This window comes from Nicotiana tomentosiformis, chromosome 6 (assembly GCF_000390325.3).
Source record: "Nicotiana tomentosiformis chromosome 6, ASM39032v3, whole genome shotgun sequence".
NCBI lineage: Eukaryota > Viridiplantae > Streptophyta > Magnoliopsida > Solanales > Solanaceae > Nicotiana > Nicotiana tomentosiformis.
The window spans coordinates 136029279-136101367 of NC_090817.1; the positions used below are offsets into that span (position 1 = coordinate 136029279).

The following is a 72089-nucleotide window of genomic DNA, read 5'->3' on the forward strand; positions in this document are numbered from 1 at the left end:
AGTTGCTAGCTCAACTGCCTCTTTCTTTGTGGCATGCATAACCCGAAAGATCCTATGAAGCTGATCTATGAAATCCTGTGGGTTCTTCCTCTAATCTGTCACCGTGAACTTTGGGGCACTCAAATCAATAAATTCTCGGACCCTTGAACTCCCAGACCCCTCAGAAGATCCTGCACTAGCTGATGCCCTAGCTTGTTGCTGGGTAGCTACCAACTGTGTCAACAAATACACCGCACTCCTCAAGTCTTGATCTAATAGAAGTGGACGGGGAACTGGGTGTCAGGTATCCCTAGGAATCTCCTCAGGTAGTGGAGGAGCCGGTAATGGATGAGTAGGGGTCTTGCCTTGGGCCGACAAGGTCGTCATAAATACTACAACTGACAAACCAACAAAATATACATACCAGGCCTACAAGCCCAACATACTGCACTAACTGACAGGATATGTCTACAAGCCTCTACTGATAGATGTATTGTGATCGGAACAGGGCCCCGAACTACCCATAACATATATACATACATACATACATACAGAAGATTCACACAAAACCCTAGAACCGGCAACTCCGAAGGACGTGGAGCTTACCTATCAGGCTCAACTTGGGAAACACCTACTGAGGAGGTCTACCTGTCTGTCTATCTGAACTTGCACGCATGAAATGCATCGTCCCCAGAAAAGGGACGTCAGTATGAAATAATGTACCGAGTATGTAAGGCAATAACATAACTAAAAGCTGAAACTGAACTGATAATATAATAACTGAAAGTAACTGGGAGTCAAAGATGATCTGGAGATATACTTACCTGTTGATACTGACTCAACTCCTTCAATATAGTAAGTAAAATAAATGTTCGGCCCTATAAGGCTCGGTACGTGTAACTGCTCGGCCGTAGTAGGCTCGCTCATAGGCGCTCGACCATACTAGGCTCTGTATCTCGGCCATCTTGGGTCGCTCATAGGTGCTCGGCCACAATATGCTCGGTATATAACTTACCATCTGATCAGAGGTTGCCCAATAGGGGCCTGCCCATCGATTATAGCTCGGTGAAAATACTGTAATACTGTATATATATATATATATATACCCCCTGCTCTCTTGACTGGAAGAAAATAATACTTAACTGAATATAAAGTCACGATAAGGGAGAATCATGTAACTTCTGAGACTATGATAATGTGACTAAATTCATGAATACGAATTTCTCTTTATGTCTCGTTGTCAAACATATGTAGTTTACGGGATCATGCCAAATGAAGGAAAGGTTTAGCCTTAACATACCTTATCACAGTTTTACTCATCACCAAGTTGAACTTGCCTCTTTGCACCTTAATCTACAACAACGATAATAATACTATCATTAAGTTACGAAAGGTACAACTATCGCACAACGAACGACAAACTTATTTTATATTAAAACAGGAAGAATCTCCCATATAATCCTTACTTTCTCCAAATTTAAGATAACACCAATAACACAATAACACAACAATAACAACATATATACATTATTTTTCAACATTATATACACCACAAAATACTACAAAATAGCCCAACACACCTCAATTTCTTCATACACAAAAGGACCACCGTAGTAGTGTCAAACAGCCCGAAAATGTTACGACGAATGACCAGCCCACCACCCTGCATTTATGTGGTGTTTCTACACACCATTCCTCCTCCAAAACGCCACAAAAGAATAGTAAAACACGCAGCCCAACAGCAACACAAAACAATCTGCTAAAAGTGAATAACTCAAACTCACGGCATCCGATCACCGTTCTGTGAGTTCTTACAAATATAGAACGACTTACTATGCATTTACAGTAGAAAAAGTGGATGAAAGAGAGCAATAAACCTACCTTATTTGTTGGATAACTCAGCTCCTATCTTGGTTCTTCAAACTCTAGGTTTTACCTCCAATTAGAACTTGAAAGGGAGAGAAAATCAGTTAGGGTTTGTGGGCAATTTTTTGGGAGGATTTTTGCAGATCTTATGTCTGGTTATTATGCCTTATTATCAGTCTAATACACAAAGGAGATAGGCCTTTAAAAAGGCCTCTTTGGACGACCCAAACAGGCCCATTTTTGGACTCTCATTTAAGCAAGTAGGTGACAGTCTGCACAGTCTCGCAAAAACGCCCATATCTCTCTACTCCGATATCGTATTGACAAACGGTTTAATGAGTTAGAAAATAGACTCATAGATATTCAATTTGATTGGTGGAACACCCCATAAATCTAAGTATATTGGGATAAAATCACCGTTACATTTGACCAAAAGTTTCCGTAAAACTTGTGAACGTAACTTGTGATGACTTTCATCGACTTTTGTTCCACCACTCGCTTGACTTCAAAACATAACACACGACTATCATATGACTAACATAACTCATAAAATAACCTCCTTATCATGTTAAGCACCATAGTCTCACCCTAAAAGTACATGTTATAGTATTCCCAACTGGTCGACTTTTGACCAAACATTATTTTCTTCAATTCCTTTAGCTTTTGAACCTTCCAACCCTCTTTGTACTTGTTGTTCATGATATTTAATATTTGTAACTTCTGAGGTAACATGATTAACTTACTTTCTATATTTTCAAAGATAATCTTATTTTTGGTCCTACATTAGTTTGCTCACGATGCACTTTTACGTATGAAAATATAGGGTGTAACACTGGTACCTCTTTACAGATGGTGCCTCGAACACGAAGGGGTCCAAGCTTGGCATCGTGTTAAAGCCACCAAAGGTAAATGTTGTTAGACAATCCATTAGAACTAAAACATTGACTAACAATGAGGTCGATTATGAGGCCATGATTGCAGGTCTCGAACTAGCCAAAATCTTGGGGCGGAGGTGATCGAAGTTAAGTGCGATTCCCTCCTTATAGTAAACCAAGTTAATGGGATGTTCGAAGTAAGAGAAGAACGAATGCAGAGATACCTAGATAAATTATAGGTAACATTACACCGGTTCAAGGAATGGACTCTATAACACGTGCCTCATAATCAAAACAACGAGGCCAATGCCCTCGCTAATTTGGGGTCGTCGATAGAAGACAACGAGCTCAATTCTGGGGCAGTCGTACAACTAATGAGGTCGGTAGTGAAAGAGGGTCATGATGAAATAAACTCAACGAGCCTAACATGGGATTGGATAAACAAATACATAGAGTACCTGAAAATCGGAAAGTTACCCTCGGATCCAAAGGAATCAAGGGCCCTACGTACGAATGCAGCCCGGTTTAGTTTGTCCGAGGATGGAACCTTAGTCAGAAGGACGTTCGATGGCCTGATCACAATATGTTTAGGCTCGGGAGATACCAAGTACATTTTAAGGGAAATTCACAAAGGCACCTACGAAAATCATCCAGGTACCGAAGGATTGGTCCGTAAAATAATCAGGGCCGGTTACTACTGGATCGACATGGAAAAAGATGCGAAGGAATTCGTACAAAGATGTGATGGGTGCCAAAGGCATGATCCGATGATTCATCAAGTCGGAGAGCTGCTGCATTCGGTCTTGTCACCGTGGCCATTCATGAAATAGGGGATGGACATCATTGGCCCGCTTCCACGAGCACCCGATAAGGCCCAATTTATTTTATTTATGACTGACTATTTTTCTAAATAGGTGGAAGCCTAGGCATACGAGAAGGTCAGGGAGAAAGAGGTCATCGATTTTATCTGGGACCATATCATATGTCAGTTCGGAATACCGGCCGAGATCATATGTGACAATGGGAAACAGTTCATTGGCAACAAAGTAAGCAAGTTTCTCGAAGACCATAAAATCAAAAGGATCTTATCAACTCCCTACCACCCTAGTGGGAACGGACAAGCAGAATCCACCAATAAAACCATAATTCAAAACCTCAAAAAGAGGTTGATCGACGCTAAATGAAAATGGAAAGAAATCCTGCCCGAAGTCCTCTAGGCATATCGTACAACTTCGAAGTCTAGTACCGAGGCCACCTCGTTCTCACTGCTTTACGGTGCCGAAACTCTAATACCGGTTGAAGTCGGAGAACCGAGTCTCAGGTTCCGATATGCTACTGAAGGAGCAAATAATGAGATCCTGAACATAAGTTTGGAACTACTATACGAGAGACATGATGTCGCCCTCATTCTAATGGCAGTACAGAAATAACAAATCGAGAGATATTAAAATCGAAGAGCCAACCTTCGACACTTCAATGTCGGGGACTTGGTATTGAGTAAGGTCATGTTAAACACTCGGAATCCAAATGAAGGAAAACTGGGACCGAACTGGAAAGGTCCGTATCAGATTATTGAGATCACCGAAAAAGGGTCGTACAAACTCGGAACAACGAACGGTGAACTACTACCAAATAACTGGAATAAAATTCACTTAAAGCGATATTACTGTTAAAGTGCGACCCCGATCACTTTCTTTTACTCAGCTACATTTTTGACTCACACTTGCAGGTACCCAACACAATTGTTTAGGCCTGAAAGCACGTGTTGCACTCTTTTTTTCTTGATCTGATTTTGTCCCAAATGGGTTTTCCGGCAAGGTTTTTAACGAGGCAACAGTAAATCGTGCTAACTTAGAATCGAAGTCAATAGTATTCGAGGTTTCTCTCCGACAAATCCCGAACACTGGGGGGCATAATTCAGGGGGAATGCTTTTTGATTCTTGTGCTCGAACAATCTAGGTTCGGTTAATAAGATTTAAATAAGATTTTCTGTAGAGGTCAAACGGTCGACTGAACTGTGCCCACATAGATCACCCGAGCCCGGACACAAAATACAAGTTTAACTTTGTATACTATGCACAAATTGAAAGGAAGTCTATGTCTTTTGGATAAAAGTTCATATCTTTTAAAAGATTTTTCGTTTGGTTCCCCGAAGACATCGAGCCCAAGAGACACTTCACTCGGGGACTGCCACCTAAGGCATTGCCTAAATTAAAAGGCTATGGACATATCATAACGAAACCCAAGGGCACAAAGCTTATTTAGCATTGCCCGAATTAAAAGGCTACGACCATTTCGGGATAACGAAACCCGAGAGCACAAGGCTTATTTGGCATTGCCTAAATTAAAAGGCTACGGCCATTCCGATATAACGAAACCCGGGGAACAAAGCTTATATGGCATTGCTCGACCTAAAAGGCTACGGCCATTCCGGGATAACAAAACTCGAGGGCACAAAGCTTATTTGGCGTTGCCCGAACTAAAAGGTTACGGCCATTCCGGGATATAAAATCCCGAGGGCACGAAGCCTATTTGGCGTTGCTTGAATTAAAAGTCTACGGCCATTTTGGGATATTGAAACCCAAGGGCAAGGATCTTATTTGGCATTGCCCGAACTCGAAAAGGCTATGACTATATTAAAAATGGCTCGGAGACGTCCGAAGCCCGTAACAAAAGGTACCTACGGCAAAATTATAATCTAAGGAATTGTAAGTAGTTTGGAAAAAATTTCCAGTCATACCAAATTTCCGCATTGCCTTAAGAAAAATCAAAGGCAGCAAGGCCTGTTCGAAACCCCGAACATGACCTAACTATTTAATGTTAAGGCATTTCAATCTTTGCAAAACATAAAGAGAAAGATAAAGGAAAAACTCAAGAATTATCGAAAAACTTGTAATATATATATGGTCTTTACAAAGGCATAACAAGCCTTGAAAAAAATTACAAAATACAAATAAAAAAAAATCAAACAGAAGCATCCTGATCTTGGCCGGAGCCCGCCTCGTCACCGGGATCCCCGGGGTCTTCTCCACCCCCGACCTGCTTGAGTCCTAGGAATCTTCCTCCAAGGGATATGCCAACTTCCTAGCCTCGGCTTCGAGCACCTTGGCATTCTCAATCTCAGTCGATAAATCAAAATCCCGATTGTGAACTTCCTCAAGGGCCTCCCTTTGGGATTTCCACTTCATATGTTCAACTATATTTTTTACAAGGTCCTGAGCCACCTTAACATCAGCCTTGTACTGGGCCACCATTTCATCAGCTTCGGCTTTGACCACAACGACCTCTGACTTGGCCGTTTTTAGCTCCTTGGCCAGACTTTCTCGATCTGAGACAGTCGAACCTAACCAGATTGAAGCTCCTCAACCTTTTTGGTCTGAACCTCGGCCCTCTCCTTTTCCGCTCTAAGCTGGATTTCAACCGAAGTTAGTTGTGCCTGAGCAACCTTTTTTTTGAGGCTAGACGGTCCATTCTGCCTCTTCATTCATCGATCTCAGCTTTGACTATATCCATTTCAGCCCGGAGCTGGTCAATCCGATCGAGTTTTTGCTGGACCTGCGGATTTTGACCATCAGTCACCGAATCAAATTCATCGTCACTAACCTCAAAAACTTTTACCTGCTCGACCAAATTAGCATGTTCTTTCCGAGCAACTTCCAGCTCGGTGCAGAGGTTCTTAACCTCCCATTCGAACTGCTCGCTAAGAAGTTTAAAGGCATCTCTCTTCTCAGTGAGCTCTCGAACTTCAGCTTCAAGTTGTTTCAGCTCGTCCCGATACCTTAAAAATGTCTCGTGATAAAGCACTGATGCCTACAAGCACGAAGAAAAGCGTCAAGTTATCTATGAAATAACCTAAGTACAAAATTGAATATCATTAAGGAAAATACAAAGATTACTCGGTTAAGCGCCTGTTGCGCTTCGTTGAATAAGCAAGGTGCCTCCACCTCATTCATCTCGGCCCAGTCATCCTTGGTCACCAGACACCGAAGATAATTGGCCATCCCTATGGGGGCAGAAAGAGCCCGGGTGTCCTCTAGAAGAGAAAATAACAATGGTACATTTCGATCGGGATATGCACTCGGGGCAGGGAATCGGTTGATCAATTTCGGGCTCGAGGAAGGACCACTTGCTTCATAGGGTGAGCTCTTCCTCAGTATCTCTAAACCGCCAAATCTGATGGCGTCCTCCTTGGCCGTTGAATCCACGCCATCGAAAAAATCGTAAAAGGGTCGTTCGCTCTATGGGCCCCCTCGATGGGGCGTTCTTTTATAGCTTGGGCCTCGTTGAACGTTGAATCTGTGAACAAAGGCGACTCGACAATCTCTATCGGGCCAAGTGCTTCCTGCTGGGCTTTGCTCGCATCCTGGGAAGCTTCAGTTCCTGCCTCCTCCTCAACCTCCCCGACTTGATGACGATCAGCCTCGCCTCCCCCTGGTTCGGAGGCCCCTTGCCCTTCGAGCTGCGGCGGAATGCTGGCCACCAGATCGAAGGCTTCTCCTTCCCCCTCGAACTCATCCCTCAATCGATTGAGTGAGTCCAGAGACAGTGCTCGAGCATTGGTGCTTTCCTTGGGTTTACGTGTCAATCTTTTCCTTGGCTTCTTCTTCTCAGGGCCCGGAGAACTTGGAGCCCCTTTTCTTCTCCTCTCTTTATCCTGCCCCGAAGCAGGGGGCTCGATGAAGATATCGTCATCACCAGATGGAGGCCTCATCTCAACATATTTTGGTAAACCTGCAAAAAAGAAGTTAAGCAAGTAAAAAATCGATAGCTGAAAGGGAAATCAAATGTCACTTGAGAAAAATCTCACCATGGGAACGGGTCTACCATCGGCCCTTCGAAAGCTCGCACCACTAACGCTCAGAATTGGCCTCTGTGTTACAATACCCTCAACCCACTCCTTGAGTCGAGGAACTGCATCCGAGATCCGAGAGATAACTGCACCACCACAAAACACTAATGAGGAGAGAGAGGGAAAGGAAGAGCAATGAATAAAATCTTAAAAGTAAGATTATACTTACGTGACATGTTCCAATTTTCAGGAAATGGCATATACTCAACTGGGATCAAATCCGAGGTCTTCACTCGGACGAATCAGCCCAACCAACCTCGGTCCCGATCTTCGTCGATGCTTGAGAACGGAGCCTTACTAGCTCAACGGGCAAGCTTGATTAATCCCCCTCGATAAATTCGGGGGCTATATAAGTGCATGAGATGGTCGATAGTGAAGGGATACCCCTCGATATTGCTTACGAAGAAACAGAGGAGAATTACTATCCTCCAAAAGGAAGGGTGAATTTGACCGAGGGTCACTTCGTACCTCTTACAAAAGGCTATAATGACCGGGTCCAAGGGGCCCATCGTGAAGGGATAAGTATAAAGACATAAAAAAATCTGCACGTGGGTTATAATAGCTTCCTCGGGCTTGGGGACTACTATGTGCTTATTAGCCCAGTTGCAATCTTTCTTGAACTCGGAGAGGACTTCCTCGGTGATTGAGCAGATATATCTCGAGACCGGTTCACACCGACCCGGTACCAAGGAGGGTTTCTCAATTTTAAAATCAACACTGGTCGAGCACCCCGCGGGGATGAACAATTTTCGAGGAGGCTCCGGTGTCGGTTCCTCATCAGCAATAGACGAAATGTTTTCCTCAACAGCCGGTCGCGAGGAAGAGGGAATTTCTTTTTGAGGAACTAATTTTGAAGTCTTCGCCAGTTCTTTAAAAAATGGAAGAGATATAAAGAAAAGAGGGTTTGAATGAGGAATAATGGATGATAAGCGGATGAAGAACTCTTATGAAAGATCTTAGTAAATCAGAACAAAGGAACTTGGAAGAGTTGAAATCTCTTAGACACGAGAGAAGAAGGTTTGAATGACCAAAGAAAGAGGTATTTATAGTTTTTCAAGTGACGGTTCGCATCTGGGAGTGGCCGACCAGCAATTGACAAGCATTTAATGCCTTAAAAACTGGACCGACGGGACGTTTCAACTATTTTTGTCACTTACTTCATTATTTTTATCGCTTACGTCATGATTTATCGAAGTAAGAATCAGGAGCTCATATCGTTTCTCATCATTTACTCTCCGAAAAATGAGTAGACTTTACGTCATGATTTTTATCGCTTACGACATGATTTATCGAAGTAAGAATCGGGAGCTCATATCGTTTCTCATCATTTACTCTCCGAAAATGAGGGGACTATCTGTATACGGGTAAAATCGAACTCGAGATTTGACCGAGCATCCAACACGACAGTTTGAGATCGAGAAATGGTGATAAAATCCCGGAGATCGGTTCCTGCCTTATCGAATTAGCCACCGGAACTACCAAACTTGCCTTCGAGTTTACCGAGGTCATAACCGGCCCCGGTTATAACGGTCTCAAGGAACATATTGCCAGCTTATCCGACAAAGGTCTGAAATTCCCGCAATTAACCGGATATTACGGCGGAAATCACAGAACATATGAAAAAGGGACTAACGGTTAGCAAATCAAGGACCTTTTTACCTTTTATAGAATAATAGAATAATACCTTAAAAGTAGGTTCCTCTAATATATAAAGGGGGCCTCACAATTCATGAAGGACATTGTAACATACACTTGTAAGCAATACTTTACCGTTATTCTTCAAGTTCTTATTCTTTGGTGTCTTGTTGTCGATCAAAGTACTTTCAACTCGAGGGTGACCAGCTTTCCTAGGCTGAAATTATCCAATTCAATTGTTATCCGATTTTGAGGGTAAACAAAGGGGAAGGGTGGAGGGTGGTGTGAGGAGAAAGAAAAACGAAGGAGAATGGTGGCACTAATAGTTGAGGAGCGACAATAATAAAGTTAATAAGGTGGTGATACAGTTGCTTTAGAAAAAGGGGTTTTTCTTTAAATAAAAGAAGAAGAAAAAATATAATTTCAGATCCATTCGCACGCTTAAGAGTGGTGAAATACACTTTTTTTGCCATGTGAGTTATTGTGTTTAATAGGCACAAGTAAGACAAGGTTTAAGTGTTCAATAGGTATTAGCCTTAGTTAAAATGTTAAAATGAAAAGTGGAGTCAAGTTTAAAGGACCGCATAGGTATTTGACCTTACATGTTCTACTTATTTTGGTCGGTAGAAATGTAACACATGTAACCATTACTCGGCTAGGTTTTCTCTTTTGATATTATGAGACATTTCTTGAGAAAATAGCTTCCTTTTTTAGTAGTCGAGGTGGGTAAAATTTCATAAATGAACATATAATTATGACTTTTTTTTTATCAAAGTCATATAACTTTATTTTTTCACACAACAATCATAAGACTTTTACTAATTCACACAAAAATCATGGTGACGAAAAATATAACTTTTCAGTATTATTTTCTTATCCCATAATCAAAGTTCCGAAACAGAGTTTTGTTTGCAAATGTTTGAAACAACGTCGTGCTTAATCATGATAAAAATATTTTAAAAATGTGAGATAATCAATATGTGAGGCTAGCATGAAGTGGAGAATGTCCCAAAACACTGTGGTTATCTATCAATCAGTTTCTATCACATGACTAGTTTAACAAATAATTAAGAATGCTTAGTGTTTATTGACCAGATGTGAGAACCTAAGAATATATGGACAATGGATATATATGTTCTACTTATTTTGGTCAGTAGAAATGTAACACATGTAGCCACTATTCGGCTAGGTTTTCTCTTTTGTCATTAAGAGACATTTCTTGAGAAAATAGTTTCCTTTTTAAGTAGCAGAGGTTTATAATTTTCATGGTTAGTTAATTGTCTTAATTATTTGATGAGATGGCGTTTAATCGAATATAAAATCTAACCAAAAAATGAAAATTTTAGATACAAAAACTAAATATATACAAAATGTAAATGTCATGATTAAATAATCTTTTTATGTTAATCATTTTGAAACAATATAAAAAAGAATGTCTCGTAAAATGAAAGAGTACCTTTGATAGAAGAAATACTATTGGCAAATTCAAGAGAACAATATAAACATAACAGAACAAATAGTACTCAATTCGTTCCAATTTACGTGACAGTATTCGAATTTTGAGAGTGAAATAAATTTTTCTTTGGTCGTATTTTTCTTATATGTCTTTTAAATATTGTAAATTATTAATTACTGTTACTTATAGAAGTAATATTTTTCACGTAATTTTTACATATGTAAATTTTATATTAAAATACATAATTAAAATTAATAAGTTTGAATTTCGAAAATTAAAAAGTACACATAAATACCAAAAGTTGATATCAACAATTGGCAAATTCAAGAGGGCAAAATAAAAGAATAAACATCATTTACCAAAAGTTGATAGGAACAATTGGCAAATTCAAGAGGAACAACATAAAGTCATACTATTTTTGAGTAGTAGGAAAAAATAATATAAATACCCAAACTGTCCGGGGTGGGGTGGGGTGGGGGTAGGGGGTGGGAGTTCATATATTTACGTTTGAAGAACTAAAATAAGAGGACCCATCTCTCTTCCCACGCTTTACTCTTTTCCTCTTTCCACCATCTCTGCACAACACCAATAAACTCGGAAGAAACCGCTGGACTAGTGGAAGAGAGAGAGAGAGAGAGAGAGAGAGAGAGACAGTGTGTGTGTGTGTGTGTGTGTGAGAGAGAGAGAGAGAGAGGAAGCGAAGAATGCTGAGATCTTGTGGTAGGAAATCAAGAATCAACACGGCAGTTTAGGAAAAACAAAAAAAAGAAACAAAGGGAAGGGGGGAAGTAGTATATGGGGGGTGGTAATACATTCGTGGATGGATTTCGTCGCTGGTTTCAACGTCGTTCTACTACTACAACAACTACTACTATTGTTCATAGCAATGCAGATTCGATCTTGAATAGTAATAATTTTGAAAAAAAGCCCATTCATTTTTCAGAAGAAGAACTTACCATTATCGAAGACTTTGACATTTCGGGTCTTAAACTTATCTCAGTCCCCAAACGGGTCGATTTCCCTTTTACCATGGATCCTCACAAAAAGGTCCGTTTTTTACCATGATTTTTACAATTCAGGAGCCTGGTTTTTTTATGTTTATTGACTTTTGTTCTTTTTACTTTTTGATGGTGCATGCGGTTGGATTAAGTTTGAGCATTATTCTACAGCTCAAATTGATGTAAATGATCTTGTTGATGTCTGTTTTTAATGTATGTATATAGAATTTGGCTTCCCACTTGAGAATTCAGTTGATATCTGTAGAAAATATTACTAAAGAGGATAAAGGAAAGTAAAGTTCGCAACTTTACTCTTTTAGATCTTTCTATCTATTTGTTTTTACGTCATTGAAATGAAATAGATATTGCAGGGTGAATTAGAGTTACCAAAAAAATAAATAAATTAAAAACTCTGAACTTTCTTTCCTACCTAAATTGTATTCTCGTCCATTTTTTTTTTTTTTTGTGTGTGTGAAATTGTTGTCTTTGCTACCTCTCTGATTGCTTAATATCACGATAAATAAAGTTCTAATTGCTGCCAATGACCAGTATTTTATAGAATCTTGGAATCTATTAGTAGATTTTGTTGAAAACCTATCAGATATCTTTCGCTCGTGGAAGGATCATGTTCCGAGCATAAGTTTCGTGATGTTTTTATTTTCTTCTAGTATTGTATGCTTATTTCAAGCACATAAAGTAGCCTTAGACAAAATTATTTTGCAGAATTACGGTTCTGTGGTGTATTCGTGCTTTGTAATTTTTTTAATCTCTATCTGGACTTACATGGGTAAGGGGAGGGGAAGATGCAGTTGTTTCATACTGCAGATATCAATCACATTTGTTTTGACTGGAACATTGCTATTCAGAATACACAGGAGGCGGAATTCTTCACAGAATATGGAGAAGCAAGCAGATACCAAATTCAGGAAGTTATCGGCAAGGGTAGCTATGGAGTTGTGGCATCCGCTGTTGATACCAAAACTGGAGAAAGAGTTGCAATCAAGAAGATTCATGACGTGTTTGAGCATGTCTCTGATGCCACACGAATTTTAAGAGAAATCAAGCTTCTTCGGCTACTACGACATCCTGATATTGTAGAAATAAAGCACATCATGTTACCCCCATCTCGGCGAGAGTTTAAAGATATTTACGTTGTTTTTGAATTGATGGAGTCTGATCTTCACCAGGTAATTAAGGCCAATGATGATCTTACACCTGAGCATTATCAGTTTTTTCTGTACCAGCTTCTGCGAGGATTAAAATATATTCATACAGGTTTGTTCTTTATACAAGTTAAAACCTTCTCTTTGACGCATCTCTATATGATGGAGAAGCTAACTTTTCCTCGGGATAAATGACATGTCCTTTTTGGCCCCCCTTAACAGCAAACGTTTTCCATCGAGATTTAAAGCCGAAGAATATCCTTGCTAACGCTGACTGTAAATTGAAGATTTGTGACTTTGGCCTTGCTCGTGTATCATTTAATGACACGCCATCAGCTATTTTCTGGACTGTATGTTTGAGTTCTAGAAGGCTCCTCTTTTCTCGTTATTTTAGTACTCAGATTTGAGAGATTTCTGATATATTTCATGTATTTAAGGACTACGTTGCAACTCGATGGTATCGTGCTCCTGAGCTATGTGGCTCCTTTTTCTCCAAGGTATGTTAGCTTTATCAGCTATATCCAAAGTTTTAATTGTTCATTCCAATTGCAATTACTGCAATGACACTTATCTTTAGAACAGTTTGTGACACTCAGTATAATGCATTGTGGTCAAGTTTCTGTTTCTAATCTGTTTACACTCTTTGTTTCCTCTCTTTTGCTTTTCTTTGATAGTCTTGGGTTGTATGTCGCTCTGTTTCTATCTTGGGAGAAGACTGGAAAAATTGTAGATTGAACTATATTTGCACTTAAATACTTTTGTGGCTGATAACGAATCAACTCATATGATGTCATATTCTATTTGCCCCATAAGTGCCTGGAGGAGGGTTATTGACTCATTGCAGCTTCAATGATGCTTCAGAATTTACTTGCAAACTAGTCTTGTTTGATTGCAAAGTTCAAGATCAGGTGATGGATCACACTTTAAACGAAGGGAAGATTAGAGGTTGGTGGAGAGAGAGGAAGCATGTTGAGGTTTCTGTAGTATACATAGAAGTCAGATCAGTTTTGACGAAGACGTATAGATCACATTATTATGACGTTGATAACGTCATTTTTTCTCTATTCTGTACTTTACTTGGTTGGGAGAATGTTTTAATTGAGGATTCAAGCTTTTTGTCATATTACCAGTGTTATATGTATAGAGTTGTAGGTTCATTACAAGTGGAAGGCAATTGGATTAATGAGGGGCTTATTGTTTGAAAAAGTAATCTGAGAGCCTGCTGGAAGACAGTTTTCGAGTTCAAGAGCTTTGTAGTAGATTTATTCTTTAAATGGAATTAAAGGTGAGAGGTCCCCGTTTACAGTAGCCCAGTATTCTGACCTATTCAACTTGCAGTTATAAGAAAGTGGAAGATTCCTATTTCATCTTAAGGAAAAGGATGGTCATGAGCATCAATCTCTCAAATCTAGTTCAATGCGAGTAATACTATGTTGTGAACAAGCTGTGCAGCTTTTTCTCTTTAGTGGTCCTGCAACAGTAAGTATGTCAGGTCTCAACGTCAGAATACAAAGACGCAGGTCATTTCTCCTGTGGGGGAAGAGTAACAATCTCTTGGAACAGTACCTGCTTGCGAAAACGACAGTTAGGGCAGTTTGTCTATGAGAGTGTCTGAGTTTCTAGCCCAAGGAGTATTTCCTGCCCTTATGTGTGGGAGTATCTGGCCTAGATAATGTGCTGAGTATGCGGATGCATTTGTGGTGATCGCGGTATGTCCACAAAAAGGAGTGTATTTCAGCTATAAAGTTGATGTTGAAGAAGGATTTCAGTGTTAATCTCCACGTCAATGTGGTGCCACTCTCAGATATTCCAAGCCCTTAAATAAGGCTAGAAAAGCGTGAAAGAAATAATCTCTATTTTCGACTTCAACTTATGATCCAGTAAAGTGACGGACTAGGGCCCTTGTAATCTTGTGCGGAGGGCGCACAAGGCCCTTAGTCTTACGTCATGCAGTTTTTCCGGTTTCTGCTTTTTGAGTAACTATAGTTTGAGTTCCTAGGTTGTCTGATTGCTTTTACAGCTCACTAGGCTTTTAGTTGGCTGGTATGGGCCTTGAGTCTGAATGTCCCAGGCTAGGTTGATCTTCTGAGAATTTCTTATTGAAGACTGGCTGGAGTCTGATTGAGGTATCTCTTGGGAGTTGGGACTTAATTCGGTAAAGAGCTTGGTATGAGCTGGGAGCTGCTCTTTTGCATCATACACAGAGACAATTATTTGAGTTTTACTATTGTTTTCACCACTTCAAAAACGAGGGTTTGTTCTTTCCTGTACTGTGATGTCAAAACTGTAAACAGTGATGACGTGATTTCATGCTAAAGCAACTATATCATATGATATTTGTTGAGAGTTTATTTCTGTTTTTGACATATATGTATTTACTTGTGCCGTGACATGTACTATCTCTATGCCAGTAGAAAATATAGATAACTTCTGGTACTTTTTATTTTTATTTTGTATATTGTTATCTTCAGATGAATTTAAATGGAGAAACATGGTAAGTGAGGATTCAGATAGCCGACCCCAACTTGTTTGGGACTGAGGCCTAGTAGTAGCTGTTGTTGTTGTGACATGTACCATCTCTAAGAGTTATCCATTTGCAGTACACTCCTGCTATTGATATTTGGAGCATCGGATGCATATTTGCAGAAATGCTCACTGGAAAACCATTATTTCCTGGAAAGAATGTGGTGCATCAATTAGACCTTATGACTGATTTACTAGGAACACCTCCTCCTGAAACCGTTGCAAAGGTTGGTTACTTACTTTTCTTCCTTTCTCAGGTTTCTTTGTTATGTTCTGTCTGATCAGCATCATTGGGATGATAAGACATCTTATTACTTGCTAGTAAGAACATCAGAGAACAAAGGTTAAGGCGAAAGAATAGTTGCTGAGAGGTCTCAGTATATCATTTTTTACATCCCACTATAGTTTTTCCTGTTTTACATAAGAAATTCTACTGAACTGGCAGATTAGAAATGAGAAGGCCAGAAGATACCTCAGTAACATGCGGAAAAAACCACCTGTTCCATTTTCACAAAAATTTCCACACGTGGATCCTTTCGCTCTGCGCCTACTTGAATGCCTGCTTGCATTTGACCCTAAAGATCGACCATCTGCGGAAGAGGTAATGGTGAAACGGAGAATTTTTTATATTGTTTTATCTATCAAAGAAAATCTTGACTCTGATAATGTGGCAAGACTGTCTCACACATTCATGACCTTGTTTTCTAGGCACTGGGTGATCCTTATTTCCGTGGTTTGTCAAATGTGGACCGTGAACCATCCACTCACCCAATATCAAAGCTTGAGTTTGAATTTGAGAGGAGAAAGTTGGCAAAAGAAGATGTTAGAGAGCTCATTTATCGGGAGGTGCAGTTTCCTCGATTATAATGGCTCCCATTTGTGTGAAATGGATCAACTTATTAATATTTAAACTTGCTCTGTGCAAACAGATTTTAGAATATCATCCTCAGATGCTTCAGGAGTATCTTCGTGGCGGAGATCAGACTAGTGGATTTATGTACCCAAGGTTAGGAGCCACTTAAAGCTGCTCCACAGAGTTTATGTTCTTTTCTAGCACGTTCTTCTGCCTTTGCTTGAAAAGCTTGTCTTTTAGTTTCCTCCAGCGATCGAAAGCTATAACGTAGGTTTGGAGGGCAGTCACAGCTCTTTGCCAAAGTGGAAGAAACCTCAAGATATTACATAAAAGTGTTTTCTTACCTTCAAATACCCCTGTTGTTGGGCGAATGTGTGTCCATTGGTAAATTCTTTCGGATCGTCTATCCATTCCATATGGAGCTCACACCTATTGATGGGGATAGATTAGGTTTCAAGTGTTAAAATTTGATATTGATTTTGCCTTTATCTTCCTCTACATCATTATTTATTGTTGTTTATCCTGATTTTCAAGAAAGGATCACCTTTTATCTATCCCATAGGAAACCATGTTAGTGATAAATTATAAATATTTCATGGCAGAACTGATCATCAATTTTTTTTTGAGTTTGGCTCGATTTGAGGTTGTCCTCCTCCTTCCCCAGATACATATACGCCTATGAATCTTCTGGTAATCAACAAAATTCAAGCTTTGAGAACTGAGATGGAGAATTGATATTTTAAACCAAATTTATCTAATTATATAACACTCTATTTCTGATGGTTCTTCTGGTAATAGTGTTGCGTAGGAACAAAAGCCCTGCAGAATTTCTGCCATGATAAGGTGACTAACAGCTCTTAACAGCAGAAAACAAAACCATGTTCATATTAGTGCATCTTTTTTTAATTGACTCCTTTGTTCTTGAGCGCTGATGGCTCAGTCTTGGATCTAATGGGGTTGCGCCAAGCCGCCAACTAATTCACAATATATATATATATATATATATATGATGTGTGTGTATGTAAATTTGTGTATCTGCTTCTACTTTGTGAACATGTTATACTAAATGTTTCGTACTGCTATTTGAGAAATACTTATTTTGATGGTCTTTTTTTTATGTCAATTTAGTGGTGTCGATCGGTTCAAGCGACAGTTTGCACATCTTGAGGAGCATTATGGTAAAGGTGAACGAAGCACTCCACTTCAGAGGCAGCATGCATCCTTGCCTAGGTTCGTAGTCAATACTTTTGTTCTTTTGCTCTGAGGAAGGGTCTCTTCAGGAGTCTGCAGAATTAGAAGTCATTTATCTGGAGAAAATATTGACATTTTCACACTGTTCCAGATTAAAAGCTCCTTATTCTGGCTCAAGTTTTGTGTAACTCAGTTATTGAAGTTTTGGACTTGAAAGACAGTGAAAGTTAAATATATTTAAATTTAAAAATTATTTTCTCTGAAACATTTCGGAGTAGGTTGAGGTTGAAGTTCTAAACAGATAGTGTTGTGGTAGGTTGGTGTGATTTTCTTTATTATCTGTGTGTGTTTCCTGAACAAAGTTAACTTTGAATATATAGCAAGTGCTTTAGCAAATGTGATTTCGAGGTATACCATTTACATCTTTAGTCAAGGTATTAACTTGGTCTCTTTTTCGAATACCCTCATCTCATCTTAGAGAACGGGTTCCTGCACCAAAAGATGAAACTTCTTCCCAAAACGATGATTTTGAAAAGCGAACTTCAGCATCTGTTGCTTCAACTCTCCAGAGCCCACCAGGGCAATCTGAGGGATCAGAGAACTCAGATGCTAATATGCAAAATGGACCAAACAAGGCAAACTATAGCGCTCGTAGTTTGCTGAAGAGTGCTAGTATCAGTGCTTCAAAGTGTATAGAAGTTAAAAGAAGCAATACAGAGGTAACTTTTATCCTTTTTCTTTTGCTTACTTTTTGGTGACTGCTTTATTTGTTGAATATAATGACATTCACCATGAAGAATTTGTTTTCATGGTATAAAAGGAATAAAATGAAAAAGAAGAAGCAGCAGCAATGCCCATTCCAATAATGGCGACTCAATAGAACGCCTGCAAATATCTTCGTTTAAAACCAATTTAGTACAAATTGCTCCTGCATTTTTTTGTTACTATAGCGATCTAATTGATTGGCATTATTCCTACTTTTCTGATAGGAAGAGCCAATTGAAGAACAAAGCGAGGATGTTGATGGTTTAGCTCAAAAAGTTGCTGCTCTCCATGCCTAATTTATTACCAGCATACGCAGTAGATTTGACATTTTGATTATATACTCTACTATATATCACCTTGTCCTGTAAATCACAAGCTTTTTTGGACGACCAACCTTTGAAGTTTGCTCCTGCATTTCAGGCAGAAGCTAATGGTAGGTTCTCAGTTGCTATTATTTAAACTATATGAACTTTTATTTCATTTACTCAGGAAGAGAAAATGTTCTCCTGCTATTTGTGTATTGGAGATTACACCTTTATATTATTTTGTAAACTGTAGTTACTTGGTGACAAGTTGAAGTTTGTAATGACTTGGTATGAAAAATAACAATACACAAGTTCTAGCTTTGAGGGATGCCTTTCTTTTTATGATCTATGGTGCATTTCGTTACAAAATACAGATAAATCGTGCCTTCCTTTTGGCCTAGTTAGAGAGTTGAATTCTGGACAAAGACAAGATAGTTGCAGAAGGAATGTGGATCTTCAGATGAAGTGGGGTTTATATGATATAGAGACCTCGTGATATCTATCTCCAATTATTGAGTTTATTGCTCTCTCAACGACCATGTCATGTGTTACTGCTTTTTCTCAAAGTCATGTCATTTTTCAACGTTACGACAAGGCAATTTTCACACGAACGTATTGTGCAGTAATAAATAGAATGAAAATCGAAATGAAGTATATATGTTCCTACATATTCAGTTGACGCAGCGGCACATTCATTTACACTACAAAGTACAATCTATTCAAACAGATTAAAGAAGCTCCTTTTAATTATTCCAAAAACACAAACAGGAACATAGATTTCTGAAAACTTTCCTAAAGAACTGGATACCTCCGGCAAAACATTAGATTAAAAGTCACAAAACGAATTGAAAATTTTGTCCCGAGTGACAGAAACAGAGACACAAAGAAATGTCTTTTGGCTTGGAAATTACCATATAGACAGCAAAGTAGGTTAATTGAGAGGATATTGATGAATAACAGAAGTATATATAACTAACAATTTAATAGCACGTCATAATCAAGCATCTTATTATTACTAAATAGTTTTTCTAAGAAATTAATGATGTTTTGTTTATGTAGAGGAAAGAAATACAACTTTTTCTCAGGACCACTTCTCCAACTACAAAAGATCTTCTTTCGTTGTTTCTTCTTTTGTGTTTTCTTGCTCACTTTTTTATTTTGTGGTGGTGAACATATACGTGCTAAAGATATATACACGATTACCATTTCGGCTTCATAAATAAATATTCTATGTAGAGTAATCTCTGACCACTTACATTAATTGCAACAGTTAACTCTGTCACACACCATTATATTCTTAAATTTCCTTAGTTTGATGATTGTTTAGTACCGAAGTTTGTTCTCCTGTCTGCATCTTAGTTACCTAAGATTTAAAAGTAGTACTACTTGTAATCATGATTATCTTGGACGAAAACCTACTAATAATGAGTTCAACCCACCGTAACTGTGATGTCTTTCGGGTAAATATTACTTACTGTATGAGAAAAACGACGACGACTCCGATCCTGTTCAAGAATTTAAATGATTTAAGTTGCCTATCTTCACTACCTTCTAAAAGTTACTCCATGTTAAACAACTAATTAATTTTGCACCGGGATCCAGGATTTAAACTTTATGGGTTCAATTCTTAGCATTGAACCCTTATATTTTTAAACCGATGGCTTCAGGCTTATCATTTGTTATAATTTTAGTGAAATTTTCCACATAAGTTTATGTTACGTACGCGTCGAAAGTTGGATTCAGATGAACCCCGACGCTGCTACTTTACATCCGCCCCTGCCAACGAGGGGCGTAGCTAGTCTACGTAAAACTCAGTAGCTTTGGCTTAAACTTAGTATTTCGTTAAAAAATTCACTTAATATGTATAAATAATTTATCCAGAACCCAATAAGTCGTCTTTTCTATAATCAAGAATGAATAAGCTTAAATTCCTAACTCCGGTTTTTTTAGTCCGAGATACCTGCCAATGAATTATTTGTAAATCATGACCAATAGTAGAAGTAGTTGACACAGTTCCCTTAATTATTTGCTTTAAAGCATACCATGAAATCTGATCATACATATCTAAGCCTAACAGGAGTAACAAACAAACAAAGACATTCCATACCCTACATCACCCTTATTAGCTTCCCATTGAGTCTCTCCCTTCAAGTTCAACATCAACTTTTGAACTACTACCACTGTTTTTTCACCATGGGAGACATATTCAAATGTTAGTGATTTCAACTTTTAAAAGTTCTTAGGACTGAAATCGTAAAAGGCAGGTAGTCTGAGGCATCCCGTATTCACGCATGCGTACTTTAAGAGGTGTAATATAGACAGTCTACTCATTAGCAAGTATTAATGACTGTTTTTACGGCTCGAAACCGTGACGTACAAGTCACACAGAGATAATTTTTTCCTTCAATTTTTTTTAAAATTTTTTTACACATATATCTTTTGTGTCGAAAAATATACATTTAGTTGTACGCATTATCAGAAGGCTCCATCTACCTCTGCTAACCAGCACTACCAAGTACCAATCCAGCACCACAAACCAAAGGAAAACAACCCACCATTATAATCAACATATACTTCCATTTTCCCTCCCATATATCTTCATCTATACAAATTATCAAACCACTCAACTTCCAACTTCCCCTCATTCTCAAAGCAATATAATGTCCCTTAACTGTTTCTTCTTCTCCTTCTTTATTGTTCTTTACATCAGCAATCTAACTGTATTACCTGCCTATCCGGTTTTACCCGAACCCGACCCAACTGAGTTGGATCCTCAAATACTCTCACCTTCCCCTTCACCACCATCAACAATTCCAGCTTTCCCGGAGCAGTCAAACATTGATAGTTGTCCTCTGGACATGCCAGAAGAGCTTTACAAAGGGATAAGATCAGCGTGCAGGTCCAATGATCATTCGGGTCAAATAAACCCGACCCGTTGTTGCCCTGTTCTCGCTGCATGGCTTTACTCGGCCTACTCAAGAACCGCACTTCACAAAGCCATTGCTAAATTCCCACAGTACTCAACGTCTGTTAACATGCCTGTGCTCCCTGATGATTCTGAGACATGTGTGAACTCTTTTGGAAAGGCTTTGGAAAACAGAGGTATTGAGTTGGTGAAGCCAAATGAGACTTGTGATGTTGTTTATTGTTACTGTGGCATTAGGCTGCATCCACTTAGCTGCCCAGAAGCTTTCTTTGTGAATTCGCGAAGAGAATTGGTTGGTGGTGAGAGGGTGAACAGATTGGAGACAGAGTGTTTGAGCAGTAATGGATATTCTGGTCTTGCTGATTGCTCCAAGTGCTTGAATAGTCTTTATTTGGTAAGTTTGTAGCTATTTGTGTTCTTGACTGAGTGATACTGATACGGATGTTACATTCTTGATTGGATTTAACTTATATACGCCGATAGTGTCAACTTATTGTACCAAGAAACCTTTCTTATGGTTACCTTCATTTAACTTAGGATTTAATGATGGGGCAAAACCTAGTTTTGTAGAAGAAAACAAGATTATGTCTTCTTAGGGGTGATTGGGGCCTAACCGGATTCGGGGCTGAACGGGAAGGGTTAGAGGGTAAGTGGTTAGGCTGTTCAAAATGGCGCCATGTGTCCTTAGGAATGGGTCTGTTAGATATAGAAATATTAAAATGGGTAACGACAACGAATAGTATAACGAGGATACCTATAACTAATTTCCGATAGTACAAGGGCATATCTAGCCCTATTGTCAATCGATAAATTAATCAATCATACTTCAATCCAGAACTAGTTGACTCGTTAATTATATGAGTCCTGACATTTTGAAAATTCGTTATAGTTTGATTATTTTTTTGGAAACAGCCTCTCTGCCCTTTCAGGGTGGGTAGAGTTAAGGCCGCGTACATCCTACCCTCCCCAGATCCCACTTGTAGTGTTGTTGTTATCATAATTTGATTATTTTTATGTGAACATCAATCTGCCGTAACCCTCATCCTTGGGTAATAAGAAAAAGGGAAGCCCGGTGCACTAAGCTCCCGCTATGCGCGGGGTCCGGGGAAGGGCCGGACCACAAGGGTCTATTGTACACAACCTTACCCTGCATTTCCGCAAGAGGCTGTTTCCACCACAATAGATAAAATAATACTAATAAAAGTAGAAGAGAAATGAGGCATTTAGTGTTTGCTCAACCACAATATCTTCTATAGCTAATGATCACCAACGAGAGCCTACACTAACCACACTCTTCCCTATCAGGCATTTTTTATAAGGTTAACACATTCGTAAGTTAGGACTGTGATTCATTAAATTGTACTTGGACACTTCCATTTCGTCATGCATCAGCTTTGTGCTTTGCTTTGATGTAGGCAACCAATTGATAAACTATAATCAAATGATTGCAGCGAAAGTCATTGGTTGATTACAATAGCATTAAGCATCTTCTTTTCCGGTTATTAAAATAAGCTTGTGTGTTAACTTGTTTTTGTAATTTCCTGTTCTCCCTGATAAGAATGTGATGTGATACATAGGGCTTAGAGGAAGTCAAGTACTTGGCTCATATCTATTTTTATGTTGCTTAAATAAAACCAAACTATAGATTTTCTGCGGTGCCTATCATGATATTCGGAAGCAACTACAATTATCTCCTCCTGCTTAAAGAAGAATAAGAAAAAGCAAAATGAGAGTGGTGTTGTTATGATCACTCCTTCTGCAGACCTTGCAGCACTAATTCTTCAGGAAGTTTCATCTGTAATTAAGTAATCTTACACAATGAGTCATCTCCAGAGCACTGGCTGATGTGAATATATCATTTAAGTATCAATTTTTGTTTCAAGTTTGTGTCTGCACTAGACATAGAAGATAGGTGATTAGTATATCTAAGGGCTCAGGATTAGTAAATATCACCAGCAGTTTGTCTTAGGTAGTCAAACCAGCAGACAATAACTAATTTTAATTTAAATCTCCGGGAGATCAGTCATTTTAAGGTTAGTGTTCTACTCATGACTTATGTATGTGGAGATATTCTTCCTCTAAATTCTTTCTTAGTCCTGCGCAGTGGTGTAAATGTAAGCAAAACTGAGGCTGAAAAAAGAAAAAGAAAAGAAAAGTATTAAGTCTCATTTGAAATACTGGAGCATGTTGAACTTCATCTACTGAATGAATTTTAAGATGGTTTTCTTGATCATTAGATAAAAGGAAAAGAAATATGAAAAAAAGTTACCTTAGCAGATACTTGGCTGGATCGTCTGTGTTTGTTGAGTTGGAGGGAGGTGATTCAGACCTCTGACCATAACCTTTTGCAGTAGTTATTGCCCTGTGTTCCGGTCAGTTGTTTCCTCTGATTACTTTTGCCATTAATCTTGTAATTTGCATTTATCTTGGAGGTCAACAAACTCATACAATTTTATTTGCCATATTACAAGCATGAAGTGTATCTATTTGTTAGTTAGAATAGTTTCCAGCTAACGGCTGAGCATGTCGTGTATGAATAACTAAGTTTTGCACCATCAAGTGAATAATTTTTTGTTTATTCTCTATTAAGTTGAAATATATCTGCAGCTTAGTGACAGCAAATTGGAAAATACAACCATAACAAAGGATAGAAGTAGAAAAATGCACAGCAGGGATTGCCAAATGATGGGTTTAACTTGGCTTCTCAACAAAAATACATCTGGTTATATTCATACAGTTTCTGCTGTTTTAAGGGCTTTAATGACGAGCAAAGATGGTTCTGATCCTCAGTCATGCACGCTTAGCAGTGACGGCTTGCCACTTGCAGTCGACTCATCAGAGATCAACGATCAATCTTATGCAACTTCTTTTCTGGCATTGGTTTATTGTTATCTCATACCATTTGTTTTGGCATGCATAAACTTCATAGCATTCTTTTCATAACATTAGTTGATCTCCAAAGACTTGTACTCACGGGTTCAAGCCGTGGAAGCAACCACTAATGCTTGTATTAGGGTAGCCTGTCTACATCACGCCCTTTGGGATACGGCCCTTCCTCGGACCCTACGTGAATGCAAAATACTTTATGCACCTGGCTACCCTTTGCCTCCTAAGACTTGTACTCAGAAATGTACTTGCTGTTCAAATGTCATCTCAAAGTAAATCCATTACTCTGTATTCATTGATTCGTGAAATTGTAATTATTTTGGTTGTTGAAAGACCTGCAGAAAAGAATGAAGCTGTCATTCTATGTACTCTAGCTAGGCTTCTAGTCGTTTATTTTTGTTTGTCAAGTGTATAAAATCCAGGCGGCTAAAGGTAATACAGTTTTACTGCTCTTTCTGCAATTGGGCATCAGTAGATTCAAGAACAAGAACAACAAAAAAAAACTCAGTGTAGTCCCATAAAGTGGTGATAAAGGTAAAGGGGTTATTTCCGATAGACTCCGGCTCAAAAAAAACATGAAAAAGAAACAGAAACAATAAGTAGTAACAACAACAAGCAAAGGTGATAGATTAATAGAACCGAAGGAAACATATCAGTAGATTCAAGGTGCTATAAAATTGGGTCTTTCTCCACCTTACCTTATCTGTTCAATATGTAATGAAAACGATCTAAGGTTATGGCTATCTAACATTCCTATGTATTCTTCAATTAAAATTGACTAACTAATTTATTTAGCTTATTGGTTGACAGAGTTAATATCGCTCATAAGAATTTGTCGAGTTCTTACTCGCCTATTCAAGCTAACCTAACGCCTTTATGTCTATGGAATTAGAACTAACAAGAACGCATTTATAATTCCTGTACATCAACCAAGCAAGACAATTAGGTTCAAGAACTTGCTCTATTCAATCCTATGTGCAATATAGAATTCTCACTTTCGAGTTCAATTCTAGATTCGTAGATAGTATTCAATTGGTGATCAAACAATCAAATAATTAAGCATAGGATTGAATAAATAAACTAATATGATAAATCAAGAAACAAAAATCAATATTCGAATAATAATAGTCACGAAAGAACCACAATCTTAGTACGTGAAGTTTATGTTAGATCTCACTAAATTTCAATGATGCAAAATAACTAATTACTCTTTATGTGCAGGAAAAGATTCTGAGCAATAAAATGGAGGAAATAAATCCAACGAAAAAGGAAAGAGAAGCGGACAAATCAATAAAGGAAGATGGCAAAATCAATTAAGAGAGATATTATAGGAAGGATCTAAATCAAAGGAGATTACGGACACGAAATCATCCGCTAAAGATTCTCCCACATAATGACGTCAATCGAAGGCATCAATCAAGGGATTTGGCAACGGGAATATTCTCTTATTTAAGGAAAAAATCACTCAAGCCCGCGAGTCAAGACAAGTCAGCAGAAGAATCAATCTCGGGAAGAATCAATCTACGAATCCGTCTGAATACAACTCTCTTGGGTTCACAATCTCTCAAAAAGATGTACAAGACTTGAAGGCCTCGAGAAGTATAAATACCTACTGCAGTAGCTTTGGAATGATATACTTTGATCAAACCAACTTCAATCTCTTTGTTCTACTTCAAACAAAATACTGTAGTCTGCTTTAGATTCCTTGTGTAACAAAGAAGAGAAGAGAGAGAAAGAGAGAAAAGAACACTGGTGAGGCATTGTATCAATTATAGAGAGAAGAACGAGTGACATAAGCTATTGGTGTATAACAATATCAACTCATATGTACTAAGCTACTTCATACTTGAATGAATCCGAACTAGTATAAAAACATACCATGTCATTTACTTTCTGCAATTTATCTTTTACATTCTATTTCTGAAAAGTCCAGTTGACTAGAACTCAAATTAGTAGGCTACCTCGAAAAAGAAAAGAAAAATTATAATTCACCCCCCCTCTTGCACTTTCAATTGGTATCAAAGTCGGTCTCACACTTTTGCTTAACCGCTTGTGAGAAAATATCATGGCCAATCAAATAACTGTTGGAGCACTCTTTCAAGAGGGAACGTCACAAGTCAGGCCACCATACTTCAATGGATAACACTTTTCTCACTGAAAAGTGCGAATGGAAGTCTATGCAAAATCTTATGATGTGAAAGTATGGCGTGTTATCAAAAAGGAAAACTATCCACTACCAGCAGCAACTCTACAACTCGCTGATCCTGAAGATATAAATGAATACATAGACGAACAAATGGCGGCCGTTCATGTAACGACCCGACCGGTCGTTTTACTTTCTAGAACCCAGTTTCTCTAAATAAAACTCCCCGTATGTTCTTTTACTATTTTTATGACTTGCGGAGAGGGTTAGTTCGGAATTTGGAAGAGTTCGGGTTAAAATCGGAATACTTGGTTCCTTAAGGTTGGCCAAAAAGGTTAAGTTTTACTTCGGTCAACGTTTTGAGTAAACGACCTCGGAATCGGGATTTGATGGTTCCAATAAGTTCTTATGATAATTTTGGACTTGGGCGTATATTCAGATCGGGTTTTGGATGACCCAGGAGCATTTCGAAGCCTAATAGTGAAAGATGGCTCTTTGAAGGTTTTAAGGTTCTTTAAATTTGATTTGGAGTAGGTTTTGATGTTATCGAGGTCAAATTGGGATTTCGAGATCGGAAATTATTCCGTATGGTGATTTAAGACTTTCCCACAAAATTTGGTGTCATTCTGAGTAGTCTAAGTATGATTCGGCGCGTTCGGAGCGATTTGGAAACTTGAAGTTCATAACATGATTCGATTTGGTTTTGGGGTGTAATTCTTGGTTTTGTTATTGTTTTATGCGTTTCGAGAGTTCGAGCAGGTTCGTATCATATTTATGGACTTGCTGGTGCATTTAGACGGGGTCCCAAGTGGCTCGGGGGTATTTCGGACTGCCCGGAGCTAAGCTAGGAAAAACCAAAAATTCCAGTTCTAGTTTCCTTCTTTGCGAACGCAGAAGGACCCACGCGTTCGCGATGAAGGATTTGGGCAGTGGGGCAATTTTTCCTTCGCGTTCGCGATAAAGGGGTCGCATTCGCGGAGCCTTGAGGTCCCAGGCCTACGCGTTCGCGAAGGCCCCATTGCGTTCGCGTAGAAGGAAGGGAATCGGGGAGGGTCAATGCCAATTTCACTTCGCGTTCGCGAAGATGCCCTCACGTTCACGTAGGTGCCCTCGCGTTCGCGTAGGGCAGGGCCGGTACGTGTCACGACCCAAATTAACCCTCCGTAAGGTGTCATGACGGCACCTAGTCTTTACGACTAGGTAAGCCTAATATTACGAAAAATGAAAAGAAAACATAATATTTTAAAGATAAACAACATATTGTGAATAACCAAAAGTAGTACCACTCGGCATATACAAAATAATTTTTCAAGACCCGGAATATCACTAAATCACAAGCTGCTATAATCTATGTAGCTCTATACAAAAGTTTGAAGATAACAAAGAAAGTCTCTAGGCGAGGGAGTAGAAGGGGACTCCGAGGATCTGCGGACGCAAGCAGAAGTACCTTGAAGTCTCCTAGAATCAGCAGCACGCACTAACCCGGAGGCTGATAGCTCGCACCTGGATCTGCACACGAAAACATGTGCAGGAAAGGGCATGAGTACACCATAATGATACCCAGTAAGTGCCAAGCCTAACCTCGGTCGAGTAGTGACGAGGTCAGGTCAAGGCCCTACCGGAGTAAATATAATAAATTAAACAGTAAAATATATAAGTAAAGTTTACGGTAACACAGTTAAAGAAATTCTCGAAAATTTAACAGTTAAGGGAGCTCTCGGCTCAGAACAAGGTAGACACAATGGGGAATCTCCCGGGATACCATCCCGTAGTTCCGAATGAATATGCAGTACATGAAAATCTCCTGGAATACGTCCGTAGTCCTAAAGTAAATATGCAGTGCTGGGGGATCTCCTGGAATACGCCCGTAGTCCCAAAATAAATATGCACGACAGGGGGATCTCCCGGAATACATCCGTAGTCCCAATTTAAATATGCAACACAAGATGAAATGACAGGTATGGCATCGAGTTATACAATTTATACTGAACACAGATAAGGAAAGTAGGGACTTAACTAAGCATGGCGCACACAATGTCAAATAGGCAGTTAAAACACGTAAGCATGCTTCTATGGTCTAAGTTTAACAATTAAACGTATTAGTGCAATTTAATAAGGAAAAACAGTTTATGATTTAGAAAGAAAAACGGGATTTATGCAATAATAGCCAGTGTACGTACTTGTTATCTCACGTACACGGCGCCCACACATCAATTAATATCAAACATCTTAAGGGAAAGTCCCGAACACAAGATTAGGCAAGCCACTTACCTCGAACCGCTCAAATCAACTTGATATCACGTACTTGCCACGAGTATCCGACTCCAAATGGCCCAAATCTATTCAAATTAATTACATAATGTAAATATAACTACAAGTAATTAATTTAGCTAATTAATTCGAAGCTAAAGCATGAAATTAGTAAAAATGCCCAAAAAGTCTCCCCTGACCCACATCTCGGAATTGGGTAAAAATTACAAATTATGAACCCTCATTCACTCACGAGTTCATTCGAACAAAAATCATCTAAATCCGACGTCAAATTCCCATTCAAATCTCAGATTTTCAATTGGGGAACCTTTTCCCCTATTTCCAAACTTCTACCCTCAATTTCCTTAATTAGACGAGGAAAACAACAATAGATTAATGTATTATGATCAAAATAGAGTTAGAATTAGTTAATCAATAGTTCTCCTCCAAAATCCCTCAAGGAATTATCTCCCACCGAGCTCTAAATCGAATTTTGTGTTATGAAATTTCAAACCCTCGAAATCCTCTTTTCTGCCCAGTGATTTCCGCACTTGCGCGCATGGGGCCGCATATGCGGAAAAAATCATCGCAGGTGCGAAGGTCACTTATCTGAGCTGGGGCCGCATCTGCGGGCAATTCCTCGCACCTGCGGATACCGCACCTGCGGTCCAAATTGGCGCATCCGTGCAATTCACTAAGGCAGCCAGGCTCCGCACCTGCGCCCACGCCTCGCACCTGCGGGCTCGCAGGTGCTGTCAAACTTGCGCACCTGCGCTCCATCACCATCCCTACCAGTTCTGCATCTGCGCACTTCCTCCGTACCAACGGCTCTAGCACCTGCTGCCTCCCTTCCGTAGGTGCGAAAACACCAGAACCAGCAAAGGTACCAGATTTTTCCTAAGTCGAATTTCATTCCGTTAAGCATCCGAAACACACCCGAGGCCCTCGGGACCTCAACCAAACCTACCAACCAATCCTATAACACCATACGAACTTAGTCGAGCCTTCAAACCACATCGAACAACACCAAAATCATGAATTAAGCACGGATTTAAGCCTAAGAATTTAAAATTTTCCAAATTCTACAAACGACGCCGAACCACATCAAAAATAGTTCGAATGACCTCAAATTTTACACACAGGTCACAATTGACACTACGAACCTACAGCCACTTTCGGAATTCCATTCCGAGCTCGATATCAAAATTTCCACTATCGGCCGAAATCGCCGAAAAACTAACTTTTACCAATGCAAGCCTAAATCTACTGCAGACCTCCAAAACACATTCCGGACGCGCTCCTAACCCTAAAATCACTCAACAGAGCTAACAAAGTCGACAGAATTCCATTTCGGATCCGTCTTCACATAGTTCCAACTGCGGTCCAAACTCTAAGGCTTAAACTCACAACTAGGGACCAAGTGTCCCAAAACTCTCTGAATTCCATAACCAATCACTCCGGCAAGTCTAAACAGCGGAAACATACATGGGGAAATTAGTTATTAGGGGATCAGGGCTCTAATTTTCAAAATGATCGGCCGGGTCGTTACATCTTCCCCCTCTTAAAACAATCGTTCGTCTTCGAACGAGTATAAAGACATACCTGAAACTGTGAAAAGATGAGGGTACTGTCTGCGCATATCTTGCTCGGTCTCCCAAGTCGCCTCCTCGACCGGCTGACCCCTCCACTAGACCTTTACTGAAGCAATATTCTGGCTTCTCAACATAAGATAGATCCTTGTCCAACTGGACTGAGCTAAAATCCAATACATGAGTCGGATCACCGTGATACTTCCGGAGCATAGACACGTGGAATACTGGGTGAACTCCTGCTAGGTTGGTAGGCAAGGCAAGCTCATAAGAAACCTCCCCAACTCGCCGCAATATCTCAAAAGGACCAATTAACCTCGGGCTTAGGTTGCCCTTCTTCCCGAACCTCATGACGCCCTTCATAGGCGATACCCGAAGCAAGACCTGCTCACCAACCATAAATGCCAAATCACGAACCTTCCGGTCTGCAGAACTCTTCTGCCTGGACTGGGTTGTGCGAAGTCTCTCCTGGATCACCTTCACCTTATCCAGTGCATCCTGGACCAAGTTTGTACCCAACAATCGGGCCTCGCCCGGCTCAAACCATCCCACTAGGGACCGACACCGCCTACCATACAAAGCCTCATACGGTGCCATCTGAATGCTGGACTGGTAACTGTTGTTGTAAGCGAACTCTGCAAGTGGCAAGTATTGGTCCCATGACCCTCTGAACTCCATCAAACAGGCATGGAGCATATCCTCAAGAATCTGAATCATGCGCTCGGACTGCCCGTCCGTCTGAGGGTGAAAGGCTGTGCTCAGCTCCACCCTAGTACCCAACTCCTGCTGTACGGCTCTCCAAAATCGTGATGTGAACTGTGTACCTCTGTCTGAAATGATGGATACTGGAATACCATGAAGGTGGACAATCTCTCTGATATAAATCTCAGCCAACCTCTCAGAAGAATAAGTGGTCAACATTGGAATAAAATGAGCTGACTTGGTCAGCCGATCCACGATCACCCAAATAGCATCGAACTTTCTCAAAGTCCGTAGAAGTCCAACTACAAAGTCCATGGTGATCCGCTCCCACTTCCACTATGGGATCTCTAACCTCTGAAGTAATCTACCTGGTCTCTGGTGCTCACATTTGACCTGCTGACAGTTGAGACACTTGGCCACAAACCCAACTATATCCTTCTTCATCCTTCTCCACCAGTAGTGCTGTCTCAAATCCTGGTACATCTTCGCGGCACCGGGATGAATGAAGTACCGTGAGCTGTGGGCTTCCTCGAGAATCAACTCCCGAAGCCTATCTACATTGGGCACACAGATCCGGCCCTGCATCCTCATCACACCATCATCACCAATAGTCACATCTCTGGCATCACCTCGTCGAGCCCTGTCCTGAAGAACTAGAAGATGAGGATCATCATACTGGCGCTCCCTGATACGGTCATAAATAGAAGACTGAGCAACCACACAAGCTAATACCCGGCTTAGCTCTAAAATATCCAATCTCATGAACTGGCTGGCTAAGGCCTGAACATCCAAGGCTAAGGGCCTCTCAGCTGCTGGAAGATATGCCAAACTCCCCAAACTCTCTGCCCCGACGATTTAAGGCATCGGCCACTACATTGGCCTTCCCCGGGTGGTACAATATAGTGATATCATAGTCTTTAAGTAGCTCCAACCACCTCCGCTGATGCAAATTAAGGTCCTTCTTCCCGAGTAAGTGCTGCAAACTCCGGTGATCAGTGTAGATCTCACAAGAAACACCATACAAATAATGACGCCAGATCTTCAGGGCGTGAACAATAGCTACTAACTCGAGATCATGAACCGGATAATTCTTCTCATGCACCTTCAACTGTCTAGACGCGTAGGCAATCACCCTACCGCCCTGTATCAATACCGCTCCAAGGACAATCCTTGAGGCTTCACAATAGACAGTGTAGGACCCCGAACCTGTAGGCAATACTAATACTGGGGCTGTAGTCAAAGCTGTCTTGAGCTTATGAAAGCTCTTCTCACACTCCTCGGTCCACCTGAACGGAGCACCCTTCTGGGTCAGCCTGGTCATAGGAAGTGGATGAAAATTCCTCCACAAAGCGATGGTAATACCCCACCAAACCAAGGAAACTGCGGATCTCCATAGCTGATGACGGTCTAGGCCAACTCTGCACTGCCTCCACCTTCTTCGGATCTACCTTGATCCCATCACAAGACACTACGTGGCCCAAGAATGCCACTGAATCAAGCCAGAATTTACACTTAGAAAATTTTGCGTACAACCTCTTCTCCCTCAAAGTCTGAAGCACGGTCCTCAGGTGCTGCTCATGATCTTCCCGAGACTGGGAATATACCAGGATGTCATCAATAAACACAATGACGAAGGAATCAAGATAAGTCCGGAACACACTGTGCATCAAATGCATAAAGGCTGCTGAGGCATTAGTCAGCCCAAATGACATGACAAGAAACTCATAGTGACTATATCTGGTCCTGAAAGCAGTCTTCGGGATATCCGGCTCCTGAATCTTCAACTGATGATAGCCAGAACGCAAGTCAATCTTGGAAAACACCCTGGCACCCTATAAATGATCAAATAAATCATCGATGCGAGGCAAAGGATACCTGTTCTTCACTGTAACCTTGTTCAACTGCCGGTAATCAATACACATACGCATAGAACAATCCTTCTTCTTCATAAATAAGACCGGAGCACCCCAAGATGATACACTGGGCCTGATGAAACCCTTATCAAGCAGCTCCTGCAACTGCTCCTTCAACTCCTTCAACTCAGGAGGAGCCATACGGTAAGGAGGAATAGATATGGGCTGAGTGCCCGGCAACAAATCAATGCCGAAATCAATATCTCTATCGGGCGGCATACCCGGAAGATCAGCTGGAAACACATCAGGGAAGTCCCTCACTACTGGGACTGACTCAACTGTAGGGGTATCAATACTGACATCTCTCACATATGCCAAATACGCATCACACCCCTTCTCAACCATTCGCTAAGCCTTAAGAAATGAAATGACCCTACGGGGAGTATACTATAAGGTACCTCTCCACTCTAATCTCGGCAAGCCTGACATAGCCAGCGTCACGATCTTAGCGTGACAATCAAGAATAACATAATGGGGCGACAACCAGTCTATCCCCAAGATAACATCAAAATCTACCATACTGAGTAATAATAAATCGGCTCTGATCTCAAAACCACTAAGAGTAATAAAACACGACCGATATACGCGGTCCACAATGATAGAATCTCCCATAGGAGTAGATACATGAACAGGGGAACTCAAAGAATTCCGAGATATCCCCAAATGTGGAGCAAAATAAGAAGACACATATGAATACGTAGAGCCTGGGTCAAATAATACTGATGCATCCCTATGACACACATGGACGATACCTGTGATGACTGAATCTGAAGCGGCGGCCTTTGAATGGGCTGGAAGGGCATAGTACCTGGCCTGGCCTCCCCCTCTAGGGCGATCTCTACCTCCCCGACCTCCACCTCGAGCTGCCTAAGAAGGTGGAGTAGCAGCTGGGGCTGGAAGAATGGCTGGAGGACCCAATGGAGCACGTGGAGGCTGATATGTCTGTGGAGGTGAACCCCTCCTGGCTCTGGGGCAATCTCTAACCATGTGATAAGTGTCACCACACTCAAAACAACCCCTCAGAGGACGCGACGGCTGAGACTAACTCGGGCCTGGCCTGCTGGACTGGCCGGTAATAGCACCTCGAGTAGGAGGCATACTGGATACTACAGTGCATAATAGGGCTCCTGAGGTCTTGGAGGAGCTGGAACACCGCTGGCTGCTGGAAGAGCTAAATGAACAGGGTGACTCACAAAACCCCTACCATAGCGTGCTGCTGGTGCACGAGATCCTGAATAATGACCAGTCTCTCGAGACCTCTTGGCCTCTCTCTCTCCTCTCTGTCCCGGGTGAACATGCCCTTCACTCTCCTGGCAATGCTCATTGCCTGCTGATAAGTGATGTCCATCTCCAACTCCCTGGCCATACTGGTCTAAATGCTGGGGTGGAGTCCCTCAATGAAGCGACAGACCCTCTCTCTGACTATAGCAACCAGAGCCGGTGCACGGCGAGCTAACTCACTGAAATGGACTGCATACTCCGACATAGTCATAACACCCTAACACAGCTGCTCAAACTCTACGCGCCAAGCATCCCTGAGGCTCTGAGGAACATACTCACGCAAGAACATCTCTAAAAACTGAGTCCAAGTGTGTGAGGCTGCCTCGTCCGGACTACTCAGCTCATAGGCACGCCACCACTGATATGTCGCTCCCCTCAGCTGGAAAGCGGTGAAAGAAACCCCACTTGTCTCCACAATGCTCATAGTGCGGAGAATACGATGACACTCCTCAAGAAAACCCAGAGCATCATCTGAAGCTAGTTCACTGAAAGTAGGTGAGTGGTACTTCTTGTACCTCTCAAGTTTGAGCTACTCTACCTCAGAAGTAGCTACCCTAGTCTCATGCTGAACCGGAGCCACTGAGGGCATAAGAATATACTCTGGGGCCTGATCAACCTGGACCCTCTGCTCAGGAGTGCGGGCTGCGAGATTCTGTGCCCCTTTCCCGACTTGAGATGTAGCGGGAGCTATCGGAAATAGTCCAGCCTGAGCCAGAGTGCTGAACATGTTCATGAACTGAGCTAAAGCCTCCTGGAGGGCTGGAGTAGCAATAGGGAATTTTGGTGCTGGCCCTCCAGCTGGAGCTGCTGGGGGCTCCTCTGACGCAGTTCTCGTAGGTGCTCGGGCGGCATCGCGTGGTCGTCCTCTACCCTGACCCCGACCTCTGGCGGCTCTGACAGGGGGCTTGGGTGCCTAATCGTCGGTCCTCCCGGTACGGGTCCTCACCATCTGTGAGAAAGAATAGAATAGAGTTTTAGAATTTTGATGTCAATAACTCGCACGACAAGGAAATCAAAGGAATATGATTGTTCTTAACAGTTACATAGCCTCCCGAAGATAAGTACGGACGTCTCCGCACCGATCCGCGAGACTCTAATAAACCGGCTTGTGACTCGCGACTCCTATGAACCTAGTGCTCTGATACCAACTTGTCACGACCTAAATTAACCCTCCGTAAGGTGTCGTAATGGCACCTAGTCTTTACGACTAGGTAAGCCTAATTTACAAAAAATTTAAAGAAAGCACAATATTTTAAAGATAAACAAAATATTGTGAATAACCAAAAGTAGTGCCACTCGACATATACAAAATAATTTCCCAAGACCCGGAATATCACTAAGTCACAAGCTGCTATAATATATGTAGCTCTGTACAAAAGTTTGAAGATAACAAAGAAAATCTCTAGGCGAGGGAGTAGAAGAGGACTCCGACGATCTGCGGACGCAAGCAGAAGTACCTTGAAGTCTCCTAGAATCAGCAGCACGCACTAACCCCGAGGCTGGTAGCTCGCACCTGGATCTGCACACGAAAACATGTGCAGGAAAGGCATGAGTACACCACAATGGTACCCAGTAAGTGCCAAGCCTAACCTCGATCGAGTAGTGACGAGGTCAGGTCAAGGCCCTATTGGAGTAAATATAATAAATTAAACAGTAAAAGATATAAGTAAAGTTTACGGCAACATAGTTAAAGCAATTCTCGAAAATTTAACAGTTAAGGGAGCTCTCGGCTCAGAACAGGGTAGACACAATGGGGAATCTCCCGGGATACCGTCCTGTAGTTCCGAATGAATATGCAGTACATGGGGATCTCCCGAAATATGTCCGTAGTCCCAAAGTAAATATGCACTGCTGGGGGATCTCCCGAAATACGTCCGTAGTCCCAAAATAAATATGCACGACAGGGGGATCTCTCGGAATACGTCCGTAGTCCCAATTTAAATATGCAACACAAGATGAAATGACATGTATGGCATCGAGTTATACAATTTATACTGAACACAGATAAGGAAAGTAGGGACTTAACTAAGCATGGAGCACACAATGTCAAATAGGCAGTTAAAACATGTAAGCATGCTTCTATGGTCTAAGTTTAATAATTAAACGTATTAGTGCAATTTAATAAGGAATAACAGTTTATGATTTAGAAAGGAAAATAGGATTTATGCAATAATAGCCTGTGTACGTACTCGTCACCTCACGTACACGACGCCCACACATCAATTAATATCAAACATCCTAAGGGAAAGTCCCCAACACAAGATTAGGCAAGCCACTTACCTCGAACCGCTCAAATCAACTCGATATCACGTTCTTGCCACGACTATCCGACTCCAAATGGCCTGAATCTATTCAAATTAATTACATAATGTAAATATAACTACAAGTAACTAATTTAGCTAATTAATTCGAAGCTAAAGCATCAAATTAGGAAAAACGCCCAAAAAGTCTCCCCTGGCCCACGTCTCGGAATCGGGTAAAAATTACAAATTATGAACACCCATTCACTCACAAGTTTATTCAAACAAAAATCATCTAAATCCGACGTCAAATTCCCATTCAAATCTCAGATTTTCAATTGGGGAACCTTTTCCCCTATTTCCAAACTTCTACCCTCAATTTCCTTAATTAGACGAGGAAAACAACAATAGATTAATATATTATGATCAAAATAGAGTTAGAATTAGTTACCCAATAGTTCTCCTTCAAAATCCCTCGAGAAATCGACTCCCACCGAGCTCTAAATCGAATTTTGTGTTATGAAATTTCAAACCCTCGAAATCCTCTTTTCAACCCAGCGATTTCCGCACCTGCGCGCATGGGGCCGCATCTGCGGAAAAAATTATCGCAGGTGCGAAGGTCACTTATCCGAGCTGGGGCCGCATCTGCGGGCAATTCCTCGCACCTGCGGATACCGCACCTGCGGTCCAAATCAGCACATCTGCGCAATTCACTAAGGCAGCCAGGCTCCGCACCTGTGCCCATACCTCGCACCTGCAGGCTCGCAGGTGTGGTCAAATTTGCGCACCTGCGCTCCATCACCATCCCCACCAGTTCTGCATCTGCGCACTTCCTCCGCACCAGCGGCTCTCGCACCTGCTGCCTCCCTTTCGTAGGTGCGAAAACACCAGAACCAGCAAAGGTACCAGATTTTTTCTAAGTCCAATTTCATTCCGTTAAGCATCCGAAACACACCCGAGGCTCCCGGGACCTCAACCAAACCTACCAACCAATCCTATAACACCATACAAACTTAGTCGAGCTTTAAACCACATTGAACAACACCAAAATCATGAATTAAGCACGGTTTCAAACCTAAGAATTTAAAATTTTCCAAATTCTACAAACGACGCCGAACCACATCAAATCTAGTTCGAATGACCTCAAATTTTACACACAGGTCACAATTGACACTATGAACCTACAGCCACTTTCGGAATTCCATTCTGAGCTCGATATCAAAATTTCCACTATCGGCTGAAATCGCCGAAAAACTAACTTTTGCCAATTCATGCCTAAATCTACTACAGACCTCCAAAATATATTTCGGATGCGCCCCAAAATCACTCAACAGAGCTAACGGAGTTGACAAAATTTCATTCCGAATCCGTCGTCCTATAGTTCCGACTACGGTCCAAACTCTAAGGCTTAAACTCACAACTAAGGACTCAGTGTCCCAAAGCTCTCTGAATTCCATAACCAATCACTCCGGCAAGTCTCAATAGCGGAAACAAACATGGGGAAAATAGTTATTAGGGGATGAGGGCTCTAATTCTCAAAACGACCGACCGGGTCGTTACAGTACTCCTCCGCGTTCGTGAGGCCCTGTTTGTATTTGCGTAGGCCAAGCTTTTCTGGGCCTGGCCATTTACCTTCACGAACGCGAGGCCTGTTCCGCGTTCGCAAAGAAGGTGGCAGATGGGCAGGTTAAAAATTGAGACTTTGGAGATTTATTGTACTCTTGGGCGATTTTGGAGCCTATTGGGTTCATTTATTGTACTCTTGGGCGATTTTGGAGCTTCAAAAGGGGGGATTTAAACATAGCTATTGAGGGTAAGTAATTTCCACCTAATGTAGTTTAATACATAGATTATGGGTAGATTTTAACAAGTAAATTTGTGAAAATTATGAGTTTAGATGAAAAACCTAGGTTTTTGATAAAAATGGGATTTAACCACGAAAATGGTTATGGAATTTAGTGAAAATCATATATTTTAGTTCATAAGGTTATGGGTAACAACTTTCTTCAAATATTTTCGGAATCCGGACACGTGGGCACGAGGGTGAATTTAGGAATTCTTCAATTAGGGTTGGGAAATCACTTTAATAGTTATGATATGAACGTTTGAACATGTATTGAGTATTTTATATAACATTTGACTAGTTTTGAGTCGTTTGGCACCGAGTTGAGGGTTTAAAGCACATTTGTGGACCGGAAAGTAAGCTTTAAGACGAGGTAAGTCTCTTTTCTAACCTTGTAAGAGGGAATTAACTCCATAGGTAAATTGAATTAATATGTGCTTCTATTTGTGGGGGCTACGTACGCACGAGATGATGAGAGTTCATACGTAGCTAGTAATTATGCTTATGTACTGGTAGTTTAGGACCCAAATCATGTTATACTTGTGATGTTTGCACCCTACTTGTAATTTAAGTGCCTAAACCATATTGGAACTTGATAAAGGAATTGTAAAAGGCCGAATTTCATTTACTTGAGTTTTGGACGGATTACTTGACCGTTAATGAGAATTGGTGTCATTAGCCTCTTAATAATCTTTGAATCGGTTGTTTAAAAATTATTTTCTCTTCTTGTGGAGCGGGCCGAATGCCTCGGTATTAGAATAGATACATCTATAGTTTGTGCCGTTCGACCCTCGGCAATGCGCAATTTATATATTTGTATGTTGGATCGGGCCGTACGACCTCGACATAATTCGTTCGTAATAATTCTTGGAGCCCAATTGTAATTGATATTGTTTCATTGGCTTGAGAGATTAATTTGTTAAATGATGGAAATTAATTTGGGATTTACTATTAGTGAAAGAATTATTTATTTATTTCTTGTTATTGAGTTTTCAACTATATTTCTATAATCCATGCTTAATTATAATGTCGGTATTTATTGTTAGCCCATAGTAAGTGTCGAAGTCGACCCCTTGTCACTACTTCTTCGAGGTTAGACTAGATACTTACTGGGTACATGTTGTTTATGTACTTACGCTACACTTCTGCACTAATCGTGCAGGATCTGAGACAGGTGCATCTGGCTATCAATCCGGCGCGCATCCTTGATTTCTTCGAGACTTAGCGGTGAGCTGCCTTCCGAGCCCGTTCCGCAGCACCCAAAGTCTTCCTTTTGTTTTTACTTTTTGTCTATTTCACTTCAGAGAGTAGTGTAGTATTTTTATATATTCTACTAGTAGCTCATACACTTGTGACATGTGGTCTTGGAGATCATGCTTAGTAGACACATGATGATTTTTGGATATTTACTCATCTCATTTGCTCTTAAAATTATTTATCTCTCATTTTATTTAAACTTTTATTTCCTATTTATGCACTAAATAAAAATCAGCTATTTCCAAAATGTTAAAAGAAACAATCACATGGTTAGTTCACTGTTGGCTTGCCTAGCGGTAACGTTGGGCGCCATCACGACCTATAGGAGGAATTGGGTCGTGACAATATGGTATTAGAGCACTAGGTTCACGTAGGTCTCACAAGTTATGAGCAAGCCTAATAGAGTCTTGTGGATCGGTGTGGAGACATCCGTACTTATCTTCGAGAGGCTATAGGGTGTTAGGAAACTACTCTTTCTTCATATCATATCATGAAGTTGATGTTATGCTAAGTATTTTTCTCTTATTCTCTCACATATGGTGAGAACACGCACGGCGGATGTTCCAAACCCGGGAGGAGCTACTCCCCCTGTTGCTAGAGGCCGAGGCAGAGACCGGGGGAGGGCACCGGCCCGAGGTAGGGGACGAGGTTTTATGGTCGTAATGTGGGCTAAGGGGCGGGTAGGATATATTTAGGAATAGTGATTCACCCTCCTAAGCACTTTAACACATCACATAATCAACTTTATGCATAAATTCTCTCAATCCAACTCCAACTTCACAAATGATATCACCCCAAAAAATATTCCCTTTTTCTTTAAGCACTATCAACATTTACACTCCACTATCAAAAACGAGATATTTATTCATCTACATTCTTTTTCTTTTTTCTTTTTTTTAACTATTTTTTCTTTTTCAATTTCCGGTAATGGTGTATTATTTTACAAAACAAGTGCACCCTTCTTTCTTTTATTGGTTCCACTCAAAAGCCACCCCACACTTAGTCCCTTCTTACTTCTTTTAGCGCCCATTTCACAATTAAAGTGCTTTAAGAGGTAAAAGGATCAAAACAATGTCAATTAAGAACAAAAAGGGTATAGTCTTGTAATGTGGGTACCAAATAAAAGTCTATAGGATCAAAATGGTTAACTAGGGATAAATTTTATTCATGATAAGAAATAAAGCTAAAAAAGATCAAAGAAAGCCTAAAATCATTTTTCAAACCGAGCATCACCAAAACTTTCGCTTCAACTCACATATCGGGCAAGTTGTAGACACAAGTACAATACATAGACTACACAAAAACCTCACCACACATGGCACATTACTTACTAAGGATGGTCATATTTCAACTCTCAAAAATTTCAAGTATTCACATAGCCACGAGATATCAAGCATTAAGCACAAAGTGAACATAAGTCAAGTAAATGAGACATAAGCGTAATAAGACATGCTATCCAATTTAACAAGGCATCATGGACAATTTAACGTGTCACGACCCAATTTTGTACTAGGTCGAGACTACACCTAACACCGCCGTTAGGCAAGCCCACAAGTGAAACTACTATTTACTTATCCCTTTTCAACATATTTTTAATTGCATTAAATTTCATGCAAACGTGATAAGTCTTTTTAAACAAAATATCGACATCATAAGTACATAATATGCGGTGATAGAAATGGCAAGTACAACAGTACATAAGTGCTACAAATCCCCAAAACCCAGTGTCACAAGTACTTGAGCAATCCAGAGAATATACAAACTACTAAAACTATTGTCCGAAAGTAATAGACATGAATAGTAAATAAGATGGAAGGAGATTCCGGTGCTGCAGATCGTAGCAAGGCAAGCGGATCACCCCTAAGTCTCCGTAGATGATCGGCTATGCGCCCGCGTGACCACTGGTAGAACCTGTCTCAATACCTGCACATCAGTGTAGAAGTGTAGCGTGAGTACAAGGAACAACGCGTACCCAGTAAATATCTATTCTAACCTCGAAGAAATAGTGACGAGGGGTCGACTTGACACTTACTAGAGGTCAATAATAATAATAATAAAAGTGCATAAAGTAAACATGTTGAGCATACAACATGTATCATTTAGACAAATAAAAGCAACTACAATAAATATATCAGGAGTCTGTAACACATCACCAACATCTCATAATTGGCCGTGAAGGAACTAACTCAATTATCCAAACTAGAACCCATTTCGATTATTAAGCACGAAGTTGCTGAGGCGAACGGACCAATCCCATAAGAATAGTGGTACTCAGTACTGTCGAGGCGAATGGCTCGATCCCATAAGAATAGTGTTACCATCATACTACCTAGGCGAACTGCCCAATCCCATAAGAGTAGTGTTACCATACTGCTGAGGCGAACCACCCGATCCCATAAAAGTGGTGTTACCATACTTCCTAGGTGAATGGCCTGATCCCAGAAGAGTGGTGTTACCATACTGTCGAGGCGAACAACCCGATCCCATAAGAGTAGAGAAGTTTACCTCGCTCGCGGAAGTACTTGCGAGACGAGAAGATATGGACATTTCATAGTTATTAAGTGTTCCTCAATTTTCCGAAATAAGAAGGCTAAGACGATAATTGCAAATTTAGATCCCTAGTATCTGCTCTATTCAAGATGGTTAATATTTATGATAAACACAACAGTACAATTAAAAGCATGATGTGGATCTAAGTCTACCCGAACATATCATGGAATATAGCTATGCATGGACTCTCATCACCTCGTGTGTACGTAGCTCCCCACACAATAATGCGCAACAAAGATACACGTAAGGGGATGAGTTCTCTCTTATAAGGTTAGGCAAGAGACTTATCTCGTTCCCAAGCTCACTTCCGGTCTACTAATTCGCTCTAAAAGCCCCAAGTCGATGCCGAACAATCCGAAACTAGTCAAATATTATATAATCTAATCAATATGTACTCAAAAGTTCATAATTTATCCATTAGAGTAATTGCCCAACCCAAATTAGAAGATTCTTAAAATTCACCCCCGGGCCCACATGCCCGGATTCCGAAAATGTTCGAAGATAAATATCACCGATAGCCTTACGAAGTCAAATATATAATTTTTTCTTAATTCCATAACCAATTTTGTGGTAAAATCTAATTTTTACCAAACCTTAGGTTTTTCACAAATCTCCCAAGTTTTCATAATTTTCCCATGTTTAATCTACCTAAAGTCTGCATAAATAACTTAAAGATGGGTGGGAGTTACTTACCTTCGGATGTTGATGAGAATCCCCCTCTAAAGTGCTCTCAAATCTCCCAAGACTAAATGAAAATGTGAGGAAAAAGGTCTAAGTCCCATAATTAACGCCCTTGCACCAGTCGCATCTGGTTCACAAATGCGACAAAAGCATCGCAATTGCGAAGTCTGAGCATTTCTGCCAAGATCGTATTTGCTAAAACAAGCTTTGCAAATGCGAAGTGGGGCAGATCGCAAAAACGAAGGAAAAGCTTGCAAATGAGAGTCCTGCCTCGCAATGCTTCATCGCAATTTTAAAGCCCACCTCACAAATGCGAACAAAACCTCGCATTTGCAATAACTGAGGCACCATAAAAATAAAACCGAGAAAAACGGAAGTCCTTCCACCCCTCCGAACGCGTCCGAAACTCACCCGAGCCCTTGAGGCTCCACACCAAACACCCACACAAGTCTAAAAATATCATACAACACAAAAATAACATCTAGAATCATGAATCGGACGCTAAAATGCATGTATTAAATCATGAAACTCAAAAACTTCTAAAACTACTTCCGTGCATCCGATTCCTATCAAATCAACTCGGAATGACGCCAAATTTTGCGTGCAAGCCTTAAATCACCATACGGAAGTATTCCCATGCTCAAAATCCCTAATGGGCCTCTATAACACCAAAGTCCACTCCAAACCAAACTTAAAGAACTTGAAAAACCCTCAATGCCAGCTTTTAATATTAAGCATTAAAACGCTCGTGGGTCATCCGAAATCCGATCCGAACACACGCCTAAGTCCAAAATTATCATACAAACCTATTGGGGCCGTCAAATCTTAGTTCTGAGGTCGTTTACTCAAAACATTGACTCAAGTCAAACTTAACTATTATAGGTTACTCTTAAGAAACTAAGTGTTTCGATTTCAACCCGAACCCTTCCAAACCCGAACTAACCATACCCACAAGTCATAAGACAATAGAAGAACATATGGAGAGTTTTAATTAGGGGAACGAGGATCTAAAAAGCAAAAGGACCGGTCGGGTCGTTACATTCTCTACCTCTTAAATAAATGTTCATCCTCGAAGGGGTCTAGAATCATACCTGGAGTGCTGAATAAGTGTGGATATCTGTTCTGCATGTCCTCCTCATCCTCCTAAGTTGCTTCCTCGACTAGTTGACCCCTCCACTGGACCTTCACCTCATCTATCTTCTTGGACCTCTACTGGCGAACCTGCCTATCAATAATGGCAACTGGCTTCTCTTCATAACCCAAACTCTTATCTAGCTGAACCGTGTTGTAATCTAGCATGTGCTATTTTTCGGCATGATACCTCCGGAGCATAGACATATGGAAGACTGGATGAACTCCCGATAGACTGGGAGGCCAAGCAAGCTCATAAGCAACCTCCACAACTCACCGCAACACCTCAAATAGGCCAATAAACCTTTGGCTCAGCTTGCCCTTCTTCCCGAACCTCATGATCCCCTTCATCGGAGAATTTCAAGAGGACCTTCTCGCCCACCATAAATGATAGATCATGCGCCTTTTGATCCGCGTAAATCTTCTGTCTAGACTGTGCTGTGCGAAGTCGCTCCTGAATCAACTTTACCTTTTCCAAGGCATCTCTCACCAAATCAGTACCATATAACTTAGCCTCGCCGGGCTCAAATAATCCGATGGATGAATGACATCACTGACCATATAAAGCCTCAAATGGAGCCATCTCGATGCCGTACTGATAACTGTTGTTGTAAGCAAACTAGGCCATGGGCAAGAATCTATCCCACTGACCTCCGAAGTCAATGACACAAGCTCTGAGTATATCCTCAAGAATCTAAACTGACTGCCTGTTGGTCTACGGATGAAAAGCTATGCTGAGCTCTACCCGGGTACCCAACTCACTTTGTACTGCCCTCCAGAAATGCGAAGTAAACTGAGTGCCTCTATCTGATATGATGGAAACAGGTTGTAACGACCCGACCGATTGTTTTACTTTCTAGAACCCCGTTCCCCTAAATAAGACTTCCCGTACATGCTTTTATTATTTTATGACTTGCGGGGATGGTTAGTTCAGGATTTGGAAGGGTTCGGGTTAAAATCGAAACACTTAGTTCCTTAAGGTTGGCTTAAAAGGCCAAGTTTGACTTCGGTTAATATTTTGAGTAAATGACTTCGGAATTGGGATTTAGAGGTTCCAATAGGTTTGTATGATCATTTCGGACTTGGGCGTATGTTCGAATTGGGTTTTGGATGATCAGGGCGTGTTTCAGCGCCTAATAGTGAAAGTTGGTTTTTGAAGGTTTTAAAAAGTTCTTTAAATTTGGGTTGGAGCGGGTTTTAGTGTTATCGAGGCCCAAACGGAATTCCGAGATCGGAAATAGTTCCGCAATGTCATTTAAGACTTGCACGTAAAATTTGGTGTCATTCCTAGTAGTTTTATTATGTTTCGGCGCGTGATTCAATTGGTTTTGGGGTGCGATTCTTAGTTCGATTTCGAGAGTTCGAGCAAGTCGGTATCATGTTTCAAACTTATTGGTGACTTTGGATGGGGTCCCGAGGGGCTCGGGTGAGTTTCGGACCCCTCGGAGCTAAGTGTGAAAAACCAGAAAATTCCAGTTCTGGTTTCCTTCTTTGCGAACGCGGAAGGACTCTCGCGTTCGCGTAGAAGGAATTGGGGCTGGGGAATTTTGTGCTACGCATTTGAGATAACTAGTCCGCATTCATGAAGGTCTGGGACCTGTGACCTTCGCGTTCACGTGAGGCGACTCGCGTTCGCGTAGAGTACCCTGGGCTGGGCTTGGGCCGCTATTTGTTCTTCGCGTTCGCGGAGAAGCCCTCGCGTACGCGAAGGGTAGTCCAAGTCAGCCTCTGCGTTCGTGTTGACTTGATCGCGTTCGCGAAGAGTCGTCTCAGGGGCTTTAACCGTTTTCCTTTGCGAATGCTAGGTCCCTTCTGCGTTCGCGATGAAGGAGGGCAGTTGGACAGTAAGTTTAAAATCGGGACTTAGGCATTTTTGGGGCCATTTGTTTCACTCTTGGGCGATTAGAGAGCATTTAAGGGGTGGGGGGATTGCAACCTAGCCTTGTGAGGTAAGTAATTTCTACTTAATGTGAGTTTAATACATAGATTATGGGTAGTTTTTAACATGAAAATTTGTAAAAATCATGGGTTTAGATGAAAACCTAGGTTTTTATTAAAATGGGATTTTACCACGAAAATAATTATGGAACTTAGTGAAAATCATATATTTATGTTCCTAAGGTTATGGGTAACAACTTTCTTCAAAAATTTCCGGCATTCGGGCACGTGGGCCCGGGGGTGAATTTTAGGAATCTTGCATTTAGGGTTGGGTAATTGCTTTAATAATGGGGGTATGAACTTTTGAGCGTAAATTGATCAATTAATATAATGTTTGACTAGTTTGGAGTCATTTGGCACCAATTTTGGAGGATTGAGCACGTTCTTGGATAGGGGAGTGGGATTTGAGACGAGATAAGTCTCCTTTCTAACCTTGTAAGAGAGAAATTTTCTCATAGGCGAGTTAACTAATATACGTGACTATTTCTGTGTGTGTGTGGGGAGGGGGATACGTATGTACGAATTGACGAGAGTCCGTGCGTGACTACTATTTATGCTAAGTCTGGATAGTCTAGGACCCTCATCATGCCATACTTAAAATAATTGTGCCTTTACTTGTCAATTGAATTGCTTAAATCATAATTTCCAAAAATTGTAAGAGGATCCCAAAGGGATAAGCTTCACTTATTTGAGGGTATGAATCGAACACTTGACTGTTATTGAAAAACTTGTGTTTCTTTAAGTGTTTTCTATTAGTGGAGCGGGCCGAGCGCCTCGGCAGATTTAATAAATGCATCTATGGTTTGCGCCGTTCGACCCTCGACAGTGCACAATTTAAATATCGTTATGTTGGTTCGGGACGTACGTCCTCGGCATTGTTTGCGCATGAATATTTTGGGATTTTATACTCATAACTGATATTGCTCCAATATTTAAATGGAAGATAAATTTGGGATTTATAATTGTGAAAAAGGGTATTTGCCATCACTTACTGTTGAGTTTTAGTATATTTATTGTAATCTATGCTCAGTTAAAATTTTAAATTCATTATCATTAGCCTTAGTAAGTGTCAATTCGACCCCTCATCACTACTTCTTCGAGGTTAGGCGGGACACTTACTGGGTACATGTTAGTTTATGTACTCACGCTACACTTCTGCACTTAATTGTGCAGGATCTGAGGCAGGTGCATCTGGATATCCATCCGACGCGCATTCTTGATCTGGGTTCGAGATTCTACGGTGAGCTGCCCTTCCGAGTCGTTCAACAGCATGCCGGAGTCCCTCTTTTATTTTGTCTCTGTCTATTCCCTTTCAGGCAGTAGGATAGATATCTTTTGTATATTCTACTAAGTTTCCCATATACTTGTGACACTAGATCTTGACACGTATTAGTAGACTTGTGATTTGTTTTGGGGGTTTTGTTCTTAAGGTTGTTAATGGGTTTTGTTCTTATGGTTGTTAATGTTTCTCGCTGTTTTCATTTAATAATTTAAATCGGTTTTCATTAAATCTTTTAAGTAAAAGAAAAAGATCACTTCTGCAAAAATCGTTAAAAATGGGAAATCATTAGGTTATTCATTATTGGCTTGTCTAGCAACGGTGTTGGACGCCATCACGACCTGATATGGAATTGGGTCGTGACAACATGGTATCAGAGTATTAGGTTCACGTAGGTCTCACAAGTTATGGGCAGGTCTAATAGAGTCTTGCAGATCAGTGCGGAGACGTCCGTACTTATCTTTGAGAAGGTATAGGATGTTAGGAAAAACTACTCTTTATTTATCTCTTATCGTGCAGTAATGGTATACTAAGTTTCTTTCTCTTATTCTCTCACAGATGGTAAGAACACGCGCAACAGACATTCCAGACCCGGGAGGGGCTGCTCCCCCTTTTGCTAGAGGCCGAGGTAGAGGCCAGGGGAGGGCACTGGCCCGAGGTAGGGGGTTTCCCAGAGTTGCCCAAGCTGCACCACCAGCGGATCCAGTGGAGGATCCTGTTATTAAGGAGCAGGGCGAGGTGTCCGCAGCAGAGCCAGCCTCAATCGATGTCATTACGGCACCGGGCTTTCAGGATGTCATGGTTCGTATGTTGTGGTTCATGGATTCTATGACCCAGGATGGTTTATTTCCAGCAGACCCAACCACATATCAGGTGGGAGGGGGAGCACAGACCCGTACTGCTCAGGCTCCTGGGCACGCAACTGTAGTATATCAGACTCCGGGTACACTACCCGTGGGCGGAGACCAGCCAGTTGCTGCAACTGCACCTGAGCTTAGACCAACTGCGGACGGCGATCCGCAGAAGCTATTGGATAGATGGACTAGACTACACCCTCCTGTCTTCGTAGGTGAGTGACATGAGGATCCCCAGGACTTCATTGATCGGTGCAGGGATAGACTGCACAACATAAAGATATCGGAGTCCCACGGGGTGGATTTCACTACTCTCCAGCTAGAGGGCAGGGCCCGTAGGTGGTGGCAGTCCTATCTTCTTGGCAGGCCGGCAGGTTCTCCTCCCATGACTTGGGACCAATTTACACGCCTATTCTTGGACAGGTATATTCCACCCTCTCAGAGGGAAGAGCTGCGGTTTCAGTTTGAGCAGCTCCAGCAGGGTCAGATGTCAGTGACCGATTATGAGGCAAGATTCTCTGAGTTGTCTCGCCACGCACTTATGATACTTCCTACTGAGGCGGAGCGAGTGCGAAGGTTTGTTGCAAGGTTGCACTCAGGTATTCAGGCCACTATGGCCCGGGAGGTTAAGATAGGGACTTCTTATCAGCTAGTGGTGGAGATAGCTCGGAGGATTGAGGGTTACCGTTAGAGGGGTAGAGAGTAGATGCAGCGGGACAAGAGATCCCATTTTTTTGGAGAGGTTAGAGGTGCCCCAGCTGGGGGCAGAGGTCATTTTGGGAGGGGCCACCCTAGTAGGCCCCCATATCCAGCACCGCCGCCTCCACAGGGTGCTTCAGTGCGACCCTATTTCAGTGCTATGCTGGAGAGTTCTTACCGACCGTCAGCTATTCAGGGTCTTTCCAGTGGGTACTCCGGTCATCAGGGTTGTTCTAGTGCATACCTCTATGCCATTCCAGAGAGTTCTTATTGCCCACCAGCTATTCAGGGTTCTTCCGGTGAGTATTTAGGCCATCAGGGTCAGACTTCAGGGCAGAATATCACCGCGCCGAGAGGTTATTTTGAGTGTGGGGATCTTAGTCATGTGTGGAGATTTTTCCCCCGGCACCAGGGCAAGGTAGTACAGCAGAGCCAGCAGCCCATGATTACAGCACCAGCGGTCTGGCCGCCTAGAGGCAGAGGACAGACGGGAAGGGGACGTCTTAGAGGTGGAGGCCAGGCAGGTGGGGGCCAGCAAGTCGGCGCCCCACCTCGGTTCTATGCTTTTTCGACCAGACCAGATGCAGTAGCCTCAGATGAAGTGATCACAGGTATTATTTATGTCTGTGGTAGGAATGCCTCGGTATTATTTGATCCATGATCTACCTATTCGTATGTGCCATCCTTGTTTGCTCATTTTCTGGATATTTCTCGTGAGTCCTTGGGTACTCCTGTTTATGTGTCCACTCCTGTGGATGACTCTGTTGTTGTGGATCGGATCTATCGGTGATGTGTGGTCATCCTGGGCATGGATTGTCTATCTCCATATCACGCCATCCTTGATTGCCATGCCAAGACTCTTACCTTAGCAATGCCAGATTTGCCAAAGTTGGAGTGGAAGGGTTCATCTGTCATCACATCTAGTCGGGTTATATCTTTTATGAAGGCTCGACACATGGTCGAGAAAGGTTTCCTGGCTTATCTAGCCTATGTTTGGGATACTACCGCAGAGTCTCCGACGATTTATTCAGTGCCTGTAGTTCAGGAGTTTGGCGATGTGTTTCCTTCTGACCTCCCAGGCATGCCACCAGATCGTGATATTGATTTCTGTATTGACTTGGCTCCAGGCATTTAGCCTATATCTATCCCACTGTACCGAATGTCCCCAAAAGAATTAAAGGAGCTGAAGCAACAGCTTAAGGAGTTGCTAGCAAAGGGGTTCGTCAGGCCAAGTGTATCACCTTGGGGTGCACCAGTATTATTTGTGAAGAAGAAAGATGGGACTATGCGGATGTGCATTGATTACCGCCAGTTGAACAAAGTTACCATTAAGAACAAGTACCCGTTGCTGCGTATTGATGATCTGTTTAACCAGTTGCAGGGTGCTAGGGTGTTTTCTAAGATTGACTTGAGATCGGGGTACCATCAATTGAAGATTCAGGACTCAGATGTTCTGAAGACTGCCTTCCGTACTAGATATGGTCATTATGAGTTTCTAGTGATGTCCTTCGGCTTGACTAATGCCCCAGCGACATTTATGGATTTGATGAACAGGGTGTTCATGCCTTATATTGATTCCTTTGTTATTGTCTTCATTGATGACATCTTGATTTACTCACGTAGCATGGAGGAGAACGAGCATCATTTGAGGGTGGTGCTTCACACCTTGCAGGAACATAAGTTATATGCTTAGTTCTCCAAGTGCAAGTTTTGGTTAGATTTCGTGGCATTCTTGGGGCATGTAGTATCAGGCGAGGGTATTAAGGTGGATCCTAAGAATATTGAGGCAGTTCAGAGTTGGCCTCATCCCACTTCGGCGACTGAGATCAGGAGTTTCTTGGGGTTAGCAGGTTATTATCGCCGGTTTGTGGAGGGCTTTTCATCCATTGCACCACCTTTGACCAGATTGACCCGGAAGGGTGCTCCGTTCTATTGGTCCGAGGATTGTGAAGCGAGCTTTCAGAAGCTCAAGACAGCTTTGACTATCACACTAGTTCTAGTGTTGCCTTCCGGTTTGGGGATGTATACAGTTTATTGCGATGCTTCACGTGTTGGCTTGGGTTGTGTATTGATGCAGGAGGGGCGATTTATTGCATATGCTTCACGTCAGTTGAATCCCCATGAGAAAAATTATCCTGTGCACGATTTGGAATTGGCTGCGATTCTTCATGCTCTTAAGATCTGGAGGCATTATCTATATGGGGTGTCTTGTGAGGTTTACACTGATCATCGTAAATTATAGCATTTGTTCAAGCAAAGGGATCTCAATTTGTGGCAACGTAGATGTCTTGAGTTACTGAAGGATTATGACATCACTATTCTTTATCATCCGGGTAAGGCGAATGTAGTCGCAGATGCCTTGAGCAGGAAGGCAGATAGTATGGGTAGCTTGGCATTCATTTTAGCAGAGGAGAGGCCACTAGCTTTGGACATTCAGTCCTTGGCTAACATACTTGTGAGGTTGGATATTTCAGAGCCCAGCCGAGTTCTTGCTTGCATCGTTACCCAGTCTTCACTATAGGAGCAAATCAAAGCTCGACTATTTGATGATCCGCACTTGGCAGTTCTTAGAGAGACGGTACTATAGGGTGGTGCCAAGGAGGTTTCTATTGGCGAGGATGGAGTCCTGCGCCTCTAGGGTCGTCTATGTGTTCTTAATGTCGATGGCTTGAGGGAGAGGATTCTAGAGGAGGCACACAGTTCTCGGTACTCTATTCATCCAGGTTCTACGAAGATGTATCGGGACCTGAGGCAACACTATTGGTGGTGGCGGATGAAGAAAGACATAGTTGAGTATGTAGCTAGGTGCCTAAATTGCCAGCAGGTTAAGTATGAGCACCAAAGGCCAGGTGGCTTACTCCAGCAGATGACTATACTGGAGTGGAAATGGGAGCGCATTACTATGGACTTCATAGTTGGGTTGCCGTGGACCTTGCGGAAGTTCGATGTAGTTTGGGTCATTGTTGACAGTTTGACCAAGTTAGCACACTTTATTCCAGTTGCAACTACTTATACTTCAGAGAGGTTGGCCCAGATTTATATTCGGGAGATAGTTCGGTTGCACTGTGTGCTTGTTTCCATCATATTAGACAGAGGCCCTCAGTTCACTTCCATTTCTAGAGAGTTATACAGGGTGAGTTGGGGACCCGTGTAGAGCTCAGCACTGCATTTCATCCACAGACCGTCAGGCAGTCAGAGCGGATAGTTCAGATCTTGGAAGACATGCTTAGAGCATGTGTATTGACTTTGGGGGACATTGGGATCAGTTCTTACCTTTGGCCGAGTTTGCTTATAATAACAGCTATCAGTCCAACATCGAGATGGCTCCATTTGAGGATTTATATGGTCAGCGATGTCGTTCTCCTATCAGGTGGTTTGAGCCCGGCGAGGCTAAGTTATATGGTACCGATTTGGTAAAGGATGCCTTGGAAAAGGTAAAGTTGATTCAGGAGCGACTTCGCACAGCAAAGTCCAAACAAAAGAGCTACGCGGATCAGAAGGCGCGTGATGTGTCATTTATGGTAGGTGAGAAGGTTCTCTTGAAAGTCTCGCCGATAAAGGGGAGGGATCATAAGGTTTGGGAAGAAGGGCAAGTTGAGCCCAAGGTTTATAGGTCCATTTGAGGTGTTGAGGTGAGTTGGGGAGGATGCTTATGAGCTTGCTTTGCCTCCCAGTCTATCGGGAGTTCATCCCGTTTTCCATGTGTCTATGCTCCGGAGGTATCATCCCGACTTGTCACATGTGTTAGACTTTAACACGATTCAGTTAGATGAGAGTCTGGGTTATGAAGAGGAGCCAGTTGCCGTAGTTGGTAGGCAGGATCGCTAGTTGAGATCCAAGAGGATTTCCATGGTAAAGGTTTAGTGGAGGGGCCAACCAGTCGAGGAGGCGACCTGGGAGTCCGAGGAGGACATGCGGAGCCGATACCCTCACTTATTCAGCACTCTAGGTATAATTCTAAACCCGTTCGAGGACGAATGTTTGTTTAAGAGGTGGAGAATGTAACGACCCGACCGATCGTTTTGCTTTCTAGAACCCCGTTCCCCTAAATAAGACTTCTCGTACATGCTTTTACTATTTTATAACTTGTAGGGATGGTTAGTTCGTGATTTGGAAGGGTTCGGGTTGAAATCGGAACACTTGGTTCCTTAAGGTTGGCTTAAAAGGTCAAGTTTGACTTCGGTTAACATTTTGAGTAAACAACCTCAGAATCGGGATTTGGCGGTTCCAATAGGTTTGTATGATAATTTTGGACTTGGATATATGTTCGGATCTGGTTTTGGATGAACCGGGCGCGTTTCAGCGCCGAATAGTGAAAGTTGGTTCTTGAAGGTTTTAAAAAGTTCTTTAAATTTGGTTTGGTGCGGGTTTTGGTGTTATCGAGGTCCAAATAGAATTTCGAGACTGGGAATAGTTCCGTAATGTCATTTAAGACTTGCACGTAAAATTTGGTGTATATTCCGAGTAGTTTTAGTACGTTTCGGCGCATTGGAAGTAAATTGAAGAACTTGAAATTCTTATGTTTGATTCAATTGGTTTTGGGGTGCGATTCTTAGTTCGGTTTTGATAGTTCGAGCAAGTCTGTATCATGTTTTCAGACTTGTTGGTGCCTTTGGATGGGGTCCCGAGGGGCTCGGTGTGAAAAACCAGAAAATTCTAGTTCTGGTTTCCTTTTTCACGAACGCGGAAGGACTCTCGCTTTCGTGTAGAAGGAATTGGGGGCTGGGGAATTTTGTGCTACGAATTTGATATAGCTAGTCCGCATTCGCGAAGGTCTGGGACCTGTGACCTTCGCGTTCACATGAGGCGACTCGCGTTCGCGTAGAGTACCCTGGGCTGGGCTTGGGCCGCTATTTGTTCTTCGCGTTCGCGGAGAAGCCTTCGCGTACGTGAAGGGTAGTCCAAGTCAGCCTCCGTGTTCGTGTTGACTTGATCGCATTCGCGATGAGTCGTCTCAGGGGCTTGAACCGTTTTCCTTTGCGAATGCTAGGTCCCTTCCGCGTTCGCGATGAAGGAGGGCAGTTGGACAGTAAGTTTAAAATCGGGACTTAGGCATTTTTGGGGCCATTTGTTTCACTCTTGGGCGATTAGAGAGCATTTAAGGGGTGGGGGGATTGCAACCTAGCCTTGTGAGGTAAGTAATTTCTACTTAATGTGAGTTTAATACATAGATTATGGGTAGTTTTTAACATGAAAATTTGTAGAAATCATGGGTTTAGATGAAAACCTAGGTTTTTATTAAAATGGGATTTTTCCACGAAAATAATTATGGAACTTAGTGAAAATCATATATTTATGTTCCTAAGGTTATGGGTAACAACTTTCTTCAAAAATTTCCGGCATTCGGGCACGTGGGCCCGGGGGTGAATTTTAGGAATCTTGCATTTAGGGTTGGGTAATTGCTTTATTAATGGGGGTATGAACTTTTGAGCGTAAATTGGTCAATTTATATAATGTTTGACTAGTTTGGAGTCATTTGGCACCAATTTTGGAGGATTGAGCACGTTCTTGAATAGGGGAGTGGGATTTGAGACGAGATAAGTCTCCTTTCTAACCTTGTAAGAGAGAAATTTTCTCATAGGCGAGTTAACTAATATACGTGACTATTTGTGTGTGTGTGTGGGGGGGGGGGGGTGTTACGTATGTACGAAGTGACGAGAGTCCGTGCGTGACTACTATTTATGCTAAGTCCGGGTAGTCTAGGACCCTCATCATGCCATACTTAAAATAATTGTGCCTTTACTTGTCAATTGAATTGCTTAAATCATAATTTCCAAAAATTGTAAGAGGATCCCAAAGGGATAAGCTTCACTTATTTGAGGGTATGAATCGAACACTTGACTGTTATTGAAAAACTTGTGTTTCTTTAAGTATTTTCTATTAGTGGAGCGGGCCGAGCGCCTCGGCAGATTTAATAGATGCATCTATGGTTTGCGCCGTTCGACCCTCGACAGTGCAAAATTTAAATATCGTTATGTTGGTTCGGGACGTACATCCTCGGCATTATTTGCGCATGAATATTTTGGGATTTTATACTCATAACTGATATTGCTCCAATATTTAAATAGAAGATAAATTTGGGATTTATAATTGTGAAAAAGGGTATTTGCCATCACTTACTGTTGAGTTTTAGTATTTTTATTGTAATCTATGCTCAGTTAAAATTTTAAATTCATTATCATTAGCCTTAGTAAGTGTCAATTCGACCCCTCGTCACTACTTCTTCGAGGTTAGGCGGGACACTTACTGGGTACATATTATTTTATGTACTCACGCTATACTTCTGCACTTAATTGTGCAGGATTTGAGGCAAGTGCATCTGGATATCCATCCGACGCGCATTCTTGATCTGGGTTCGAGATTCTACGGTGAGCTGCCCTTCCGAGCCATTCAGCAGCATGCCGGAGTCCCTCTTTTATTTTGTCTCTGTCTATTCCCTTTCAGGAAGTAGGATAGATATCTTTTGTATATTCTACTAAGTTGGCCATACACTTGTGACACTAGATCTTGACACGTATTAGTAGACTTGTGATTTTTTTTTGGGGTTTTGTTCTTACGGTTGTTAATGGGTTTTGTTCTTACAGTTGTTAATGTTTCTCGCTGTTTTCATTTAATAATTTAAATCGGTTTTAATTATATCTTTTAAGTAAAAGAAAAAGATCACTTCTGCAAAATTCGTTAAAAATGGGAAATCATTAGGTTATTCATTGTTGGCTTGTCTAGCAACGGTGCTGGACGCCATCACGGCCTGATACGGAATTGGGTCGTGACACATGCACACCATGCAATCGGACAATCTTCTGAATGTAAATCTAGGCTTATCTCTATGAAGAGTAGGTAGTCACCATCGGAATAAAATGTGCCGACTTGGTCAACCTGTCAATAATGACCCAAAAGGCATCAAACTTCTTCAACGTCCGCGACAACCCAATAACGAAGTCCATAGTGTTGCGCTCTCTCTTCCATTCTGGTATAACCATCTGCTGAAGGAGGCCACCTGGCCTCTGGTGCTCATACTTGACCTGCTGGAAATTTAGACATCTCGCCATATATTCAACTATGTCCTTCTTCATCCGCCGCCACCAGTAATACTGCCTTAGGTCGCGATACATCTTCATAGTCCCTGGATGAATAGAATACCGAGAACTGTGCGCCTCCTCTAGAATCTTCTCCCTCAAGCCATCAACATTAGGAATACATAGGCGACCTTGGAGCCACAGAACATCATCCTCACCGATAGTAACCTCCTTGGCACCACCCTATAATACCGTCTCTCTGAGAATCAACAAGCGCGGATCATCGTACTGACAAGCTTTGATTCACTCAAGTAATGGAGAATGAGCCACTACGCATGCGAGAACTCGAATGGGCTCAGAAATATCCAACCTCACAAGTCTGTTAGCTAAGGACTGGATGTCCAAAGCCAATGGCCTCTCATCTACTGAATAAATGCCAAACTACCTATACTCTGAACCTTTCTGCTTAAGGTATCTGCAACCACATTCACCTTGCACGGATGATAAAGGATGGTAATATCATAGTCCTTTAGTAACTCAAGCCACATGCGCTTCCTCAAATTGAGATCCCTCTGTTTGAACAAATGCTGTAAGCTCTGATGATCGGTGTAAACCTCACCGGATACCCCATAAAGATAATGCCTCCAGATCTTGAGAGCATGAACAATCACAACCACCTCTAAATCATGTATGGGGTAATTCTTCTTGTGGGGCTTCAACTGACGTGAAGCATATGCAATAACTCACCCTTCCTGCATTAATACACAACCCAGGACAACACGTGAAGCGTCGTAATACACAGTATACATCCCAGAACCTGAAGGCAACACTAATATCGGTGTTGTATTCAAAGTTGTCTTGAGTTCTAAAAGTTCGACTCGTAATCATCGGACCATCGGAATGAAGCACCCTTCTGGGTTAGTCTAGTCAAAGGTGTTGTAATAGATGAGAAGCCCTCTACAAACCGGCGATAATAACCTGTTCTCGGTCGCTGTGGTAGGACGAGACCAACTCTGGACTACATCGATCTTCCCGGGATCTACCTTAATACCCTCTCCTGATACAACATGCCCCAAGAATGCCACAGAATCTAACGAGAACTCGCACTTAGAGAACTTAGTATATAGCTTCTATTCCCACAAAGTCTGAAGCAAAACTCTCAAATGCTGCTCGTGCTCCCCCATACTACGCAAGTAGATCACCAAAAATGCATAGTGACCATATCTAGTCTGGAAGGCCGTCTTCGGAACATCTGAAGCACGAATCTTCAGTTGATGATACCTAGATCTCAAGTCAATCTTAGAGAACATCCTGGCACCCTGCATCTGGTCAAACAAATTATAAATACGTGGCAACGGGTACCTATTCTTAATGGTAACTTTGTTCAACTAGTGGTAATCAATGCACATCCGCATAGTCCCATCCATCTTATTCACAAAAAATATCGGTGTACCCCAAGGCGACACACTCGATCTAACGAACCCCTTTGCTAGCAACTCCTCAGGCTGTTCCTTCAACTCTTTCAACTCTTTCGATATGGTGGAATAGAGATAGGCTGGGTACCTGGAACCAAATCAATACAGAAATCGATATCACGATCTGGTGGCATGCCTGGGAGATCAGAAGGAAACACGTCAGAGAACACCCGCACCATAGGCACTGAACCAGTCATCGGAGTCTCTGTAGAAGTATCCCGAACATAAGCTAGATAAGCCAAACAACCCTCCTCGACCATGTGTCGAGCCTGCAGGTAAGAGATAACCTGACTAGATGCACTGATAGATGAACCCTTCAACTCCAATCTATGCAACTCTAGAATCACCAAGGTAACAGTCTTGGCATGGAAATCAAGGACGACATGATATAGAGATAACCAGTCCATGCCCAGGATGACCTCAAAGTCATTCATATCAAGTAACAGAAGATCCGCTCTAGTCTCATAACCACAAAAAGTCATGATACAGGATCGGTAAATCCGATCCACAATAACAGAATTGCCCACTGGCATGGATACATATAAAGGAGTACCCAAGGACTCGTGAGGAACACCCAGAAAACGAGCAAACAGAGATGAAACATATGAATACGTAGACCATGGATCAAATAGTATTGTTGCATCCCTACCGCAGACAGAAATAATACTTGTGATCACGGCATCTGAGGCTACCGTATCTGGTCTGGCTGGAAAGGCATAGAACCTAGCTGGAGTGCCACTTGATTGGCCTCCACCTCTAGGACGGCCCCTACCCATCTTCCCTCCGCCCATGGGCGGTCGAACGGCTAGTACAACAGCTGGCGTGGTAATCATAGGCCGATAGTCCTGTTGCTCAACTTTGTCTCGAAGTCTGGGATAAAACCTCTTCACGTAGCCAAGATCCCTACACTTAAAACAACCCCTCGGGACGATGGACTGTTGACCTGAAGTCTGACCCTGATCGCCTGAATACACATTGGAGGAACCTTGAATAGCTGGCGAGCGGTAAGTACTCTTTGGAATGTCACTGAAATAGGGTCGTGCTAGAGCACTCCGAGCAGGCGGTGGTGCTGACTGCATGGGCCTGCTGGGCTGACCCCTAATGACCTGACCTCAACCCCCGGGTGGGGCACCACTGAATCCTCCAAACTACTGGGGCCGCTTGTCCCTCTGCGCAAACTCTCGACTGCGATTGCGAGTATGCTCAATCCTCTAAGCTATATCCACAAACTGAAGAAAAGAAGTCCCCATCTCTGCCTCACGGGCCATAGGTACCTAAATCTCAGGGTGCAGACCTACAATGAACCTTTGCACCCTCTCTGCATCTGTAGGGAGTATAATAGATGCATGGCGAGACAAGTCAGTAAACCTTGCCTCATAGTCAGTGATAGACCTGTGACCCTGACGGAGTCGCTCAAACTGACCTCGAAGCTCCTCTCTCTCAGAAGGTGGTATATATTTCTCTAAGAACAGATATGTAAACTGATCCCAAGTCAAGGAAGGTAAACCTGCTAGCCTACTAAGAAAATAAGCCTGCCACCATCTACGGGCCTTGCCCTCAAACTGAAAAGCGGTGAAGTCCACCCCATTGGACTCCAATATCTCCATGTTCTAGAGCCTATCCTTGCACAGGTCAATGAAATCCTGGGGGTCCTCTGACCGCTCACCCCCAAAGGTAGGGGCGAAGCCTAGTCCATCTGTCTAGCCACTTCTGCTAATCATTGGTCGTGAATGGTACAACCTCTAGCATAGCTATTATAACAGACTAGGCTTCGCCTGCAGGTAGTGTACTTGGGGTCTGATAAATGGCAGCGGCGTGCCCTGGAGCCTGAGTGGTAGGGGTCTGTACTCCCCTTCCCACTTGATATGTGGTAGTGTCCACTGGAAATAAACCAGCATGCATCATAGAGTCCATGAACTGCAACATACGGCCCATGACCTCCTGGAATCCCGGCGTAGTCATGAAATCTGCTAGGGCTGGCATAGCTGCAGGCGCCTCATCCTACTCCTCAACAACATGATCTACCACTGGATCACATGTGGCACAACAAGAGCAACCCTAGGGCCCCATCATCCTTTGACTAGAGCTAGAGCCCACCCCCGACCTCTGCCTCGGCCTCTAACAACGGGGGGAGCAGCCCCACGACCGCCTGGTACATCCGCCGCGCGTTCTCACCATCTGTGAGAGATCAATAGAAAGACACTTAGTATAATATCAACTGCACGATATTAGATGAAGAAAAAGAAGTTTCCTAACACCCTATAGCCTCTCGAAGATAAGCACGGACGTCTCCACACCGATCTGCAAGACTCTACTTGGCACGACCCAAAATCCATTAAAGGTCATGATGGCGCCGGACACCGCTGTCAGGCAAGACAACAATACATACTTAGCTTAATTACCCATTTAAATGGATTTAAAAATCAAAATTTCTTCAATGAAATAATAAAAATAAAACTCATAGAGTAAATGATAATATTTTTAGAAACTAAATTTCTAAACAACTCACAACCATTCCCAAAACCCGGTGTCACAAGTGCATGAGCATTTACTAGGGAATTAAAATTTAAAATACAACATCTATCCATAATATAAATTAGACAAGAAAATATAATATCCCTGAAGGAGACTCTGTTAACTGCGGATCGTAATATATAACGCATCTCACCTAAGTCCCCACATTTGTAACCACACCTCTGCGCCAACAAGGTCGCTAGACATATATGTACCTGCACAATAAAATGTGCAGCAAGTGCAGCATGAGTACAAAAATCAACGTGTACCCAGTAAGTATCAAGCCTAATCTCAAAGAGGTAGAGACGAGATGGCCGACTCTGACACTCACTAAGAGTCAATAATAATAAATGAAATAAAAATAGCAATATCTAGATCAACATGATTTATAGAATTTACGATGATTTTCTTTAAACAATAGAAATAATTAAATTCCTTCGATTCCAATAAATTTCCAATTTATCAATTAGCCCCATTTACATAAATAACAATAATTTCCTTAACAAGCAGAGATAAATAAATTCTTTAAATTCCAATAATTTCCAAATTTCAATTAGCTTCACAAGCTGAAATAAACTATCAAAGTATCGTGTAATTATTATTATTATTAAGCACGATTTCTACCGAGGTCGTATGGCCCAATCTAGAGTTTCTTGTACACTGCCGAGGGACGTGCGACACGATCCATAGATGTATTTATCCTGCCGAGGCGTTCGGCCCGCTCCACAAGAAAGGAGAACATTTTTCCTATGTACCTCCGGAATGAGAGTATGTTTATTATAAGATAAATTCGAGAGGATAAATAATTTCTTTTAACAATTAATTAATTTAAACAGAAATAAGCATATGATATTTCCATCTTTTACTATCTCTCACTAACAATTTACGATATATATCAAATAATATAATTAAATAACGGATACAATTTACACAAGTAATTCATGCTTTGAGTCCTAAACTACCCGAACTTTAGCATTTATAGTTGCTACGCACGGACTCTCGTCACTTCGTGCGTACGTAGCCCCCACAATTAGCAGCAATTATTAATTCAATTCCTTATGAGGTAATTTCCCCCTCACAAGATTAGACAAGAGACTTACCTCGCTCCGAAGTTCCATAGCCGGCCTCCAAGCCTTTCAAAAACTCAACCGATGCCCAACGCTCCAAAACTCGCTTTCGCTTTATTAACATTCACAAGCTTTTAATCCTACTCCAACATCGTAACATTGAGTAAAATTCTCATACGCCACCAACAAATTGATATCTACAATTACAATCCCAACTACAATCAAAATATGACTCAAAAATATTTATCAATATCCATTTATGGTCTCAAGTTGGCTACAAGCCTCCAGCTCAAATCGTCTAATAGGTTCACTTTCTAGCACATTCAACTCCATTCTTATCATTTAATACCCATTTGAAGTCATCAATGATACTACATTAATTCTCCAACACCGAAAAATTACTATTCATCGTCTTCCTTAACCAACATTTCCAAAACATTCAATTTGGTGATTACTTAGTTGAATACTTCTAACTAAGCTAGAAATGATTCCATAGGTTCATTGCATCCTTTAATTTCATTTCTAAGAACACTATTTATTTTTCCCCCATTTTCTCAAGAACATTATTCATGCCATGAATTAGAGTTTATTAAATCAATTATCCAACCATAACAACTTGAAATAAATATTATAATTACTCTCACCGACTCATAAGAAATGAGCTTGAAGCATTAGTATTACCTTCTTGAAGTTTTTCCTTGAAATTCCAATGTTTGGGAAATTTTGTGTTCTTGAATAACTTGAAAGATTTCTAGGGATTTCAAAGATTGAAATATGTTAATACTAGTGTTAATAGGATGTTATTAACTTAAAATATCCAAAAAAAACTCACCTTGTATTCTTAAGTAGTCCCCAAGGTCAAATCCACCATGGAAGAACCAATCCCTAGCTCAAGAAAATCCCCCAAAATGGTTGCTGCCCGTGACTGCCTTATATAGGCACAGATGCTTCAGCGAGTTGTACCTTACGCTGTGCAGGTTGTACCCCGTATTACAAGTTTTGCCCTGCTGGACACCTTTTACTAAAACATCCATAAGTCCTTGTAGAAATATCAAAATGACGAACGGTTGAAAGCGTTAGAAACTAGATTCGAACATCTTTCATTTGATAGGTTTTCCACCATATAAATCCTTATATATATATATATATATATATATATATATATATATATATATATATATATATAGGCATGCTCATCCAAAGTTAGGTTTTGTGTGTACTCATTTGGAACTTTAGTCTATCATGAAATTTCCAACATGATTTAGACTTAGGGCTCTCGTTAGACCCAACATTACTTATAATATGACTCGTACACTTATTAACATATGAACCTTCTTGAACCTTCAAATTCCGATTCTGGGGTCGTTTTTTCTCAAAATGTTGATCGAAGTCAAACTTGGTGAGCCAATCTAAAGATTCTCCCCTTTATTTAGGCAATTAAGCCTTAGAGCCCAATTCTAACATCCAGAAATTTTCACCATGCCTATTTCCAACCTATGAACATCGTATCAATCACTTCGCGATGCATCAATACAGGATTGCATACCTTTGTTGAATTTAGACCATGCACCACATCATTCGCATGACCATAATAAAATCCTCCGATAATAATAGCCAAAATTCCACGAATCTGATGTTCACAACACACCTCATGATACATATAAGTCATGTTCCAACTCTTGAAATGCTTCCACGATAGAAGAAATGTGTAGAAATTCATAAGCAACTGCCGAGTCAACAAATTATTGAGTCTCTCCTACTGACAAGAATCATCACCCTATTATAACCAAATAGTGGTATTTGCTCTTTATTATACTTCACATAATTCGATCGCCTTGATCCCGGATCCAAAATTCTCGTCTCCCCCAGCATGAGCTACTCAGGCAATAAGCCACATCAGACATGACAAAAAGCCTCATATGACGCCACAATGAGCTAATAAGCTACGGACTCAATTGCGATACATAAGGAAAACGAACTCTGGAGAGGATTACTCAACCCACGTGACTAATTAGACAACTGAAAAGGTATCATGAACCTTCCTCAGAAAATGGGACACAAAATACACAAAATATAAAATAGGGGACTATACTCAACATCAAAATGTTGCGGCGTGGAACCCGATCCAAACAACATACCCGTGGCGGCATGCCATCCGATCCGCACAAAAAGAATCTATAAGAAAATACTTACCGAGCTAGAATGCTCACTAATGCAAAATATCCGAATATCGGACACAAGCACGCTAAGTGCATGATACCATCCCTGGGAGGATCGACAGCGCCATACGCTACAAAACGCAAGCACAACTAAGGTGCGATATATGATCTGAATCTCAAGAGCCATCCTGCTCACATAACACCATCGCTACGCGGAACCTCAACACATAAGAAATTTATCAAGCCGTTTCACTACTCATACGGCACAATATAGTATTACATGAAATAATCAACGACGAAACGACATCCAACGTCTGAATACTCCTCCATAGGGAGTGCTTATGCTGAAATGAACACATCCGGCCTGATATAGAGCCCATATTCATATTTAAATCCATCCACAGACCTCAAGCCAATTCTGATCGCATCATACTAGGCTAATAAGCCTTCAAGGATCCATAATAACCCTTCAAGGATCCATAACACACAAGAACAACCATCATAACCGGAACAAACTTCCACAGTCCACAACTAAATGAACCGAGCGCCCTCCAGGTATAAATTCTCGAATCAACGATATTACCACAATCTTTATACTTGGTTTCAATCTTCACTCAATCAAGTGACTACATGCCACTCTTACACAATTTTTCCGTGAGACACGCTCCAACGACCTTCCGCACCTGGTAACAAATCTGTACATCCATTCTACAGGTTACTCTAATGTTGTAAAGCATATCAAGAATCCACAAATCAATACACAAGGTCTCATACACCTGACATTGAACTTAGGTGATGCCGAAAATAATACCATCTTACTTTAAACATCTAAATCCTTTTCTTGCTCATCCGAGCTTATGACATCCTTGTCAACACCGAACCGAAATCTTGAATCCTCAACTTTCGAATTCTATGCTACTTAGTGCACTTAATCACACAAATGCGCCGCAGTACAAGAATTCCATCATAACTCCCGAACCACTAATAGGGTAAACACTTCATCATATAGAAACCTTCTACTTCACGTATTTCAAGAGAACCATTACAACACGTGACTGAATTCCCATATCCGCATAAACTACCGGCCTCAAGTAGTGGTCTAAACCACCATAACTCTTCCGGGATACCTCTACACATAACATGACATAATACTTGAATTCCTCCAAATAAAATCAATTACGGCGGCCGTCAAGCCTCGCACATACCACCACAAATCACATGCATAACTCAATCACTCAATGCGTTGAAGGAACTGATCATTGCCACCATCATGCCAATTCAACCATTGTTAGCCGACCCGTCTTTTCTCAATTTATTCTCAACTTGCCTTAGAAATAATAATAGCTCCATTCATTACATCATGAACTCAAATCTGCACTCATCCCGAGTGACCTTATTTCACGAAACCACGCTGTTTCAAAACCCACGAATCATCTCATACCCCTCCTTCTGTGCACGTTTACATCTTCAACTAGTACACCTATTCTGATACTTCTTTTATGAATCCAAATTTATTTTCTTCCGTTTCTCAAATGCTACACCACAACCTAAAGATAATGCAGAGTACTCCAAACCTCACTTCATAATCTGCTGCAAAAGCTCGATACTCAACCATACTACGGACTCGAGATCCTTAGGCACCGCACTTTAAATTTTTGAACCCTCTAAGACCGTTATCGAGAGTCACTTGCTATGACTTATTCCCAAACATGATCAATACCAAAGCTCTTCTAGCACATGAACACTTTCTCAAAGAAACACCCAACTGTCTCACTTTCCCTGTGCATTACATCTACACAAAGCATAAACTCTGAGTCTTCCAAAAAACTAAATATGAGTCGATAAGGCCAAATATGGCACACATTCCCCAAATCATTTGCTCAAATTACCACTGATGTTTTCTTCCTTTTGTTGCAATGACCCACCAATACACCGATAACCAGGAACCTCACAAATAGACAACCATGCAATCCAATTGTAGATGGTGGGGCTCTCCCACTTATCTTGAAGCTACAATTACATAAATTCTGGAATCCACCGAGATTCTTTCTTCATCGTTGACATGATTCTGCACACGCAGCTCACCAAATTTCTCAAAATCCTTCTATTAACCTTTAATAAACACTCCGAACCACTAGCCACATTTACATATTAAATCTCTTACCGGGTAGCCAGTAGAATTCTTCGCAGAAGCTTCGTCAACACCACACGACCGCTAACCTGCTCATAGGAGATAACCCACCTATGGAAATTACATGCCGACATATTCCAACGTCGTTGCACTGGGTGCAATTACTATGAAATCAGTAGATCATCCTGAGTCCGAGCTCATTCACCAGCTACATCAGTTCGTTCACTCCTCATGGACGTCAACTAGAGGTGCTACATTCCAATCCAAATTCATGTTGTATCCTTCTTCATATCAAGCAACTCCCTCTTGTTGTTTCCAATGTTCCTCAATATAGCAGCTAATATTACAACTTAAGTCCGTAGACCTAGTCACTGTCCATTCTACATCCCAAATCACTCCAAACTTTCCTCAAGACGTGTAATCATCCTACCACGTAACCCATGTGCTACCTTGCCACTCTCCCACTTTGGTCAACCATCTCCTTTAAGCAACTACTCAACTTTTGTTTTCTTATACTTGGCCTTCTCAGAACCTAACCACCACAAGACACCTTTCATATGTCCTTCCTCATCCTTCACTACCCAGTTGTTGCCTTAACTAAAAATCTATGTCTATAGCACTTGCACCAATAGGTCGTTACCAGCTTTAAACCTTTCCGAGGATTATCCTTCTCGAGCCATCAATACTAGGAACACTGCTTCGATCCTGAATCACTACACACCACGATATCTAATGATTGCTTCCCCTATACCAATTCCTAACACCCCGCCGTGAAGGCGAGTTGAAGAAAACTATAACACCGGCAAACCTTAACGCATTTAACAAGGCGATGACACCACATCAAAATTGAGAACTATACCACGCTTGAAAATATCAGGCTTCGTTACTCCATCAACCCCAAACCTGAACATTCATAGTCTGATTGCCTTTTCTCTGTTGGAAATAAAACATGGAACCTCTGAATCATGTACTGGGAAAAACATTCTTTCAAGTTGTTTACTGCCCTTACACATAGACAGGCATTCTACCATTACATAAACACTATGCGATAACAACGCATGAATTGTCATAACAATCAATGCCAAATCTCAAAACCTTAGGTAGTATTGATACTGAACTGAAACGATAGAGCGGCCTTCCATAAGGCGAAGACAATAGCCCAGTTAATTACACAGGGAGAAGCATACTGCACTACATCTACAGTACCATTAAAAATTTCCTCGATCCCCAATTTATAACAAGCATTTCACGTCGCATAAGATTGAATAAGAAGGAAATGAAGGCATAAGCCTCAAAGGAATCAAATTGCAAGATGAGGAATCAAAAAGGGAAGTATTCCTAACAGTCCTGTAGCCTCTCGAAGATAAGCACAGACGTCTCCGTACCTATCCGCAAGACTCTACTAGACTTGCTCATGGCTCGTGAGACCTAAGTGAATCTAGTGCTCTGATACCATGTTGTCACGACCCAAAATCCATTAAAGGTCGTGATGGCGCCGGACACCGCTGTCAGGCAAGCCAACAATACATACTTAGCTTAATTACCCATTTAAATGGATTTAAAAATCAATATTTCTTCAATGAAATAATAAAAATAAAACTCATACAGTAAATGATAATATATTTAGAAACTAAATTTCTGAACAACTCACAACCATTCCCAAAACCCGGTGTCACAAGTGCATGAGCATTTACTAGGGAATTAAAGTTTAAAATACAGCATATGTCCAGAATATAATTTAGATAGGAAAATATAATATCTCCGAAGGAGACTCTGTTGACTGCGGATCGTAATATATAATGCAGCTCACCTAAGTCCCCACATTTGTAACCACACTTCTGTACCCACAAGGTCGCTAGATATATATGTACCTGCACAATAAAATGTACAGCAAGTGCAACATGAGTACGAAATCAACGTGTACCCAGTAAGTATCAAGCCTAATCTCGAAGTGGTAGAGACGAGATGGCCGACTCTGACACTCACTAAGAGTCAATAATAATAAATGAAATAAAAATAGCAATATCTAGATCAACATGATTTATAAAATTTACGATGATTTTCTTTAACCAACAGAAATAATTAAATTCCTTCGATTCCAATAAATTTCCAATTTATCAATTAGCCTCATTTACAGAAATAACAATAATTTCCTTAACAAGCAGAGATAAATAAATTCTTTAAATTCCAATAATTTTCAAATTTCAATTAGCTTCACAAGCTGAAATAAACTATCAAAATATCGTGTAATTATGATTATTATTAAGCACGATTTCTGCCGAGGTCGTACGGCCCGATCCAGAGTTTCATGTACACTGCCAAGGGACGTGCGGCACGATCCATAGATGCATCTATCCTGCGGAGGCGTTCGGCCCGCTCCACAAGAAAGGAGGACATTTTTCTTATGTACCTCCGGAATGAGAGTATGTTTATTATAAGATAAATTCGAGAGGATAAACAATTTCTTTTAACAATTAATTAATTTAAATAGAAATAAGCATATGAGATTTTCATCTTTTACTATCTCTCACTAACAATTTACGATATATATCAAATAATTTAATTAAATAACGGATACAATTTACACAAGTAATTCATGCTTTGAGTCCTAAACTACCCAGACTTTAGCATTTATACTTGCTACGCACGGACTCTCGTCATCTCGTGCGTAGGTAGCCCCCACAATTAGCAACAATTATTAATTCAATTCCTTATGGGTAATTTCCCCCTCACAAGATTAGACAAGAGACTTACCTCGCTCCAAAGTTCCATAGCTGGCTCCCAAGCCTTTCAAATAACTCGACTGATACCCAACGCTCCAAAACTCGCTTTCGCTTTATTAACATTCACAAGCTTTTAATCCTCCTTCGACATCGTAACATTGATTAAAATGCTCATACGCCACCAACAAACTGATATCTACAATTACAATCCCAATTACAATCAAAATATGACTCAAAAATATTTATCAATATCCATTTATGGCTCTCAAGTTGGCTACAAGCCTCCAGCTCAAATCGTCTAATAGGTTCACTTACTAGCACATTTAACTCCACTCTTATTATTTAATACCCATTTGAAGTCATCAATAATACTACATTAATTCTCCAACACCGCCAAATTACTATTCATCGTCTTCCTTAACCAACATTTCCAAAACATTCAATTTGGTGATTACTTAGTTGAATACTTCCAACTAAGCTAGAAAATGATTCCATAGGTTCATTGCATCCTTTAATTTCATTTCTAAGAACACTATTTATTTTTCCCTCATTTTCTCAAGAACACTATTCATGCCATGAACTAGAGTTTATGAAATCAATTATCCAACCATAATAACTTGAAACAAATATTAGAATTATTCTCACCGACTCATAAGAAATGAGCTTGAAGCATTAGTATTACCTTCTTGAAGCTTTTCCTTGAAATTCCAATGTTTGGGAAATTTGGTGTTCTTGAACAACTTGAAAGATTTCTAGGGATTTCAAAGATTGAAGGATGTTAATACTAGTGTTAATAGGATGTTATTAACTTAAAATATCCAAAGAAACTCACCTTGTATTCTTAAGTAGTCCCCAAGGTCGAATCCGCCATGAAAGAACCAATCCCTAGCTCAAGAAAATCCCCAAAAATGGCTGCTGCCCGTGACTGCCTTATATAGGCGCAGGTGCTTCAGCGAGTTGTACCTTACGCTGTGCAGGTTGTACCTTGTATTACAAGTTTTGCCCTGCTGGACACCGTTTACTAAAATGTCCATAAGTCCTTGTAGAAATATCCAAATAACAAACGGTTGAAAGAGTTAGAAACTAGACTCGAAGATCTTTCATTTGATAGGTTTTCCACCATATAAATTCTTGTATATATATATATATATAGAGGCATGCTCGTCCAAAGTTAGGTTTTGTGTGTACTCATTTGGAACTTTAGTCTATCATGCAATTTCCAACTTGATTTAGACTTAGGGATCTCCTTAGACCCCACATCACTTATAATATGACTCGTACACTTATTAACATACGAACCTGCTGGAACCTTCAAATCCCGATTCTGGGGTCATTTTTTCTCAAAATGTTGACTGAAGTCAAACTTGGTCTTTTAAGGCTAACTTAAGGAACCAAGTGTTCCGATTTCAACCCGAACACTTCCAAATCTCGAACCAACCATCCCCGCAAGTTATAAATTATTAAAAATACATTCGGGGAGTTTTATTTAGGGGAACGGGGTTCTAAAAGGCAAAACGACCGGTTGGGTCGTTACACTACTAGGTTTGCTCATGACTCGTGAGACCTATGTGAACCTAAAGCTCTGATACCAAACTGTCACAACCTAATTCTGTACTAGGTTGAGACTGTACCTAAAGCCGCCGTTCAGCAAGCCCCCAAGCAAAACTACTATTTACTTATCCATTTTTAACATATTTTTAATTATACTAAATTTCATGTAACTGTGATAAGTCTTTTTAAACAAAATATCGACACTATAAGTACATAGTCTGCGGTGATAGAAATAGCAAGTACAATAGTACATAAGTGCTACAAATCCCCAAAACTCGGTGTCACAAGTACATGAGCAATCTAGAGAATATACAAACTACTAAAAATATTGTCCAAAAGTAATAGACAAGAATAGTAAATAAGATGGAAGGAGATTCCGGTGTTGCGGATCGTAGCAAGGCAAGCAGCTCACCCCTAAGTCTTCGTAGATGATCGGCTACGTGCCCGCGTGACCATTGGTGGAACCTGTCTCAGTACCTGCATATCAGTGCATAAGTGTCGCATGAGTACGAAGAACAATGCGTACCCAGTAAATATCTAGTCTAACCTCGAAGAAGTAGTGACGAGGAGTCGACTTGACACTTACTAGAGGTCAATAATAATAATAAAAGTGCATAAAGTAGACATGGTGAGCATACAATAGGTATCAATGAGACAAATAAAAGAAACCACAACAAATACATTAGGAGTCCGTAACACATCACTAACATCTCATAACTGGCCGTGAGGGCACTAACTCAATTATCCAAATTGGAACCCGTTTCGATTATAAGCACGAAGTTGCCGAGGTGAACGACCCGATCCCATAAGAATAGTGATACTCAGTACTGCTGAGCCGAATGAACCCATCCCATAAGAAAAGTGTTACCATCATATTGCCGAGGCGAATGTCCCGATCCCATAAGAGTGGTGTTACCATACTGCCGAGGCGAACGACCCGATCCCATAAGAGTGGTGTTACCATACTGTCGAGGCAAACAGTCTGATCCCATAAAAGTGATATTACCATACTGCCGAGGCGAACGGACCGATCCCATAAGAGTAGAGAAGTTTACCTCGCTCGCAGAAGTACTTGTGAGACGAGAAGATATGGACATTTCATAGTTATTAAGTGTTCCTCAATTTTCCGAAATAAGAAGGCTAAGTCGATAATTGCAACTTTAGATCCCTAGTATCTGCTATATTCAAGACGGTTAATACGCATGATAAACACAACAGTATAATTAAAAGCATGATGTGAATCTAAGTCTACCCGAACATATCATGGAATATAGCTATGCACGGACTCTCGTCACCTCGTGTGTACGTAGCTCCCCACACAATAATACACAACAAAGATACACCTAAGGGGATGAGTTCTCTCTTACAAGGTTAGGCAAGAGACTTACCTCGTTCCCAAGCTCACTTCCGGTCCATTAATCCGCTCTAAAATCCCAAGTCGATGTCGAACTGTCACGACCCAAAATCCCACCACAGGCGTCATGATGGCACCTAGTCTCTAAGACTAGGTAAGCCGATTTCAATTACATTTTTGGAGGCATTTTTTTTAATTAAATAAGTAACCAAAACTAACATCGGAACAAATATGAATGTACAACCTCCCAAGACTGGTAGTACTGAGTCACGAATTCTAACTGAATACATGGAATGATCACGAGGACCGAATATACAATACTGTTTGATTAAAATTAACAGTACAATGAAATGAAAAGACTCCAAGGGACTGCGACGACCAAGCAGCTCTACCTTGAATCCTTATGATCCCGCTTTAACTCTTCTCAAGTCCGATGTCTCCAATACCTGGCTCTTCACAAAAATGTGCAGAAGTGTAGTATGAGTACACCACGGTTGGTACCCAGTAAGTATCAAGACTAACCTCAATGGAGTAGAGACGAGGTACAGTCAAGACACTCACTAGTCTAATAACATGTGCAATATAATATACAAATAATAGGAAATAATAAGGGCAAGATAAAACAACCAGTGATATGCACAATAGACAACAAGAATACCATTAATATCACTTAATAATTAATAAACACAATTACACCCAATTAAATCAAATCCTTCAAATAAATGTCTTTCACATATAATTCTTCTAGATAACTCTCTTTCAAATATAATTTTCTCAAATAATTATTTTTTTCAAATATAATTCTTTCAATAAATCTTTTCAAATATAATTCTTTCATATAATACTTTCTAAGTAAAAATCCTTCCAAATAAATATTTTGAATTCAATTCTTTCAATTAAAAAGTCACCATGTGACACCTCATTTCATAATCATAAAAATATGGGTCTCGGCCCTTTTTCATATTTCCAGGGCACCTCGTGCCCATAATTAAATCATCATATTTCCCTGACACCTCGTTCCCTCATTTCATATCAGAACTACACGGATAATTCACGTGCCAATTATCATTATCATTTCATCATAGCACCTCGTGCCCACATTTTATATCACAACCGCACGGACAATTCACATGCCAAATATCCTCATTATTTACTCACGGTACCTCGTGCCCATATTTCATTTTATAAACCGCCTGGCAATAGCCACATGCTCTCAATTTCAACATAAATTAGATTGTTATCAATTTACCAACAACAAGACAAATTGCACAAGGTATAAAAGTAAACATAAGAAAATCACAATATCACATGAAAATTATCAACACCACAACCCCACATCATCACATATTGTCCTTGACAATAGCCACCCTTATCGCTCATATTGCCACCCTTATCACTCCTATAACCACCCTTATCGCTTCGCCTAGACAATACCAATAGCCACCCTTATCGCTCTTATTGCCGCCCTTATCGCTCCTA

At 41.1% G+C, this 72089-nt stretch overlaps 3 protein-coding genes across 3 annotated transcripts; 2 read left to right on the top strand and 1 right to left on the bottom strand.

The window, feature by feature from the left end:
• The first annotated feature begins 11301 nt into the window (after positions 1-11301).
• Positions 11302-18786, top strand: LOC104104630 (mitogen-activated protein kinase 9-like). Its single transcript, XM_009612768.4, has 11 exons — positions 11302-11707; positions 12525-12933; positions 13044-13171; positions 13259-13318; positions 15422-15571; positions 15790-15945; positions 16053-16190; positions 16274-16350; positions 17326-17427; positions 17867-18107; positions 18378-18786. Exons 1-11 carry the CDS (start codon positions 11456-11458, stop codon positions 18447-18449), a joined length of 1785 nt encoding a protein of 594 aa, XP_009611063.1. The 5' UTR covers positions 11302-11455; the 3' UTR covers positions 18450-18786.
• Positions 18787-20896: 2110 nt separating this feature from the next.
• LOC104104629 (uncharacterized GPI-anchored protein At4g28100-like) lies at positions 20897-24572 on the top strand. The gene is made up of 2 exons (XM_009612766.4): positions 20897-21778; positions 23992-24572. Exons 1-2 carry the CDS (start codon positions 21119-21121, stop codon positions 24325-24327), a joined length of 996 nt encoding a protein of 331 aa, XP_009611061.1. The 5' UTR covers positions 20897-21118; the 3' UTR covers positions 24328-24572.
• A 30872-nt stretch (positions 24573-55444) lies between these two features.
• Positions 55445-58718, bottom strand: LOC138894825 (uncharacterized). The gene is made up of 4 exons (XM_070179555.1): positions 58417-58718; positions 57200-57756; positions 56602-56693; positions 55445-55879 (listed from the first exon to the last, which is right to left on the bottom strand). Exons 1-4 carry the CDS (start codon positions 58716-58718, stop codon positions 55445-55447), a joined length of 1386 nt encoding a protein of 461 aa, XP_070035656.1.
• Between the last annotated feature and the right edge of the window lie 13371 nt (positions 58719-72089).

What these genes read in the sequence shown, in the direction of transcription:
- LOC138894825 (XM_070179555.1), bottom strand. Translation starts at nt 58,718, where the DNA reads ATGGAGATATTGGAGTCCAATGGGGTGGACTTCACCGCTTTTCAGTTT. An exon ending in GATGCAGAGAGGGTGCAAAG is followed by an intron (nt 57,757 to 58,416) that starts GTTCATTGTAGG and finishes TGTCTGCGGTAG; the next exon opens with GGATGCAACAATACTATTTG. An exon ending in AGAACAGGTTATTATCGCCG is followed by an intron (nt 55,880 to 56,601) that starts GTTTGTAGAGGG and finishes ACGGTATTATAG; the next exon opens with GGTGGTGCCAAGGAGGTTAC.
- LOC104104630 (XM_009612768.4), top strand. Translation starts at nt 11,456, where the DNA reads ATGGGGGGTGGTAATACATTCGTGGATGGATTTCGTCGCTGGTTTCAA. An exon ending in ATTAAAATATATTCATACAG is followed by an intron (nt 12,934 to 13,043) that starts GTTTGTTCTTTA and finishes CCCCCTTAACAG; the next exon opens with CAAACGTTTTCCATCGAGAT. An exon ending in CAGCATGCATCCTTGCCTAG is followed by an intron (nt 17,428 to 17,866) that starts GTTCGTAGTCAA and finishes ATCTCATCTTAG; the next exon opens with AGAACGGGTTCCTGCACCAA.
- LOC104104629 (XM_009612766.4), top strand. Translation starts at nt 21,119, where the DNA reads ATGTCCCTTAACTGTTTCTTCTTCTCCTTCTTTATTGTTCTTTACATC. An exon ending in GCTTGAATAGTCTTTATTTG is followed by an intron (nt 21,779 to 23,991) that starts GTAAGTTTGTAG and finishes ATATATCTGCAG; the next exon opens with CTTAGTGACAGCAAATTGGA.